Source organism: Ostrinia furnacalis, unplaced genomic scaffold (genome assembly GCF_004193835.3).
Source record: "Ostrinia furnacalis isolate ACB-3 unplaced genomic scaffold, ASM419383v2 OfSCF2870, whole genome shotgun sequence".
Lineage (NCBI taxonomy): Eukaryota > Metazoa > Arthropoda > Insecta > Lepidoptera > Crambidae > Ostrinia > Ostrinia furnacalis.
In genome coordinates, this window is record NW_021133109.1 from 40,972 (window position 1) to 113,060 (window position 72,089).

The following is a 72,089-nucleotide window of genomic DNA, read 5'->3' on the forward strand; positions in this document are numbered from 1 at the left end:
ACATTAATTAATAGATATTGAATAATCTATTAAAATAATTTAGTGCACGTCCATATAGGTTAATTTTCTACAACACTTATCTCGGATATGGTAATAAACTAAGTAGGTACTTAGTTTATTGATAAAGGTTGCTGTGATCATTCATATAGGCATCTATGTAGAGACACAAAATAGAAAATGTACCTACAAGCAAGATAGAGATATAAGTAGGTACCTAGATAGGTAAATCTAACATTGATAAAAATGTATTAGTCTAAGATCCNGTGCTTTCAAAACTTACTGAAAATAAATAATTTCATGATTTTCGACACTTTCTTTTAAGTAAAAACGATGGATCAGATTGCAATGTGTAAATCATTTTATTTATGAGTATTTGTTTTTATAGCATAACGTAACTGGCACCCATTTAGAATCGACAAAAAACCAAATCGTTAATCGATCGATTAATCTTCTTATTGGCACATTGATTTATGATTCATTAGATGCAAAAAGTTATCAGCATATTTTACGGTATCTTTATTTTAATCTAATATGTTATGACCACGTCACTCAAGTATGACTCTACGCTTAAGTTTTTTTATTCACAACGAGGAAGCTCTTAGCATATCACATTAGAAAGTGATGGTCAAGACGAAAGGTGGAAGCGAACTTCACCCGGAATCCTCAACCACAGAGGAACTGCTTAATCCTACCTCTAACACAACAATACAGTTAACATTGTTGTTATGATGACAGACTTAGGTGGTATCAAGTCAGGCGGACTTAGAACAAGCCCTACCACCAACCAAACCGAACAGAAAAATCTGCTCCCACTGGACCCAGGACCTCTGGTTCTGAAGCAAATGGTATTTTCACTTGACCACTGAGGCGGTTAAAAGTCTGTAATTGTCCGAACCCGTCTGGCCAGCGAGGCCAAATCCTCCATTTTCCTCTGGTAAATTAGAGAGGGTTCGTGCATCTGCAGTTGATACCAATGATCTGATGATGATGATAATAGTCCGAAATATTTATAATTAACCAGTATATGCTTGAATCTGTGTAACGGTACTAGAGCGTGAATCGAGTTTTGGTATAATAAATTGTCACTTTTACGGAATTTGGCAACAAAACACTTTTATAAAGGTTTTTTTAAAGAGTTTTGATCTTAATTTGATGCTACGCACCTTTTTTTTTAAATCAAGCTAGAGCACACAGGCTTAGTTATCAGTCCGACTTTACTTTTAACTGTATGATAGTGATCGTAATGAAAGCATAAGTACGATTACGTTTACGTCTATGTAAGAGCATCAATATTGACTCAACTCTTAAATACGGATAATATTTGGAATCTTATGTACTTTAGCTAAGTGTGATTTCGCTACAAAAAGTTATAGACTTATTATTATTCTGTGGTCATAGTATGATGTTTGTACTTAAATCTTATCTTTATCCTTTAAGTCTGAGATGCGATGTTTGATCAACACGAGATAAATTGAAAGTTTAGGATGAATCCCGAACTTGATATATTTCACGTTTTATCATTCATTAATTTTGTGTTATGATTTATTTCTCGCAAGAACTGACTGAGATTCAGCTAGCATAAATACTAATATAACCTACATCTACATAACTAAATAGATGATTTCAAATGATTATATTGCAGCAGAAACTGTTATTAATACCTAACTTTAATATTTTGGCCGGTTCAAAATATATAAATACATTATGCTTAGTAAATAATGCTAGGTATTTTTTTTATTTGATTCTTTCGTAAGCAAGCACGTGGTAGGCTAAAGGATTTATTACCTACTTACAACTAGGTATACTATGATGTTGATAGACATCTAAAAACCGCAATCGCTTGTATCAGGTAACAAACAGTATCATGATAATAATCCAATGATAATCAAATTAATGTAAATTTTACAATAATCAAGTACCTATTATCTTGCATTATACCTACATTGATCGGTAGGCGATAACAACTTTAATTCTTATCGGTTAAACCGGAGGTTAACACTTACGAATTTTGTGTGGTAAAAAAAGATAACGAAGTGCCTTGAGAACTGGAGATTATGTTATAATTGGGCATATTCGTAGTTGTGCGTATTATTGAGCTTAGTTGAATAAAAACTATATCGATTGTAACATATTATAGTAATATTACACAAGTGTGTTACAATTTCAAGAAATCAGTGACTCATTTTGAATGCAAACAAAAAATAGTAAAAATAAAATGCGTTATCATTCATTATAACTAATTATCTTCTGCAAATATTCCAAGTTTATGAGATTCATTTTTGCTCTACAAATATTACAATTTATTCTGTTTTGTTGTACTCATATTAATACAACTAGAAAATAACGTTCAAAATATATCATAGGTTTGTAAGAATTTAGAAAAATCAACTAATTCCCCATCTCTATAATTCTTCCCTTTCCTTCGGTATAGGTAATTATTTTGAAACTTTAAAACACACACAGCATATTAAATTAAGTTCATAACGAGTTCTGAAAACTGTTACGGCATTTCAGGGTAGTTTCCGCCCTAAATGACTCATGCTATAACCACCATAACAGTCACAGTGACCTACAACCACCTCCAACCCTTAACACGATTAGTCATCGGGGTGAAACGTCAAAGAGTCTGAACAATCGATATGGAGTAATCATGTGTCATTTTTTCAGGTAGTAAAATGTATGGAGGTTGTGGAGGTTTCGTTTCCTGCTGAAACTTATTAAATACTTTGTTATGGTTGATTATTGATTCGTAAAACACTATGAAACAGTGATAATGTATTCATTTTAAAAGATAAAATGAAGCACGTGCTTCCTCTCTTTCCAATTCGATTTACAGTGCCCGACAGGTTAAATAATTTTCAGATAAAAATGTGTAGAGTAGGTACATGTTACAATGTTTCGTAATTTTCATTTCAATTTTTAAAGATTTAAAAAATCAGAGTAGATATTATATTTCCTAAGCTCCTGCTGTAAGACGTAGGTACGTAAATTAATCTTGTACACCATAACATGAGAATTTTTGAACGATTGAAGTAGAGTGAATTAGAAATCTATCTTATTTGTTAGTGTTTCTTTTAGACTACCTTGAAATAAAGATACCTTGTATATCAGACACACGAGTAATGTACTTAGCTGCTTTCATGAATGACGCACTCGTATTTACATAATACAATGTAAACATATTAAAGTATTGAAATATAATGCAAATTAAATTTAAATTAATTTGAAGTGAAAAACCTTTCTGATTGTCTGGGACTGGTTGAGTGAAGAATATTTGGTGACTATTAATTAAAAATATAAAGTTGTTAGGTACCTATGTCAGCCAATTCTGTTGAGTAAATTCGGGTCATCATTGGATTCCATCAGATTTGGATTTAGTATGGCTAAAAATCTCTCATCGCCTACCTAACGAAAGGTACTAGAACTGGAATCTAACTGATAAACTAAATAATAGAACGATATAATAAATTATCACTTTTTAATAGTCTTTCAATATTGTACTAAGCGACATTGACAACCACTGATTAAGATAACAAACATTGTTTATTACCTCTATCCTCTATTTATTTACGACGACTAAGTAGTCCTAGTTTTTAGTTTCAGTTTTCACGCATCATTTTACCACGATGGATCACAGTTTTGTCTGAAAAAGGCATCATAGGTGGTTAAAGAAGTTACCTACATATAAATCTACTTACTTAATATAAAACGATGCACATGAATATAGTCCAAAACATTTGAAGGAGAACAGTATTTATTAGAGAAAGTTGCTAAAATGTCAGATGCATTTGAAATACAAGTAACTACCTTTACCATAAGTGTTGTAACTGAAGGAAAATTTGTCATAGAACCGTTAAATTTACATTTAGTCACGTTGCTTGCTTTGTACATTAGCCACAGTGAATTACGATCGGCGTGCTAATTTATGACACAGTAAACTTATCGCACGATATACAATATAAATCATACAAATTGACTGGATGACTATGGAGAAACTATAATAAGGTAACACCTGTAGAAATGAGTCAAACACATGAACAACAATCATCATCATTTCAGCCACAGGACGTCCATTGCTGAACATAAGCCTCCCCCAATGATTTCCATGTCGCGCGGTTGGTAGCGGCCTGCATCCAGCTAGGGTTGCCAGGCGTCCGGCTTTAGCCGGACATGTTTGGCTTTTTAGGGACTTGTCCGGCCAAATATTGCCCTGTCCGGCCTGTCCGGCTTTTGTTAGGCTTTTTATTTGGTTGCCGCGCCAGGCAAAAGTCGGGCCACAGAATCATATGAAGCGCACGCATCAGGATGTTGGTTAGCAACCGATATGATGATAGTACTCACTCATGAGCTGACACTAATAGCGCACCCCCCCGTCACATATCCATGTTTTAGTATTACGAAATTAAGACCCTTTACTGAAATATAGGACCTATAAATAGGACTTATAAAGCTTCAGCCCCCTGATTTGCCACAAACATATCTACCTACTTTTAAAATAAACAAAATCCTTAATCGACTTTAGCAATTTAAAAGTTTAAAAGATCGGTTAAATAATGTAAATGTCCAAACATTCATTAATTGAGTAGGTACCTACTTACTTAGATATTGAATAATCTGTTAAAATAATTCAGTGCACATTCATGTAGGTTAATTTTCTAGTACTTATCTAGGATATGATAATAAACTAAGTACCTAGTTCATTGATAAAGATTGCTGTGATCATTCATAAGTAGGCATCTACGTAGAGACACAAAATAGAAAATGTACCTACTTACAAGCAAGATACCTAGAGATAGAAGTAGGTACCTAGATAGGTAAATCTAACATTGATAAAAATATATTAATTGCTCTATTATACTATTTAGGCTGAGTTGCACCACCTAACTTTGACCGTAACTATAACGATAGCCGATGTTTTTTGTATGGAGTTTGACAGATTTTTGACGTTTGTCAAAGTTCAAGTAAGNAAAGTAAGATGGTGCAACCGAGCGTTAGTGTTGTAGTGTTTAATGCTAAGTTTTATTAATAAACTCTAAAGTTGAAAATGGACAAAAATGTAAACATACAATAATACATTAGCATACTAGCGCTCTCTGTCCATGACCCCACTAAACATTTACAGTGATGCTATTCGTGTTTGCGGACATTGAAAGCAGGGAAGTTTGGTTTTTCTACCCAACAATAGATGGCGTTGTTAGCATATTGCCATAATAACTTTGCAGTGAAATCTTATTTATTCCTAAAAAATAAGTTTTAAAATGTAAATAAATACAGAAAGTGGAACAGTAAAATAAAAAATAAATAAATAATAAATAAATGATTTCAATAACGATTAACTTCATTTGAAATAAAGATTATTTGAGCTACTTCCCAATAGATGTCACTAGGATCGTGGAAGTAATATTTTATGAGTTTAGAATTAAAAAAAAAACTATAATCGTTACCAATATTTAAAAACTTAAAAAAAGCCTTGAAAATACAGTACAATATTTTATTAAATATAAAATTCACTTTGATTGGTTATTGTTCTGTAGCTAACCGCTAAGTGTTATTCGGAAGTTTCGGCAAAGACAACGAAGCCTACACATAATTTTCGTAATGGTTAAGTTAAAAATTTATTTAATATTATTATCGCAAAAATGTGATATTTTTGCTCTACTGATTGTCATCTGGCATTAATTGCAAAGCATGATTCTAATCATTACCAATACCATCGGTCTTCCGGCTTCCTACGCTCACAACTCTCCCGCTGGAAAATCACTCTCGTAACTTTTTACTGAGTCAAATCCTGGACGTTAATATTCTCCGAGACATTCCCAGTATTCACCATGAGTCGGGCATAAATTGGCCTGATTAGTTTAAAAACCCCTTAATGAATACGGCCATTGTAGCGTGTCGTGACGTCGTCGCGCCGCGTTCTGTGAAAAGTGACGCGGCGTGACGTCACGCGCGTGACGCGGGCCAAGGTCACGCCGCGGAAAACGTAACGATACGTCGACGACTTTACATAACTTTGTTTGTGTGTATTTTTATACTATACAGTTCGATAATCAAACGGTTTTTAAGTTATTTTTGTCTTTTTGTTTTTAAAATAATTTTAGGACTTTTGGTAAACTTTTTGTTGACTACGTCTCTTTGGATTCAATACAGATTTTAAATAGGACGACAGATATTTTTTATGCACAAATTCTTATCTCATCACAAAAGCGATGTCGTTAATTATGTATTAGGTACATTTATCGTCATAAAAATAGTAGTAAGTCTATAATAAGAAAGAGGACAGAAATGAGTAAATTATGTAATAACCTCGACATAGGTCGATGTACTCGAAGATAAACAAGGAAAGGTTATAAAGAATTGAATTAAAGTTATTCCTATTGAATGACTCACACTTAGGGACATGAATTAGAATAATAAATAAGGTGAATTTATTAAAGTATGCACTATATTCTTTATTTTCCTTTATTCTAACCTGTTTTAGAATTGTTTCGCTAATTTTAGAAAGATATTTGGACCCTTATTATTTTTGACATAGCTTCCTATATTAATACTAGTGATTCGTCATTCTATGGCTTTTTATCCCATAGGACCATGTCATCAGTGATTCAGTAGCCAAAGAATGCGCTAATATCCTGTGAGAACTCATCTTTGGCATACGTGAGGAAATGCAGAAAACCTCCACGCATTCAAACCGTTACATTCTTAAGTTATGTGTAGGCTTCACAAATTTTTCTCAAAACCTTCGATTAGTGTAATGGGCCATCCCCATGACTGCTTTATTTATTTAATTACTTTCACGACGCCGTCACCTGTAGTTGGAAATTGAAATACAAAGGTGTTGTACTTGCTGTATTTAACTTTGAGTTTACTCATAAGCGTGAAAAATTTGCGAATATAGTTTCCAATTTGGCCCAACAGCAGTAATAAATGATATTTTAAAAGCATATTAAATAGGTGATTGTCTTTTAACCAGCTTACGGCAGAGAAGATATGAACTTATTGTCACAGCCTTAAAGTAAAGAATTGAGAATCTCTGTCATATTTTTTATAATTATGATCTATAGGACTAGGACATGAATGAAGGGCAAAGGTACAAAAACTTCCATCAGTGGGGAATTCATCCAAATAACGTCAGTTTAATGAATCATTAAAAAGTCGCTAGCGGAATGTTTTACTCCATTTTCAAGTTTTCCATACAGTTTATTGGCTTTGCAATAAACGCATGATTATTCATGCTGGCATAAAAAAGTCTAAAAAATACTTAAGTGCGTACGTAATTACAGTAGAAATATATTTTCTGCAGTTTATTTTGCTTTAATAAGTAAATACTTTATATCCTGGAACAAAACGTAGTATTTCTACTTAAATAAGATAAATGTTGTGGAAATAGCAGTCAATTTTGTCATTACATTGTACATAGAGTTCTATAAAAAATCTCAACAATTCTTATAATTTTCTATGTTACACACACTTAAATGTCAAGATGATGCACAAACAGGGGTACCTGTTTCTAACCAAAAGTTACCTTAAAATATTAAAGCACATCTTAGGTTAAGGTTTTATCGGTACAATTTACATTAATGTAATAATAATAATCGATGTTTATTTAGTAAAACAAATAAATTATTTATTTTCCTGTTACCTTTTCTAATATCAATTGACATTCAAGTATCAACTGGGTACCTACCTAGTTTCTAATATGTAAATTAATTGTAAATCTATACTAATATTATAAAGCTGAAGAGTTTGTTTGTTTACTTGAACGTGCTAATCTCCGGAACTGCTGGTCCGATTTGAAAAATTCTTTCAGTGTTAGATAGCCCTTATCGAGGAAGGCTATATATAGGCTACATCATTACGCTACGATCAATAAGAGCAGAGCAATAATGAAAAATGTTGCGAAAACGGGTTTTCACGCGTACGAAATCGCGGGCACAGCTAGTGTTTAAATTAAAGTACATTTTACAAACTAAAATCAAACAAAAAGTACCAATATCAAATAATGTTTAGAGAATATGTTTTAGTAGAGTCATTAATGAAGGTAAGTAGAGTAGTAGGTAGTAAGTAGCCTATATTTTGACCAAGTACCACCACTTTAGATGAATCATGAATCTGGCGAATTATTTTTGGACCATGCAGCAGCTGCAGCCGCGTAGTTAAATTCTCTAATGAAAAGTAATAATAAATAAATTAAAGTCGTTTAAGAACTAATGCCTTGGAAAAGGGAATTAATTGTGCCAACAATTTTATTATGATAAACACAACAGTACAAAAATCATAAAAAATAGACTTAGGATATTTTATCACATCGTGCAATGAAATGTCTGGGAGAACTGCTGATTGAGAAAATGCACTTTAAAACTCTACCTTTAAATGGCTACAGGCTCCACAGGTTATACGTTTGTAAAATGGTCTAATAAGTAATGATTTTCCTTAACAGTATTTGTTAAACAAAAAGTTCAACAAAATATTATTATGTAACATCAATGATACAAATATAATAGAAAAGTCCTTCAAAACTGTTTGAGCTCACCAGCGTAGCGTAGAAACCAATTACAAAATTACGTGCGAACTCTCAACTGAGATCCTATTGAGAGTAGCATTACTGAGTCACGGTTATCTCATTATAATAATAATAATAATAAATAATAAATCTTTGGACAATTTCACACAGCGCCAGCTAGCCCCAAAGTAAGCAACTTAATGCTTGTGTTATGGGTGCTAGCTTAACGGAATCATTACAATCTCATTACTTACTCATCTGCGAACATCACTCTGAATTTGTTTCAGGGGAAGCCGGCTAGGTTTTTCCATGTGCGAAACCGTGATGGTGGTAGCGTAGGCTGATTTTATCCGGATATTCGACTGGGGATTGTGTAATAGCGATTCAGGCATTTGATACATATCGATAGATAACTTTAATGTTTAATCTCATCATCAACATCATTTCAGCCATATGACATCCACTGCTGAACATAGGCAATGATTTCCATAATGGTCGGTTGGTAGCGGCCTGCATCCAGCGCTTTCCTACTACCTTTATGAGGTCGTCGGTTATGGTCGCCACATCCAAATTGGGGATTTTTATTTGAAACATTTTTTACTTAAGTTTATCTTCACAGAAATATTGTCCTTTCTAAAATGGTGCAAGTGCCATTAACAATATTCATACAAAAGTGGAGAAGTTTGAAGGTAGAGACTTTATCACACAATTTTAATAGCTTTAATCATTTATCTATCTATTTTTGAATATCAAAACATTCTCCTTCATTGTTATAAATTAATTTGCTTCAAATTAAAATTGTTCATATTGTCACGTGTATTGTGAAATACTTGATGTGAAAGTAAATCTCTAAATTATTAAAAACACAAATAAAATTGGGCATTTAAAACTCACTGAATAATTTGTCGAATGAGTTTATTTAGTTTTTGACTCAGTTTATATTTTGACCCAGATAGGCCGTGATAGCGTTTTATTTTCAATATTTGTCAAGCCCCAGCCTTAGGTATATCCGTATCCGATCACTGAGTCAGATAGTACGTACGCACAGCATTGATCTTACAACCGTGAAATCGTGGTTGGTCACGGTGTACGTATACTACTCATACCATTTTAGCAGAATCATTGCAAATTGAAAAATTGAGATCTCTATGAAAGATGTTTTCCTTAATGTAGACAATTAGATTATTGTGATGATGACCAAGTGATATGATGGCGCCACACGGAGTTTTATTCCATTAAATTATACTTTTAAGATCTTCATCTCGTATTTGATCACAGTTGTTTAGGTACTTGAAACAAAGAGATGCATCTGTTTAATTAAATTAAACAAAATACATAAATATTTATTTTTCGGAAATCATGGCACAAATAGAGCAGAGCTTGTGGCATTTGTGGGAGTCAGATAACAAATATAAATAATATTTTATTATGTTGAGGTGAACATTTAAACTACAAATGACCACACCAAGTATGACTTTACACTAAAATAAGCCCTCAGTGATATTTAACCCTCCAAACATTAGAAAATATTTCCAGGCTTCTGAAATTGTCATTGTTTTAAAACTTTTCACAGGTTGAGAATTTACAGGGAAAGTCGAAAAGTAGATTTTACTTTTCTCGTGCAACAATAGTTTTAATTAGTATACTTTTATCTATGTATATGGAATACCATGATAATATAATTAATAGTTTTTAATAAGTATGAAACAATTACTTTTACCTACAGGTAAAAACTAACTTGAAAGTTGTGTTACGTATAGCTGACTAACTTATTTATTTTAATAAGTAGGTACCTACTAGCTTTTGCCTGCGTGAATTTCGTTCTGTCACAGAAAGTTAATGTTTCGGCTTTCTATTGATAAAATAATGTTCGGAATCGGTTCAGTAGATCCAGAGATTACCCCCTACAACCTCACTACTCACGAGTCACAACACAAGTTTATTACGGTGATGGTGGAACTTTTATGCTCCTGTACTCTAATGTACATAATGTAAAAGAAGACACAAAATTATCCAGAAAGAGTATTGAATGCATCGCAAGGAGATCTGCGACAGTATGCTTAAAGATAAAACCACCAAAAATTATGATTAAGCATCCGTTTACGAAACGGGAACAAACCGCTAGAAAGAACAAGGGCAGTCAGTCGAATCTGTAATTTATGCGTAAAATTTTACAGCGTGTTTCTTTCGCTGTAAACCAGTTTTGTTGCCCTATAAATGTCACAGCTAAACACGATTTTGTGCTCTTAAGCTTAACATTGAGACGTTGACTCAACGCCTCGCGATTCGCTGGAGAAAGGTTCGATTGCGGTTTGAACAAGATGCAATCTTAGTGTTTACAAAGTGATCAATCGGAAATACCCGAAATAAATTAACACTGTACAATGGCTTGTTCGTGACAGAGTTTAGAAGGTGCCTGTGTATTGACGTCAATCGAATTCTTTTTGTTATATTTCGAAAACCATGACGCGATGTAGGCATTTGCGTGGTCATGTTTCATAGATTTTGACCACGTCCTGTTAAGGAGTCAGGAATTGCCATTTTTTAGTTCATAAGAATCTATTATAATATGTATAAGCATAGTTCCTGTAAGCTTTTAAGTTCAAGTCCACCTATTAAGTTTCAACTATCAAGTCAAATCATAAATTATAACAAAAATCTAAATTAGGGGCCTTAAAAGCAAACTTTGCGTCTTGTTGAGAAATATCGAATCTAAGAATAGTAATGTAACATTGAGATCTTGGGTTCAACCTTATCATTTAACAAATAAATTATTGTACTTATCAGACATAGAAACTCAATATTACTTAAGATTCTTATCTTTTTATAGCAAATATGAACATCATTATTATGGAATGAGTCAACGTGAAAGCGGCCTTCACACTCTCAGTCAAATACAAAACAAACAAACATTACATCGCTATGTCTGACTCAGGCTGCTCTGTTTTGTATGATTTCAATATTTTTTACGCCAGTGATTTCACGCGGAATGTGAGAAAATCGCATGGCACGAGCTTTAGTAAGCAAATCACGAATCTAACAGATGATGTTTTAGTTTGCATTAAAAAAATGGTGATTCTTTTATGAATGTGGATTCTTGTATGAACTCATTGAAAAATATCTGGAATAAAATTTTCAAGTGTTTATCTCGATTATTTCTTTCCTTCCCGGAAATCTAGGACGGTTCATATTAATTTTATTTGTTGTTGTTTACAAAACACAAAACAAAATGTATTATCAATAGTATTTACTGCAAATCTCACAGTTTATCAAATTGTAATTTCAAATTCTTCATTACTCGAAGTAGCTACGAAGGCCCTTTTTAGGGGATTCATACAAGCCCCAATATGGCTTTTCCTACCACCCCTTCGAGACAAAATATAGGCTAGTGCTGAGAAGTAGTGACGGAAGAAACTCAGTCGACATTATCATCGATACAGCCTACAGCTTTTCCTATAAGTCACCTGTTGCTGGGCACATATAGGTTAGAAAGGCCGGTAGTTATTGAATTCCAAACTTGGCATATTTCGAATGTTGGTCACGCAGCCATAGCTTATAAACGTCAATGTAAATTTATCGCGACTCATGCGGCGCCATTATGCGCAGGGCTACCACTTTTGAACAGAAGAGCATCTAAATATGGACATCCGGAACCAAAAGAATTCGGAAACAAATTGGCTCTATTGACCTTGTTTGTAAGATTAACGTAAGATGCGTGCGGAGAAAGGATAAATGACCTTGCGCATGATCATTTCAATAGTCACCCAACTTAGTGGAACAGCGGTTTGAATCCAACTCTGGCTATTCGACATAAGTTGCCAACAGATTTTGCTTAAAAAATATAAAAAATAGAGTTGTTTTACTAGTGCATTGACAATTATTGACCGATTTGAATTTTATTTTATTAATGGAGTACGTGTAAAGGTTTCCTTATAGAGGAATCCTGGAGAAAGCCTAATGCTTTATCCCTAGGTATAACCCTAAGATTCAATAATAATCTGCGATCAGATCTTGAAAAATTGAGTGTGAAGTTGTAAATTTTTTACCGAATGAAAACTTACTCCTATTAAACTTAGCCCTATACAATTGAGATCTATCTTAATTTTTATCCGAGGATATGCGGCAGTCTTTCTATAATCTACGGAAGTGGAGATCCGGGAAAAGATGAAAAAAAGTGTTTACAAACAAAACCATTCAAGATAACGATAGCACATCAATTATCAGCAATAAAGTTGTTTTCATCTTAAATTTTTCCGGAACTAACATAAAAAATTGTTTTTCACTGCAAAATATTTTCATATTCATTGAGATTATTCGTTGCTTAGTCAGAAAAGGTGAATATATCATCCACTCGTGCCATCCACGAGGCATCCCGGGCATGCGCCTCTGATTCATCTGTGTGGCTGCCAGAGATAGTAAATGATATTGAACTCCAACATATACTCTCCAGTATATAGGTCATAAACTCTCGAATTTGGCACATAAAAGCATTCCAATGACTCAGTATAAAGACTCGATGAAGTTTATTGATAATGTCTTGTTTTTAAAAACAAGTTTCTTTGTGGTAGATATTAGAAGAATGTTATTTCCAACCAAGAACTATCACTTATCACTAGTCAGTTCTTGTGATTTGTGAACTAATCGCCACCAAACGTGAAGAAATGAAATTGTTTTTATTGGTTTTTCAATAATGTGTTTGTTGAAAAATGCTAAATTTTCATTAGTTCACCTACTTGTATGTAATACACACAGTCTAATACATACAGGCATATCAAGACTACTATTGTACATATGTAACTTATGTGACATCTGCTAGTTAATATCTCATTTATTTACGCTTTTCTTATAGTACCTAATCAAGCGTTAAAACTATGGCTTAGTATTTTTATATCCGAAACTGAGCTTTTAAGTTTTCAAGGCAGTCAGTAATTGCTCTTACTGTTAATTTTCATTGAGTGGAATACCTACTTTGTTTATCGATCTATTTCCAAATTTCTCGGTCACCGTTCTCTATAATTTCCCGCTTAAGTTCATCGTTCGCGATCGAAGTGCGCTCGCGCAGTCAAACAACCTCGCCCAAGGTCCATTCATTGAGCGATACGTATAACTACGTCAAGTTCATTGATGAGCGGGGACGGTAGTGTGCGTGTGTACGACCGAACCGAACGTCATGCGCTTGCGCTGATCGATAACAAACTGTTTATGTAGACTCGATATTGTCGATATAGGTAAACCCTCGATCGTATTCACTAGCTGTTCTCGCGACTACGTACGCGTGAAAATTGTTTGAATAATACCTATTTCCCACTTTGAAACGTTTTTCTTTATTGTTCCGCTCCTATTGGCTGTAGGGTGATGTAGCCAAAGCCTTCCTTGATAAATGGGCTATCCAACATAATTTTTTTTTTCAAATCTGACCATTAGTTCCTCAGATTAGCGCATTTAACCAAACGAACCAACTCTTTTAGCTTTATAATATTAATTTAGATAAAAACTGCCCTAACCCTAGACAAAGTAAAAATTGTTGACGGAGCTAAATGAACATAGAAAAGAAACAGCGAAGCGATTTCGCTTCGATCACAACAGCTGTCGGACCTTGTCTAGGAGCTCAACACCTATTTTAGAGGCTCTGTCGGCTTAAAACGTACTATCATAAGCATGGAATCGTTTTTTTTTTTGGTACAGGTAACTAATAGATCGGGAGCGTGACAAAAATAGTTCTTACCAATAACTACCTTCTTACATATTAAAAGGTTTTTTTGTCTATGTCTGCTCCATATTATTTTAAAGAAAAAGTTAATTGCATTTTTGTAATAGGACTTGTTGTCTAAGGTTACAAGTAATTAAAAAGTTACATCAAGGTCTACTTTTATGGATTTTGAAACAAGTTTTTGCTTTCTTAAAATTAATATAAATGTTCACTTCATAATAATTTTAACACGATTAGTTACTGAGCTTTCATAAAAATCTCTTGTGTGATGTGTTTCCATGTTCTCAAATTGGTGTTTCGATGACGAGTTAAAGCTGAGACGATGATGATGATGAAGATGAGCTGCTGGCAATCAATGTAAACCGAAACTTTTGGTCATTAACGAGATTTTCTTTAAATACGCATTTACCAAGTTGCAGCTTCAAAATACTCTTCTAAACCTTCTTAGGCCTATAACTTAAATTTCTAACGGCGCTGTATGTGTGCGTGTGCGCGTACGCACCAGGCAGGACGCGCAACAATAGCCGGAATAGGAAGCGGCGCAAAATGGCGACCGGCTCGCTCCTCAGACGAGTTCCGTAATCGGGTTCTTGCTCTCAACTGATTTTAGGGTTCGTTCGTTTCAACGGGACTATAACATTCCCACCTCTCGTTCCCACCGCTGCAACTCCTGTGTAGCCAGGGTCTACAGCTTGACCCAAAACCCAACCAGTGAAGGTCAAGTTGGTCCAGCGGGAAAGTTAAACTGTCCTTGGACCCGCAACGAAATTCATCAGAAGAATATAGGAGGAGTTCGAAATTAAGATTCGTCTTCCCTCCAGTGCAAAGCGGATGACAGGAGACAAAACAAAGGTTAAATAATAACCTTCAAGAAGAGAACTTTCATCCGATTCAGCCAAATGACATCCACTGCTGGACAAAGGCCTTCCTCAACAATTTCCACAACGACCGGTATCCAGGTTCTTCCCGCAACCTTCACCAGATCGACGATCCACCTATTGGGGGCCTGCCCAAACTACGCCTTCCGGGTCTTAAGGGTTCGATTGATGAGAATCGTACGATAAGTGATTGACTCGGAAGAACTCGTTAAAGATGGTTGATATCTATTAAATTGGTAAATAATTACTCACAATTTGGAATGGCCAGATGCTTAGGTACTTCGATCACGGGTCGATGTCATGAAATAAAATATTATANTAAATAATTAATATTGGGAATTGGGATAAAGGCATGATAACACTTAATATGCAATAAAAAATTTGAATTTGAATTTGAATTTGATATTCTGTGCCATTTATTAAATAATAATTAATGATAATGTAGTATGTTTTTAAGTTTTCCAAAACGTCCTTGTGTCATCTTTTTAACAACACATTTTCTGTGTCACTTTTATTATAGGTAAGGTATGCTAACTTTTAGGTCAGTCAGTTTTACAAAATTACATTTATGTCTGACAGCCTGTTAGGTTTTGATATATCTTATGATTTTTTCAATATTATACCGAACCCCAAAGCCGAATCTTAAAACAACATTGGCAGCTTTTTTGCCTAATCCAAAGTTACCTAAAACAATGAGACATCAGTGGCGGCTCTACGCATAAATAGCACTGCTCTGATTGCCCAACGGAAATCCTGGTCATCCCATAAAAAAACAAATAGGATCAGTCACAGTATAATTTTCGATTGAACACCATTGTTGTTAGCTGTGATTTTAAATTGTTGGTGTATCGTTTATGTTGCTAGCCGGATCTTGTCTTTCGCAAATAGAAAGATAGACCAACTTTTACAGACTGAAATATAACTTAGAGTTCATTGAAGATATCAAATCTTAAGCTGGGTCTCCTCTAGAAGCAGCATGACGTTTAACTTTCCCCTGGGACAGACTTACCTTCACTGGTTGGGTTTTTATTGGGAGTCAAGCTGAAGATCCTGACTACACAGGAGTTGCAGCGGTGGGAACAAGAGGTAGGAATAGTACCTTTTAGAGACAGCCTCGGGTCAAGTGGCTGCTCAAATGGTGACCTGTCTCAACCTGAGGTACGACTCACGACGAGGCGAATTTTATCGCCGCGATTTAGGAGGTTTTTGTTCGCGATCTGGCATCTCCCTCAGTCTGAGCCATGCACTCAGTAGCCTGCCTTAAGCTGCCTCAAGAAGAGGCTGTTCCAGTGGATAAGAAGCTTTATGTATGTTAAGTAATGCATGATCTCCACCATTTATTCACACATTTATTTATCAGCAATTTATATCATTCGTCTGTCCAATGAGCAGCATAATTAATTGCTCACCATGCTGAATTGTTAAGTTTTCAAAATGATTACAGTCTGCAATTACCGAAATTACTCGAAGGTTTCTATACTAGGAAATGCGAAAGTAACTCTGTGTGTCTGTCTGTCTGTCTGTTTGTCTGTCTGTCTGTCTGTCTTGCTTTCATGCCAAAACCGCTAAACCGATTTTGAAGAAATTTGGCATAGATATAGTTTGAGTCCCGGGAAAGGACATAGAATAGTTTTTATCCTGTTTTTGAAACAGGGACGCGCGCGATAAAGTTTTTCTGTGACAGACAAAATTCCACGCGGACGAAGCCGCGGGCGGAAAGCTAGTCTTTAATAAAATAAATTTCTTCGTGATTAAACAGTAGAGCGACTTAAATAAATACATATCCAGCCATAAGTATCAGCTGTGGAAGTAGTGTCTAGAAAAATTCTGTCACAGTACATTAATCACAGAAAATTACAATTTAAAAGACAGTTAAAAACTACTCAGGTGAATTAACTTTAGCACCTGTACAAACCACTTGTCATAATTATTTATTAATTTGCTAGCATAAAAATAGAACTACCTTTTGTAAGAGACAAAACATTATTTATGGAAATGTATAAAATCATTAAAGTAATTTAATCGATCAAGTTGCAATAATTGTGTCTTGTGTGCCGTTTTGTAACATAAATGTATTGTCGATTGTACAAAAGAAATTAAAAACAGATATTTTTATGTTGAAAACGAATATAAAAACGAAACGCATGGTAGGTATAATAATTTTAAACAAGACTTCATTATCATGGAAACAAAAAAGTTATATGAACTTAAAGGGAGAAAGCAACCAAAGTTAACACCATTAGAAATTACGCCAATGACTGACTCTATCATTTCATACCAATAACTGACCTTAGACAATGAGAATAATTACTACATGAACTATTTTCTTCAGAAATTCTCTAGGCGCTTCAACATGTTACATTATCTTTCTAAAATAACTCAAAGGTGACTGACTGACTGACATAGTGATTTATCAACGCAAACCACTGGATAGATCGGGCTGTAAGGCATGCAGGTAGATGTTATGACGTAGGCCTAGGCATCCGCTATGAAAGGATTTTACGAAACTCCACCCCTAAGGGGGGGTAAAACGGGATCCATGTCCATGCGTACGAAGTCGCGGGCGGCCGCCTTTTATTAATATACCTACATTGGTGCAATTTCGTATCCCTACCACATAAGAATGACCACACAACACTACATATAATATCTTAATGCATTTTAATACGTCATTTTACAATAACAAAAAATGTCTTTTAATATTTGCACAAGTGTCTTTTGAAGACAAAATTTTCCATAAAAAATCATAAATTAACAATTTCTATTATGCACATTCAAAGCAACTGCTGTTTTCATCCACCGATCGTTATTACGTAAATCAAATAGGTATTATATCGCAGACATCTGTTGTTTTTATCATTGTCATTTGTTTTGTTATTGAAGGTATCATTTCACTCGCCAGGTTTTTCCGAAAATGTAATATTCTGCTCGCAAATATTATTTATCGGATAATTATTATCGAGTCAGCGAGTCGGTACAAACACGCGTTGTAGTTTTGCACGCAGTATGTCATGGCATTACAAGATGGACCGACGACATCGTAAAGGTAGCAGGGAAGCGCTGGATGCAGGCCGCTACCAATCGATCAACATGGAAAGCATTGGGGGAGGCCTATGTTCAGCAGTGTACGTCCTATGGCTGAAATGATGATGATGATGTCCACTGGTGAACATAGGCCTCCCCCAATGATTTCCAGATTGAACGGTTGGTAAGTAGCGGCCTGCATCCAGCGCCTTCCTGGTACCTTTTTGAGGTTTACCTGTCCACCTTGTGGGGACAACAGTCAGATAACAATGCATAATTTTAATAATGTTGTAGAAAAATAGTCCAAAAATATTAATACATTATTCAGTCTCAGTATATGAAGAACTAAATCATTTAACAAATTTTAGAGTTGACTTTACTTCTAACACTTTCCCTTAATATTTGACTGAGGTATTTATACCAATCATACAGACTCAAAGGGCAACTGCAGTTTTCGGTTGTAATTTTTTATACTTTTTGTTTCTACAGGTAAGAATAATTATACTATGACCTTACTCATGTTCTTCATGATCGCGTCTGAGTTATGACAGGCTGTAATTTTGCTAATATTGGCCACTATTAATAAAACTGCATCTTTAAAATATTCTACCAACAATATCACCCTTATGTGTTTGGCTGTAGAATTAGATTTTGCTTGCTCTATACTGTAGACGACTCTATGATCAGAGTTCTAAATAATTTGGTTTAGTGTTTAAAAAGTCCTAGGTCACGAAAAGCATTGCGGAGCCCGCGGCGCACCCTAAATACTAAATTACGATCTAAACACAAGCCAATCATTAGTTTAGGTAGCAAAAAACTCAAATTTGAATTATGTTAAGTAAATTAACTATGGATACTATCAATCTTTCGATCAAAGCTGCAAATTAATTGTAGTGTAAAACTTAAAGTTGAAAATTGAAAATCCGATTTATCATAAACTAAGCATTAAAAATATGAAAGTAAATGAAGAGGCATAGATATTATCTATGCCTGGACATATTATTATTATTCTAGGACAGCAAAAAATATCTTTTAACGTAAAGACGTTAAAATAAGTAAAGCGTTTCTTAATTTTCATTGAAAATTAATAATAGTTCAATATTTATTGTTACAGATTTAAAGCTGTTGAGGGTCTTCGTGTAAAAGAAGCGGTTTCTGGCCCATCCTACACAGCTCCTAATAAGGTGAGTAAAATTATTAATGGGACTATTAATAGATAAAACATTTATTTTCAAAAAAGTTTCATGTGGTGTTTACTAGCATTCCACCCGCGGCTTCGCCCGGAGTTTTCCGGGAAATTATTCGAACTTTTCTCGCCGTAAAAACCATCATTGGACTTCACGGAACATTAAAAAAAAAAATTGGCAAAATTTGCGATTCATTTTTATATTATAGATATAAATTCTGAATTCGTGCAAAATAGAATCCAGTTTTTATAGACGGGAATCGAACTCGCAACCGTCTGCACTGCGCTATATCTCCTTACTTTTAATAATAGAACCCTTTGGTCATTATTAATTTTGATATCAGGAGAAAATATTTTGGAATCGGCATTATAGCCTGACCAGGAACATAAAAACCCTGGCATAGAGGCGCGTCAATTGCATTTGATAGTGCAACACTGAGTACAGTCGTACCTGTGTTAAATTAATAGGCTAACTTTATGTATCAGGATTCTGGATTACGGGNAAATTGCAATCTTGTCTATGCTCAATCAAACTGTCATTCGCTGACATTTCACACTGACTTCAGAGCGATAACATCACTTAACTTTGTGTAAATGTGAAATTTCGAATTTTTTAATATTTTTCGTGTATCTATTTTTGAAGAAATTATTTATTTACGTGGGGTTATGGTAAAGTATCATGTGTTATAAATCTTTTATGACATTGGACGTTGTATTGATTGGACGCGCGAAGAAAGAAATCCCAGTGCAATATCAGCCATCATGCTGAACGAATGGTGGCAGCGAGAAGCAGAAGAAGTAAACACGAAGAATTTGCAGGTTTCAGTTTCATTCTGTTTTCCTAGTTTCTTTGCCGGTAGGCACGGGATGGTATACCTAGTTGAAGTAATAGAAATTGGTCTCCGTATTTTACTATGACATAAAAAGCTCTCCACTATATTGCTTAAATTAGATTCACAAAATAAACTCTAGCCTGCTATAGCTATGAAACTTGATAGTTCTGAATACATATAAAAAAATATAAATGAAAAACCGTTTGTCATTTCGGCGTTATCTGTTTATAAGTACCGCAAGCCCCTCCTTTACAACAATGGTAATGCTACTAGTTAAATAGCCATCACTTAAGGACTTGCCACACTGGATGCGGTCTGCGGTCATGTCGAAGTGAATGCAGCCCGCATAATGTATAATTTCTTTTACCTGACCGCACACCGCATTCAGTGTGGCAATTTTTTTAAACTATAATCCCTAAACAAAAATTAAAACATTAAGTACCAAAAAACCCCAGTAAAATACCATTTTCGTTGCACTGTTACTTCTTGCAAAGCTGAAGCCGTCTCAAATGCCATCACATTGATTTAACAAGTGTCAATAGCATGTGATATCAACCCTAAACTTAATCAAAAACAGAGTAAAATACCATTTCCTTTCCACTGTTACTTCTTGCAAAGCTGAACAGTTACATTGAAGCCGTCTCAAATGCCATCACATTGATTTAATAAGTGTCAATTGCGCGTGATACCATTCCCGTGGTGCCGTCGCTCGAGTGGCATATCTGTTGGTCATTATAGTGTTCTTAGGCCGTAATGCATTTTCCTGTATTCGTATACCGTTACAGTAATTGCCCCACACATGTTGGTAAGCGCCGTCTCCTGATGTTTGTTTTCACACAGCCTGCCTTTCCTTTGGGCAAAGAATCGATAGGTCGTACAGTGGCGTAGCGTGGCTTTTCGCCGCCCGGGGCCGTCCGGAAATCCGCCGCCCTTTATTTTAATTATAAATATTTTAAAGTTTAAATACTTATTATATTGAATGGACTTCAGGTACACTATTCACCTTATTTGTTGAAAGTCAAAATAAACTACCACGCACTGCTTCAGAAGGAAAATACATTAAAGAGAAGAGAAGCAATTGCTTGAAACCCACAGGAAGTTTGATTTTATTAAATAGCTCAGCTTTATTAAGTAACACCAGTGTGAGTCACGTTAAAGTGTACATATGAAAATAGATTAAAATAGACCTATTTTTATCGACAAAAAAGAGGTCAAAAATTTTTTGAGACTTTTTTTGAATTTTTTATAGAATTTTTTTTCTTCCAATTACTTATTGTAAAAAAAACGTAATAACTTTTAAAATGAGCGGTATATCCTGATAAAATAAAAACAGTAATAATGCTAAATAACAGACGATACTGAAAAAATACATAAAATACCCAGAAAATGCCAACAAATAATAAAAAATGATACTTTTTGAAAAAAATCTGCTTAAAAATTCGTATTTTTTTGGTTATTTGATAAATTTCTCAAAAATATGCTCCTATAACAGGTGGTTTTTATTACTTTGTATTATTTTTATTTTCTATCGTATTATCTTTGTAAAACCAAAAATCGCATGTATCTATCCCTATCACAACATTTGCTATGATCGTTTGAACAAAGGCCTGCCACAACATTATTCTCCGCTACAGGTAGAGACAATTTTAATTGTTACTAAAATGCTGATTTTACTTCGAAATCTTTTGTTTTTATTTGAAATCTAACTTGTCTTGATCAAAATTACAAATCTAGAGCCATTTTCAGTTTCGTTGTTAACGAAGCGTTGATTGGGGCGCCCGGAGAGGCTTAGTTCAAACGATCATTGCAACGTTGTGATAGGGATAGAGACGTGCGATTTTTGGTTTTACGAAGGTAATACGATAGAGAATAATACAAAGTAATAAAAACCCCCGGTTATAGCGGCATTTTTTGGAGAAATTTATCAAATAACCAAAAAAACACGAATTTTTAAGCACATTTTTTTTTCAAAATGTATAATTTTTTATTATTTGTTGGCCTTTTTTGTGTATTTTATGTATTTTTTTAGTATCGCCTGTTATTTAGCATTATTACTGTTTTTATTTTATCAGGATATACCGCTTAGTTTAAAAGTTATTACGTTTTCTTTACAATAAGTAATTGGAAGAAATATTTTTTTATAAAAAATTAAAAAAAAAAAAAAAAATTTTGACATCTTTTTTGTCGATAAAAATAGGTCTAGATTCATCTATTTATGTACACTTTAACGTGACTCACACTGTACAACAATAAACAATAATAACAAGTATTAAAGTATTTATTTGTCAATTGAGAGTAAATATTATCTTAAATTATATACAGGGTGGAAACGATAAGTGATCTCATTCGATTATTTCTAAACTATACAAGATATCAAAAAATTGATTACTAATCCTGAAAGTACTTCACAAGCTCTATCCAACGGTACCAATATTAGATTACAGAATTAACTGGATCTATTCAAAAATTTAATGTTTTCAGCCTCCATACTAAATGTATGCCAGCCAAACAATAACAGAAGTATATTTTTTTTTATTAAATAATAAACACTTAAAATAACTCGTAAAATGCATTCTTATTTAAAATTATTCTTGGAAAACATTGGTTTTAGGCTTTACTTGCTATAATATTAACAAGACTGAATGCCATGACTAGAGATGGGTAAGTGCTAATAATCCGATTAATAGCAATTGGCTAATAACGGATTAAAAGCAGTTATTAGCCATTAATAGCCAATAATAGCCGATTTCAGATGGTAACCCTGCTATTAATGATAAACTAATGATTAAACATATCCCTTCATAGTTTACAAATTTAGCACTTGAAATTTGGAAGGGACGTAGCTTAGGTACCGTAGAGGTGCATTAAGAAAGGAATACCCGAAATTCCCACGGGCACGGGAATTAGCCGGAAAATCCTTTTGTATGAAAAATCTAAACCATGTAAGATAGACGCTTGAAATTTGGCATGCAGGTACCTTAGTAAACTCAAAGCTTAGTTACAAGAGAATATTGCAAAATTCCCACGAGAACGGGAGTTAGCGGGAAAAAACATTTGTATGAAAAAATCTAAACCACGTAAGATAGACGCTTGAAATTTGGCATGCAGGTACCTTAATAAACTCAAAGCTTAGTTACAAGAGGATATTGCAAAATTACCACGAGAACGGGAGTTAGCGGGAAAAACATTTGTATGAAAAAATCTAAACCACGTTAAAAGGAGAAACTGACTGACTTAGTGACATATCAACGCACAGCCTAAACGGCTAAACGTATGCACTTGAAATTTGGAAGGGACGTAGCTTAGGTACCGTAAAGGTGCACTAAGAAAGGAATTCCCGAAATTCCCACGGGAACGGGAACTAGCGGGAAATCCTTTGGTATGAAAAATCTAAACCGCTTAAGTTAGACGCTTGAAATTTGGCATGTAGGTACTTTAGTAAACTGAAAGCTTAGGTACAACAAGGAATTCCCGAAATTCCCACGGCAACGGGAATTATCGGGAAAATCCTTTTGTATGAAAAATCTAAACCGCTTAAGTTAGACGCTTCAAATTTGGCATGCAGGTACCTTAGTAAACTTAAAGTTTAGTTACAACAGGATATTGCAAAATTCCCACGGGAACGGGAGTTANGCCATGACTGTGGTTGTACTAAATGTATGGAAGTTGGAAACATTGAATTTTCGAATGGATCCAGTTTATTTTGTAACTTATTATTGGTATCGTTGGATAGAACTCGTGAAGCACTTTCAGGATCTGTAACCAGTTTCTGAATATCTTGTAAAGTTTTTAAAATTATGTGGTTTTACTAAATGTATGGAAGCTGGAAACATTGAATTTTCGGATAGATCCAGTTTATTCTGTAACCTATTATTGGTACCGTTTGAAAGAGCTTGTGAAGCACTTTCAGAATCAGTAATCAGTTCCTCGATATCTTGTATAGTTTAGAAATAATCGAGTGAGATCACTTAACGTTTCCACCCTGTATAGTGCTCATTGAACTTAGAAGGAATAACATATGTGCTTAATATTATTAAGGGTTGTACCCTAGCTAACCAGCGCCACCATATTTTTTCTTGATTACTTTTGTTATAGACCGAAATTAAAAAAGTGGTTTGAAAAATGTATACAGGGTGTTAGGTAAATGGGTATATGAGCCGACACTAGACCATGTTAACATGGTCATATAAATGGTATGGTGAAGTCAAAAATTTGATATCATTATTTTGATTTTTTAAATTTTCATACAAAATAAATTTTATAAAATCCGATTTGTATGAAAATTAAAATAATTAAAATGAAGATATCTATTTTCTGACTTCACCATACCATTTATATGACCATATTAACATGGGCTAGTGTCGGCTCATATACCCATTTACCTAACACCCTGTATATGTATCGAAGCTATTTTTTAAAATAATTGTTTGAATTCATTAGATATTTGCAGCAAGTTACAGATTTAATTACTGCTAAAAGTTACCATTTTAGCTAATTTTGAATTTCGAACTTGCAGAATATAATAAATACACGGTTTTAAAAGTATCTTATGGCTTTAACTATTTACAAACCACTTTTTTATTTCGGTTTGTAACAAGAGAAATCACGAAAGATTATCTGTGGCGCAAGTTTTAGAGGGGTAAGTAAGCTCCTTAAATATTTTTGTTACTATTACTTAAAAAAATAGATTAAAAATGTACTCTTCGTGCTGTTGTTAATGTTTTTTTCGTGCTAATGTTTTTTTTCTTATCCGCCGCCCCCTTTCATATGCCGCCCGGGGCCATGGCCCCCCCTGCCCCCCCCAAGCTACGCCACTGAGGTCGTAGAAGGGACAAGGAATGATAGAGTTCAATAATTTTTTACATCCTTAAAAAATAGTGTCTTGAAAAAACTATAAAATATCCATTTGCAATGAAAATTTGCTAAATGATGCTTCATTTATTTCATTAAAAATACTTAAATTATTAACGTTATTAAAACACTATTTGACTCTACATAAAGTACCCTACATAATGTAATTGAACTCGTACATTATAAGAAATTTCAACCATAGCACAAGAATACAAATTAACATACAAGTCGTTTAGATAAGTAGCTCATCAGCGAAATGAACTTTGTAGTTGTTTCAAAGTCTGACCGTCTCATACATAAAAGGCAGCATAATTTAAAGCGTTTTTATGGAGACTGTGACTTAGAAAAAAAGAGGTAGGTATGTTTCAGTAATGTCCTTTCCGCTCGTAAATTTTAATCCATTACGTATTTCTATAAGCTAATTTAATTATCAAATGAAAAAAGATTTTGTATTACGATACTTACTAATAAGTTAATAACACTGAATAATAATAAGTACTAAGTACAGAAGTTTTACTTCGCGAAGGTATTTAAAAAAATGTATGCTCAATGTCATTATCAATATGGTGTAATTTAGCCTGTCTCAAGAGTCAAGCACCATTTTGATAACAAACGTCAGTGATCGGCACTGCGCCGAAGCTATAGATGACCCAAGCTGAACTGTCCCACCAAACTCAATGACAGGGGGGCGCTACCATCGTTCAACTATATGGTTTCCAACATGGCAAAAATCTGAACCAGCGATCCGGTATTGACGGTGGCGCCCCACTGTCAATGTCATCGACAGGACAGTCCAGTATTTTGGAACTATATAGGGCTGACTTCGGTAAAATGATGTGACGTGAGGTGCCAAACTGCGGAAAATGGCGGAGGAAATACATGATTTAGCATGAATTATCATGAATAATATTAACTACTTATTTACCTCTCAGTGTCTTGAGGCAACTTAAAAAAGTACATTCTGTGTTTTTATTATTATTTAGGCAGTTAAATATTGCACAGTATTTAGTACACCATTTTCTTTATTTTCTTCCATCATACACAAGAATACGCGTGCGTGAGTCAATGTTCGCTCGTATGTGAGGCCTTGTCGAATAGTATCCTGTAGGTATTTACCTCTCAGTGTCTTGAGGCAACTTAAAAAAGTACATTCTGTGTTTTTATTATTATTTAGGCAGTTAAATATTGCACAGTATTTAGTACACCATTTTCTTTATTTTCTTCCATCATACACAAGAATACGCGTGCGTGAGTCAATGTTCGCTCGTATGTGAGGCCTTGTCGAATAGTATCCTGTAGGTAGGCCATCGTGCGTGTTTTGTTTTCGATGTAAACTCGCGGAGATGAACAGGCCTGCTAATAATTAGGTTCACTACCTGTTGAATGTTCTTACTAAGTGAGCGAGCAGTAATTAAGAGTGAAAGTATGATAACCCTGAGAAAATATTTGGTATTTTTCGCGTCGAGCTCGTTAATCCTCACAATTATTAAAACCCTCACTCATAACTGCTGCACTTTTATCTAGTCCATTAGTCAAGTATCCCTACAATTAAGAGACGTTGCGCTTCTGTCGCACGTTCATTCTTAGGTAATCGTGGCAAAAAGAGGATCACTTCCCACTCGAGTTTTTACCACCGTAATGACCTTCGATTTTAATTGTAGGGGTAATTACGACATAATTTGACGACGGCGGAGTAATGTTTTAATTGTGCACCCTTCTCTTTGTGTTCTGTTGCCAATTAGATACTAATTATATCATCCAGATAAATGTTTCAATTCGGATTTTATGGTTTTATTAATGAGATGCAGAGCCGTGCGTGATTTTGACGCGATGGCGGCGGTATCGCGTGCTAGTTTTTGGGTTTGTGTAGTTCGGATTGTTCGGTTTTCGAATTTGGGTGGCAAAAAGTTTCAGCCAACCTCCGGCATGGGCATGCCCACCCATGCCGCCGGCTGCCCCGGCCACAATGCCGCTCGCCGCGGTCGTTGCCAAATACCGCCAATTCCTTTGACATACCTCTCTTTATCCCACAAGACTTATAACTCTTTCGACAATCAAACAACTTTTGACNTTTTTGACCTTACCACACTGTAATTAAAACTTATAATAGTTTAATGCAATAATAGCTAATTTTCCGACAGAGATAATGATTAAATTGTTTCGGCATGTCAAATCAAACGAAATTATGCTGTTATATCTTGTTTAATAGCGGTACGTTTATTTGTTTCGTACATACCTTTGTAGATACCTCCAAGTCAGGTTTCTCATCAAGAAATCTAATAAATTGAAAGCCTGTTACTGAAACATCTTAATATAAGAAAATACTATTACTTACTGCTCCATTTCATTTCATCAAATAATATATTTTCGTTCATTACTTTATTGAACTTTCCCGAGATAACATTAAATCTACTACATATTTTCAGGCATAAATAAAACTTATGTTATTATAATCATAATAATATGAAATGGTTATCAATCAACATTTGGATGTTACGACAAGTTGAAATAAGTAGTATAAGAACAAGTAATTAACGAGATATCGTACACCCAAAACAGTTAAACTGAGACAATTAAAATCAGTATGGCTAAGTGGCTTTCAACCTCCTTCGCTACAATGTTGCAAACCTGTCCTAAGAGTGATACTTTGGAAATTAAGATATAATTAAATGGCTCTCGTAAATCAAAGCTAGGTCAATTAAATATTATGTACTATTAATAGTACAAACACCACTGAACTGACTCTACATTTAATAGAGCTATTTAACTCGTAAGGGAAAATAATGAATTCTTATAAAGATTATCTGTAAAAGAGAGTTTATTATGGAGCCTTTCTTCTTTTCTTATTATTTACCACTAAATATTAAAAAAAGTTTATTTAAATAAATCATAAAGTTATTTTCTTTGGTCGCAAATAAAAAGTAGAGCTACATTTTAAACGTAGTCAACATAAATCTTTCGGCATTTTCCTCTGATGCTAAAAGTTGTGCTAAAAGTCACTGATCGCAATAAAATAAACCTGTTTCATGACTTTGCATATTTAATTTCCTCAAACGTACTACGCGGACTCTGTCCATAGTCTAGTACTTACGCAAATGTAATGTTATGGTGTAGTCCAATGACTGTTCGAACAAAGTCCGCTTTATGCATCCTAACAAGCGTGATTCTATAATGTCATGGTGTATTTCATTCATCGGTTGTAAAATAGGGAAACACCACTATCCTAAATAGTTGATGTGACTCATCATTTCCAGCGTAAAACTCTCGTACTTGACCTCCAAATTGAGCATTGGTCCATACAGCCTCTCTGACGTCAATACTATACAGATAATGACAATGCGCGGCACGCGCTACGACGCTTTCGATTACGTTTACGCACATTACACGCAATGTGTGCCGTCTACAGTGTGATTTCGAATGAAACCCCTCATTGTATACCGACCAACTAGCAACTATAACCGTCAGTTGGAAGTTTGGCGTATGTGACACAACGAACGTAGAATTTTGTAATCGGCCATTGAGAGTCGATTCCGGTCAAAGTCTGACTCATGCTTTGCGCGGTCTGCGGAGTCGTTTTCTCTTCAGACTACACATAATTTGTAGAAAAATATGATCTACAAGAGATATTTTTAACAGATGAGCTGATTAAAATGCACGAACGTGTTGATTACGTGCTCGTAACGTCAGTAATCGAAGGTTGTGTAATTAAATCCGTCCCAGTTTCTTTCGTTCCTTGATCCGTATTCACTTTCGCAATGTCTGTGGATGAATGAGCTAGTCCATGGACGGATGTAAGGTGTTAAATGGCGTTATAACACGCAATCATCGAAACTTTTTTTTAAAGTTTATAGAGTAATCAATTACTATCCTTATTTCATTAATGCTAACCTATGTCGTTTCTGTTATCTACCAGACATTATAAAATATGTAAACAAATATGTATATTATTAAGGTCAACTATATTTTTATTTTTAGAGGAGTCCGTAGGTTTGCAAACGATTTCATTAGCAGGCATACTCACTGGATGACTAATATTGAGAAAAAATGTAGATTCACTCGAGATTACTCAATAATACTCACCTTGAAATCGGCACATTACCGTAACCGAGTCTCATTGGCCTGTCGAAACAAGTCAACGTCTGTTAGTTTTTTTATCAACTCAGTTATGAGGGCGTACTATTGACGCGCAATCTATCACGCACAAGCACCCAATGATACATCTTTTCACACCGATTCAAAGCGAGATTTCACGCTGTCCTCTGTAACAACTTAATTGTATTTCGACCGGAGTTTGCCCATTGTCCCCTGTCCTTTATAAGACCGCCTATACTTCGAGCACAATGCATCAGTGCAGCAGTGAAAATTTTTGAAGTCGCACGCACCTTTTTGTTTGGACCTCCACGAGGCACTACCGTTAAAGCAAAAACAAAAGACACAAATGCACATTTTAAGGACGATCTGTATTACAAAAGGTGGGTTTATACGGGTCGTATATAACGTAGTGAAAGTTAGAGGGATTGTTTCTATTAGCTAACGGTAAAACAAAACGTTGGGAACGGGACAAAGGTGCCGCTCCTGTTCAGGAGTCGGGGTTTACAAACGCCAATAAAACCGTTTGCAAAATTTTATGGATGTTTTATGGGTCTCATATTTATGGGAGGCAATGGCCATGACGTCTAAATTTGCGTCCATTCGAAATTCGTTTCCAAATTATATGAGAAGTAGCTGTCAAAATTTTTAACCGTAGCGATAAACATGACGATCCGATAGACGTGAAAAAATTAATTACTTTCTTTAATATTAATCATATTTTGTAAAGAAGAAGCAATAAAGTACGCTAACTATGCGATAAGAAGAACTGATGCACGTTCGAACAAAATCTATAAATTCTTTTCCTCCTTCTAAATATAGACGGTCAGAGCTATTTTTATCCTGTCCTACTGTGATAAAAATAAAGAAATACATCATACAGATAACAGAACAATGGGTCAAGCTGTTACATAATACTTCCGCAAGTGTTTACTTGTTTTGACATTTGGTTATTACTTCTGCCGTTTCGTACAATACAATTAAGTTTTATGGGATAGACACAAAAAATGAAAGCTAACAGTGTAACGAAAAACCTCTAAAAACAAGCGAAGGGTAAATAAAAAACCTCTACTTCAATTTAAAAAGATACTTATAATGAAGAATCTAGGATTATAAGAATTTAGGAATAGTTGGAATAGTAAGATGGGGATTGTACAATAACTAAATGTCGATGTATAACTTTACTGCATATCTGAATTGTACAATTGTTTGTTATCCTAAATAAAATAAAATAGTTAAAATATAACAAACTTCTGATTTCCTGACAAATTAAGCAATGCTTCGGAAGGCATATTAAACTATATGTTTTGGTCAATAAGAACCATGATGTCAGACATTTATGGCAGCTAATAAACTCTGACATCAGGGCCTCAAGAGTAAAAACCATAAATCGCTTTTATCTGTAAGTCTGGTCTATACAAAAATATTGAAGTAAAATTACGTAAACGCGTATCCTTTTATGTCAATGTACACATCATAAACTTTAGGAAATGCTTGTAACATGCTCTAACTAACACCATCTTAGCACTTAGTTAAATTGTATGACGTCTCTTGACAAATGTATGAGGTCTGTATTGACTGTCTGATGACTTGACGCCATGACGGCCGTCGCAAACCTGTGACCGTATTTGGACCCAACTTATGGGTATTTCTGAAATACCTTTACAATGAATGAAGACTAAAGTAAATAGATTGTACTATTTTCGTCATTCAATTAGCGCATTGTCCTTAGAAGATGGGTCACCCAAAACGTCATCATCAGACCATCTATCAAGTGCCGTTTTAAAAAGCAGTTTGTTTGTGACTGTGTTTCTGGCTAGTTTATAAACTTTGGCGATACTAATGCAATCCCAAAGCACCTAATGATTAATCCCTGACTTCCCAATTTTTTTCACAGGTGTAGAAAACTTTTTTCTGTTGAATACGTTTATTACGTAAAAGCTTTAATTACGAAAATATTTCAATAAGTAAATATTGAACTCAGATAAAAGCTGTATCTTTATCTTTCTTATGATATACTTAACGTATTCAAGAAAATTAAATAACATAAATATCTGAAACTACACGGTGTGAGTTTGATAATCTTGTATTTATTAGAAAAGCTAGGTCAATCAAACTCCAAAAACGATATAATAGAGTGCCTCATCTGCCAAAAGCCCCATGAAACTTTAACCCAATATTTGCATTATCACATCCGTTATCAGTGTATCATGCAGGACGCATCAAAGTTTCCTGATTCAATCTGAATACTCAACATAGCAAATAAGTGCGGTAATACAAGATAACAGTGGAATACCCAGTTACGGCCGGATGGACGTCACTAGTTCTGTGAACATTCGGCACACCTGCGACCAGGTCCGCATCAGCTTCCTGTTTGATAGCGTGGGTAGTTGCACAGAGTCTGCATCTATTTGTAGGGTGACGGTAGTTACGCGTTTTTAGAGATATGGTAAAGTTGTGCACAAGTTAATATTTTTTTAAAGAAATCTCTATTTCGATTGAATGATGGTGAATTCTTTATATGACTTGATTTTGTTTTTCTTTATTACAAGCGGTTAAGCAAAGAAGTTACAAAACTCTCGTAGACACACTTTATTTATTCAGCTATCAATGTTACATTTTTGAAGTATATAACCTTCATCATCATTATCATTTCAGCCACAGGACCTCCACTGCTGAACATAGGCCTCCCCCAAATGTAGAGCTTAGACAAATGCAAATAAATATTTTGCATTCATAATTTTGAATTCATTCCTAAATTCATTCACGATTTAAATTCATGATAAAAATGAAAATGTTTTTAATTTCGTCTGATTGAATGTCTCCATTATACAAGAAATTTTGGTGACAGCAATATTTATAATAATAAGCCGTCGACACGCAGTCTAGCCCGAACAAGTATTGTAAACAATTTACACTAATTGCCTACATGTTTACAACTTACTCTTATCTTGGAGCGAGATTAATATTCGAAAAATGCAATGGGAACTAAAAGACTCGTTGAAATACAATATAACTGACTATACATCATTTTTAAATTCAGTCAATGTTGTTTTCGAAAATAAAGTAGGTACCTATGTACCTAATTGTACATTACGCCTTATTGATGACAGTACTAAAATGAATTGTACATTTATATGTTTACCGATTTTCAAGGGTATGGTAGTTTTCCGACCTGTCTCTTTAGTGTTATGGATTACATTAGTTAACAAAATAAGTACCCTTTTTAAATAAAGTCAATGATTTTGAATGAACATTGTACGGTACTAAAATGTAATCGACAGAACATCCCATTTTGTCGATGCATGGTGCTAATGCTATGGTGTAAAAAGAAATGATTTGGTTAAGATTGTGCCTACTGGTTAATTTTCCGCGTTTTTTATTTTTGGATTTAGCGAACTATACAGGGTGTCAGGTAAATGGGTATATGAGCCGACACTAGCCCATGTTAACATGGTTATATAAATAGTATGGCGAAGTCAGAAAATAGATCTTCATTTTAATTATTTTAATTTTCATACAAATCGGATTTTATAAAATTTATTTTGTATGAAAATTAAAAAAAATAATATGATATCAAATTTCTGACTTCACCATACCATTTATATGTCCATGTTAACATGGGCTAGTGTCGGCTCATATACCCATTTACCTAACACCCTGTATAACCATTTGAAAATTTACTCTGCATAGCACTAGAATACAACATTCATTATTATCTAATCCTTCAGTCCTAGTTCATAGAGTCGAGAAAATCGTCCATATTCTTTCAACAACAATTTTGAAATTCTGTCCACCATAGTTTTTTCACCGCATTTAGTTCGCAAACATGAAAAAAATGCGCAAATGTCTAAAATTAGAACATAGTCATTCTTAGAGGATATTTCCCATTGCCATCTATAGTGGTCAAACATAGTTAAGTCTGTCACACCACACCTCCGACAAATAATCGACAACGATGACGTATACGGCATATTTCTTGCACTTTAACTGGAACTTGACGCGGTAATACATCATCCAGTTAATAATATTTGTATTGACATAAAAGGCCAGCTTTGATCACTTTGTTTGTAGCTAAAACTGTTAAAGATGTCACTGATGAATGAAAGGTCTTCTTTGAAATGGTGACATGGTTTTGGAATCGGTAGTATACCGGTAAAATGTAGCACATAATGCTTACTAGATATTTATGATTATAGCATAAAGTACTCAAATATAATTCTTCTGTTGAATAAATCAACGGACTCAAGTGGTAATTTATTAAGGTAGGTCAGTTTGCGAGTAAAAAAAAGTGTTAAGAAGAGGAAAAATTAAGAAGATCATTGTTATACCGTATAAGCTAAAGGACGTTATAATAAATAAATAATCCGAAGCTACCTTATTCCTCGATCATTAAGAAGTAAAAGAAATATTTTTAGGCTATTAATAATTAATCGCATTATGATACATTTTTGGAGTGCGTTGACTTAGCGCGTGTCAACCATTAGTGAATATGCGTCGTAATATTGGGACCGTTCACGTGATCGCTTCTATTTTAGGTACTTGATTATAATCTAGTTTGGTAACATTAAATAGCATACATATAGAGTACTAACTTTTGCNGCTTTTGCCCGCGGCTTCACCCGCGTGAAATTTATTTTGTCACAGATCGTCATAAATTATAGCCTATATGTTATTCTGGGTTATAAACTGTAAAGTTTCATCACAATCTGTTCAATAGTTTTTGCGTGAAAGAGTAACAAACATCCAGACATCCATACAAACTTTCACATTTATAATATTACCTAGTAGGATAGAGAATCTTCAACAGATATATACATTTTTCAGTGTTACAACAAGTGCTACGGCAGTGCTACGATATTTTCTGTGCGAGGCAAAAAGCTAGACATTTAATAATTTTAAAATTAACTGCATAAAGCTCATAAACAATAAAACATTTAAAAAGCCATAAAAATAGGCATGTTATTACTATTAACAAGATTTTTTTACTATTAAGTATTTTCAATTACTCTTGAGTAACTCAAATCTTATTTCAGTAATGATGGTTTTATCATTACTAATTAAATAACTCCTGTGCTTACTAATCACAGGAACAGTCCCAAAACTTTTTTTGCAAGTAGCTGATGTAATGAGTATAATTTTAACGACCTTTATAGTACAAAGGTCATTAACGCAAGCTCAATAAGTAGCTGTGAGTTATCACCTCAGATCATGGTTATCACCATCGGTTATCTAATTTATTTCACTTACCGTTAACGATTTGTTTTAATTTCTTAAACAACCTTTGCGCAATAACTTATCATAATGACAGTAGGTGCAAATAAGATTTTATACAGGGTGTCCCAAAAAGTAGTATCAAGCCGAAGCCCAGAGGTATCATCACTAGAGCTACCCAAATGACCCCCGAAATGTTCTGCGATTTTTGATAGTTTTCGACACCCTGTTTAATAAAAGCTTTAATACTTTTGAACCCTTTTAATAAGTGGCATCTTTATTGATGGGCATTAATAATTGTTTTGTAGAGTCAAAACGGGTGACATTGTTTTAATGAGACTATGTCCAAGTAATTTAATTGCTATATTTGATTAGTCTGGATGCGGGCAGCGCAGGACCGTTCATTATGGAAAACCTTTGGGAAGGCCTTTGTCCAGCAGTGGACGTCATTTGGCTGAAACGATTTGATTAGTCATAAAAGTAATTTAATTCCTGCAAATAAGCTTTTATAAGGCGCTTTTACACATCCTATAAATAAAAGAACTATCTTGTAAACTATTACATTTACATTCAATCAATACTTAATCCCTATTTATTTAACACCTTTGGAACATAATTACGAATAAATAAAGCATTTCAAGTTTTCTTTGACGTATGTTGAGCCGTGTTCAGAAGCAAACAGTTGCAACGCTTATTACAGTAATATAGGGACGCCGGCACTCGATCTCTGTCGCGAAATTGGTCAATTTTAAACTCGTTTTCCATCTGCTAAAATAAGTTGTGAGATTGCAGTTATAATACTTCATTTTTATGCAATTTTTTGTCTTGGATAAATAAATATAATATTGTGAACTTTGCATGTTCTGCCTTTGCGTTGTTGGAAGTCAATATTCATTCAATTACATTTACATGTTGATTTATTTTAGTTAAAGAAACATTTGCGATAGCAAAAAGTTGGGAGGTCAATTATTTAATAAGTAAAAGATTAGGTACATTCAATTTATGATTGCTATCTTTTCATTCCAGACAAAACGTTAGATAATTTAGCAAAGCAGCAACATAATTTGATAACAAATAAACATAAATTTCTTATCACGTGACGTGTCACCCATCAAAACAATTGAAATTAGATATCCAGACTATAACAGACTTTACGTCACAAATCTGAAGTTTTGGCGCCAATAATGAATTCATGAATGGGGCGATTCAGGTTTGAAACAGAATACATTGTTACTACGTTGATAAATACCTCAGATTATACAGGGTGTCCCGTAATGTAACGTCAAGCCGGAACTGGGTGTTGAGGCAAGTTGTGCTGGTTATCAGAAAAATATAAAAAAAAATCTATGTGGCATATTTTCAAAATAATGGGCATTTAAAAAAAATCAAAAATGTCTACTCCAGGTGACGGTCTTTTTACTCGTGTTGCCACAAATCTTCACTTTTTCCAAATTTTTTTTTTGTTATGTAACTCTGAATAATGCTTCTCTAAATTGTTATCAAAATTACAAAACCAGCTGCTCCAGCTTGGATAAAAAAAATACATTATTCCCAAAAAATTTTTCAAAATAAAAATTTTGTCTAGTTTAAACTGACGGTACTGAAAAAAAAAGTACTACGCAAGTGTGGCATGTGACGTCATAATTTGGCGCATTTAGTAAGGATTCCAAAATGGTATAACACTTGGTAAATTCTTGCTGTAATTGTCGACAATTTTTGGTTTTTTGGAAATAATCCCGTTTTTAACTTTATNAAAATTCCATAAAAACAAATAAAAACTTTTCACAATAAAATACGTCATGTGTTCATTAATACGGCAAAAATCATATGGCCGATATTCATTAAATTTAATTGCTTATCTCTGAGTGTCGCAATTACAAAGTTCAAAGAATACTTTACGAAATATGCGGGTGGTGCAATTTACCCGCCCTATATGTTATAACAAAACTAAAAACGTAAAACCCAATTAAAATCCTATTACATAGAACCATTTTCGACTTCCGCACGGACAATCCGAGGAAGAAATCATGTAATTAATAAATTAGTTAGTAAATGAATAAATTGTTCTTTAATGTATAGCAGGACCAATAATTTAACAAGATAGATTAAACAAGACTGAGACAGAATGAAAACTATATAGTTTTAACTAAATAAAACTAAAGATCTACTTGATACCATATGCACTTAAGTAATACTTCATCAAGTGAATTTTAAGTGTAAGTTAAATCTAATGTTTCTAAACTAATACTATGTAAAGTATAACTTGACTCAACTCTTTCTTCACTAAACTTACAAATTCAAAATCTTCTATACTCTTGCTACATTAAGACAAATTAGAATTACCGCCATTATGAGCTATGTGTAACAAAAAATAAATCAGAAATTAACCAATAATATCAAAACAAGAGGACATTTAAATTGAAGTACGTCTTTGTTACACTTTTTCTAGTTGCATAAATGTCTAGGAACGTTTGCATAAAATAAAATCTTATTTTATAACCTCAAAGTTTTCTTTATACAATACAATTTCGTAATATTTTATTGATCTTATTAGGTTTTTTTCAAGGCCCTCTTGTTTTATAACATTATCCACTGATTTTACACGAGAAACCATAATGCGTTTTATATTTCCTATGCAAAAATTACATTCACGGTCTATTCTAGACATAATATAAATTAGTTATTAAAATAATTTAATCGCCATTTTCATTAACCTTTATCTAAAGTTGATTTAGTGTTAAAGATCACAATGTTTACTAAATTAAAGTTCCTCTTTAATAAAAAGTGTCTTACATAGTTCTTCATGGAGTTAAATAAACCTTAGCTGTAAAAATAATTATTACTCTTAAATAAGTATTCAAGATGTCTTCAACNATTTGTGGCAACACGAGTAAAAAGACCGTCACCTGGAGTAAAAATTTTTGATTTTTTTTAAATGCCCATTATTTTGAAAATATGCCACATAGATTTTTTTTTATATTTTTCTGATAACCAGCATAACTTGCCTCAACACCCAGTTCCGGCTTGACGTTACATTACGGGACACCCTGTATACTATAATCTTAATACTATATAAGGTTAATACTATACTTATACGCAAGCGGTCTTATTCTGGCTAACGGGTGTATTCTGAATTTGAGAACATATTTTAAGAATAAAGCTCGATTCACACATATCAGTGAAGCCACAGTTCCGTCACAGTACCGGCACAGTGCGAAATATTCTTTCATACAGTTTCTATCGTCACTGACACTGACACTTGTCAGATGTATGGGATGCGTGCCGGTGCTGTGACGGAACTGTAGCTTCACTGATATGTGTGAATCGAGCTTTACTCCCCAAGTTTCGTTTTCGATTTTAGATTATAGTAAGAGACCCAGGGAAAAAACATAATATAGATTTAACTCGCATTTTGTAAGGGATACACACGCGTGATTGTCTTTCCGTAATAGATTGAAATTCACGGACGAAGCCGCGTGCAAAAGCTCATATCCTACCTCTTTAGAATATTAACTAGTGTTTTTTGGTATTGCACAAATTGCTAATAGTCCGGTTAACTCCTCGTACAAAGCTAAATATACTTACTTGAATAATGAATGGGAATAGTCCAGCACCGGGCGCGGTTTTCGAACCAGAGCGTTCCTCGGATCTCTAGTCGGCCAGTCCGAAACCTTCCTCGTTCAGCTATTGTTGCTTCAAAATATTTAAAAAGTTGTAACTTTATTACATTTCTATTTTTTTTTATTAAAAACACTATAAAATCCATGTAAAATGTTGCAAGTAAAAATTCGGTAAGTGAAATCAGTATTTATTTCCTGGCTGCTATTAACTCTCTACTAGCACGGCTTGCATGATTTTATCACAATATTAAATTCTCACGTACGATGATTTAGCCAATACCCAATTCAAAAGTTCTGGCTGACATATGTTTATTACATAGTTTACATCATATTAATCATATTAATTTTTATCGGTTCTGCATGTCAANCGCAAGCTCAATAAGTAGCTGTGAGTTATCACCATCGATTATCTAATCTATTTCACTTACCGTTAACGATTTGTTTTAATTTCTTAAACAACCAATACGCAATAACTTATCATAATGACGGTACAAATTATATTTTATATTATGAAAGCTTTAATACTTTTGAACCCTTTTAATAAGTGGCATCTTTATTAATGATGGGCATTATTAATTGTTTTTTAGAGACAAAACGGGTGACATTGTTTCAATGAGACTATGTACGAATAATTTCACTGCTATTTTTGATTATTCATGAAAGTAATTTAATTTACACATACTACAAATAAAAGAACTATCTTGTAAACTATAACATTTACATTCAATAATCTTATTCCTTAATACTTAATCCTTATTTATTTTTCACCTTTGGAACATAATTACGAATAAATAAAGCATTTCAAGTTTTCTTTGACGTATGTTGAGCCGTGTTCAGAAGCAAACAGTTGCAACGCTTATTACAGTAATATAGGGACGCCGGCACTCGATCTCTGTCGCGAAATTGGTCAATTTTAAACTCGTTTTCCATCTGCTAAAATAAGTTGTGAGATTGCAGTTATAATACTTCATTTTTATGCAATTTTTTTTCTTGGACAAATAAATATAGTATTGTGAACTTTGTATGTTCTGCCTTTGCGTTGCTGTAAGTTAATATTCAATTTACATGTTGATTTTAGTTAAATAGAGAAACATTTGCGATAACTTTAAAAAGTTGGGAGGTCAATTATTTAATAAGTAAAAGATTACATATAATTTATGATTGCTATCTTTTCATTCCAGACAAAACGTTAGATAATTTAGCAAAGCAGCAACATAATTTGATAACAAATAAACATAAATTTCTTATCACGTGACGTGTCACCCATCAAAACAATTGAAATCAGATATCCAGACTATAACAGACTTTACGTCACAAATCTGAAGTTTTGGCGCCAATGAATTCATGAATGGCGCGAAACACAATACATTTTACTACGTTGATAAAATTAATTACCGCAGATTATTTTAATATTTAAAATACGCAAGCGGTCCTATCCTGGTTAAACCTATTCTGAATAAGAAAACTTGTTTTAAACCTAATGCACCACGTTTTGATTTCTTTGAAAGACACAAAAATAGCTTGAAACCCTGGGAGAAACAAATAATATATTTCAGCTCGCATTTTGAATGTTACATACGCGTATCTTCTGTGATAGATTAAAATTCACATGCAAAGACACGTGCAAAAGCTCGTTATTTTATAATTACTTTTTTTTAAACTAACTATTAGCAAATGTTTATACTGCACAAATTACTAATAGTCCCGTTAACCCCTCGTACAAAGCTAAATATACCTACTTGAGTTATGAATGGGTCCAGCCGCACCGCGAACCAGCGTTCCTCGGATCTCGAGTCGGCCAGTCCGACACCTTCCTCGTTCGGCTATTGTCGCATATTTTTTTAAATACATAACTAAAATACCTTCAGTTATATATTTTTTTATTTAAAAATGCTATTAAATCCATGTGAAATGTTGCAAGTAAAAATTCGGTAAGTGAAATCAGTATTTATTTCCTGACTGCTATTAAGGCCCAGAACAGACGGTGAAACGCAACTGCAACGAAACTGCAACTGCTAGTTACTTTTGAGTTGCTTCTAAGTTTCTGCCATAGCGTCCGTTGAGAGACCACACATGACGCGACCAGTTTGAAACTTTCAGTTTCAGTTTCATTCATCAGAATCATCACAAAATTGCAGTTTCGTTGCAGTTGCGTTTCACCGTCTGTTCTGAGCCTTACTCTCTCCTAGTACGGCTTGCGTGATTTTATCACAATATTAAATTCACACGTACGATAATTTAGCCAATACCCAATTCAAAAGTTCTGGCTGGCATACATAGTTTATATGATACTAGCTGACCCGGCGAACTTCGTACCGCCTTAGCGTAGAGATTTTCTTTATATTTTTTTCCGTAAAAACCTTGTACAGAGTAGGTATTAGAAAACTACAAAAAAAAAATCAGCCAAATCGGTCAAGCCGTTTTCATGTTATGTCGTGACAACGGAAAACGGGTTTCATTTTTATATATATAGATTAGTCATATTAATTTTCATCGGTTCTGCATGTCAAAGACAAGTGTTAACCATTGGTAAACAACAATCACCAGGCTAGACAAACCATCTGAAAAAAATAGGTTTGCATATTTATATTTTTGCTTATATTTTAGTATATCCGCAAGCCAACTGAGTCAACAGTTTTCAATGACTAACTGTAAGAAGTTGCGTGTTTGGATGAGTCAAGCTGAAATCAATGGAGATTTTGAAAATCTTCAGTACTAAACAGGTCAATATTGAGAATTTATTTGGAGCATAATAATGATTGCGTCCATTTGATTAAAATTAAAATATATTATTTTTATAATATTGATGAATTGATTATACAACGGATAAACATTCCTACTTAAATAAATCATAACTATCCATTAACTTTGTACATTTCTTATCCGTTTGCATTTCACTTGATGATAAAAGATGATATTCAAAATCATTATTTCATAACATTTACACGAATTTGCAAAATTTACTGCAAGACCAACAAAATTAATTCGACGACTTTGTTGGTACTTCTATTTATAGAAGTGTTTTTAATCTGTAAAGTTCACAAATGTAGTAAAAAAATGTAAACATAACATCTTACTACTCCGCATCTAATGTTCTACTCTATGGACTCGAGCCAAAATTTTATGATCCCTATCACAGTATAATATTTTTAAGTAACCCTGTTTAGTTCTGCTTTATTAAAATCAAACTGAATATAAAAAAATACCCAAATCTCTACAATTATTTTCAAAGCCACGCTCTACATATTTTTGCTTCATGACTACATCATACACTAGACTCGTAAAGTTGTTTACATAATGCAGTGTATTGGTGATATCCATATCATTTTAATTGTATGACGCGGATAATTTCAGCGAGCAGCGGATGTAGTGTTAACGAACAGGATAAAATGTGCGTACAAGATAACATCTGGGTACAAATTACACGTCATTTCGTTCATTCATTAATAAGTGTGACGTTTCAAAAACATTTCGCGACACACGAAAAGATATAAAAACTATTGATCTGTTTATTTTGCAACACTTTAACTCTCTTTGCTACTGTATGTGGTATTTTTATCCAGTTGTTGATTGTATTTTATTTCCCAGTCCATATAAAATGCATAGTAAGCCATTTTAGATGATAATTATTAATAAAGTTGAAAATTATTTCTTAGAAGCTGCGGTTCCAGGGGAAGTAACTTTTTAAAGATTTTGAAACGTCATACTTCGCTCGTAACCTACGTAATCAATAGCGATCTTAATCATCGGTAATGACGAAATCCATTCTTGAAGTCACTACTCTGTATGAGGTTTGTCGGGTTTTCCCAAGCGGATGTTTAATTGTAACCGTGTGCAGGTTGCACGTTTTTGGCGGCGGAAAATTACAAAAAGCGTGAAATTCTCAACCCTTATGTGGTTAGGGTACAGGTATATAGAGAGAGTTGCATGGGTGGGCCCGGCGCCGCCCCACGCCTCCATTGGCCGCGTGGCGCCGGGCCGGGAGAGCCCCAGCGGCGATTCGTCATCCGTTCCCCCACTGCGAGCTCGGAACCACGTGCAGTGTACACCTGCCTTTATCTTACGCGGCGACACACCAATTTATTTAGTCTCTCACCCGACACCACGCGTGCGACATCGGATTTTGGGGGATGCAGTAGTTTTCGATCGCTATGGATACGATCGCAATCCCTTCGTGTGCGTTGCATAGGCAGTCGACCACCGTGATAGTTAGGATGAAGGACGTGGAAGTGCCGAGCTGGTGCCAGCCCGAGGAGTGCCCGGCCCAGGGCGTCCCGAGGGTGCAGCACAGACCCTCAGGATGTGAACAATGCAGTAGGACTAGACTAATTAGCCAATACAGTGACTGTGATAGTGGTATAGTGGAAAAATGCAGACCATACAAATCAAGCGCGGCAAGAAGTAGTAAGCATTTTCTTTTTATTATTATAATAATATTAATANTAATATTTGAATTATTTCAGTAAACAGTATTTTTTTTTTGCAATAATCTTTAATTTTCTGAAAATTTTTTGACATCATATTTAGTTCCAGTAGATTGTTTTGACTCCCCTTTCTGAGAAATACTTTAATTAAGAGCAAAAAATTACTGAAGGAAAAAAGTTTACAGCAATCTGAACCAATAACTTAATTTTATCACTTAACTTATAGTTTATTCATCATATCATACGTATCGATATGTGAAAAATGTATCAATATTAATCGATTCCGATTACGAGCCGTACGTAACAGTGGTAATCGTCTGAATAATATATTCAAGTCAACGGTAAATGATTACATCGCGAAGGAAACTGATTAGCAATTGTCTTGCTTTCGTCCCTATGACGCATTACAAATATTGTTATAAGAAATTCTTGCAACGCGCCATAAATTGTCAGTTTCTGGAACTATAGTCATGAATTTAGATCAGTTTGATTTGCGCATAACTGAGAAATGGCTCTATGAAGTCAATGTAATTGTTCCTTGTTCCTTTAATTTTTTATTCTTAAGTTTTATCATGAGAACTTTTACAGTTTCACGTTTCAGCTAATAGATTTAGACTATCATTTTATCATTATAGCATTTTATCTCCAAAATTAATTCAATAACTTAGAAAATTTAAATTACTGTTAACTTTTTAGTGTAACTTGGTTTTGAATGTGAATAGTTCGGAATTTCAACGCAATGCAAATTATAACTGTTTATTACTGTAGAGTCGCAATAAACCAGCTGTTTCTCAAATAAAACCTGTGACATATTTGTCACTTTCAATTTGAAAAATAACGCGTTTGTTTTCTTGTAAAAAGGTAATAACAAAGTTATGTAATAATCGATTATTTATCAAAAGTCATTAGGACAAAGGAGGTCATAACGATACATCATAAAAATATACACGCAAATATCGTTCTTATTAGTTCTTTGATAAGGTGAAATGCACTCTCTTTTCAGATAGAAGCTTTTCAGCACGCCTTTATACCCGCTTAATACCAATAAAAAAATATTAATTACCTACAATAAATTGCCGTTTAAGTTACGGGGAACTATAACATAAGAGAAACAAACATAACGCTGGTATTTTTAAGCAAAGATTTATCTCTCGATTTATCGTTCTACATCTATATATATAAAAGAAAGTCGTGTTAGTTACTCCACTTATAACTCAAGAACGGCTGAACCGATTTAGCTGAAAATTGTCAGGGAGGTAGTTTAGAGCCAGGAGAAGGACATAGGATACTTTTTATCCCGTTCGACAGCATTCCCGTGTGACTTGACATGAAACGTCAGTCACTATAAAACGTGGTATTAGAAAAAAGAATCAGACTTGGAATAACAAACCACGCGGGCGAAGCCGCGGGCGGAAAGCTAGTCATTAAATAAATTCAATTAGAGCAATATCAATATGTCATCTAAAACAAAAGCTCTTCGTAATCATATCTCGGTGAAGTCCCCTAGAAATATCACTGTCACATTATTTATTTACAAACACTATATCCGGCTGAACTATATTCGCCCCGTCGGCACAATATCAAGACAACTATAAAGCTTACAATTTCATTACGCGCAAAAAGCAGCCTCAGCCAGCGATCTCGTCTTTACAATGTTAAACACGAACATCAGAGCACTTAACTAGGTTTAAACCGCAATTAAAGTAACGTACTGTTACCGGATTGACATATCTGACTAAATGTTTCTATCCTTTAACAGTCGCACAGTTACATGACGGGACAGGATTTCGTAAGTGGCACCATCGCGCGCACTATATTAGGGCCGGGAAATTATTTACGACGGGAAAGAAATTGGTAAAAGTAAAATATACAAGACGATTACATTATAGAGCCACCTTATCATGAGACTATATTTTAATGATTTCTCAATATAGTTTTTTACAAAACTAAATTAAATGAGAAAACCCAAATTACTCTTTAAATTATTTTCCATACATGAAAATGTGTGATTAAATCTGTAGTAAATAATTTAAAAGTAATATTTAGCTTGTGCTACACAAATTAACCAAACATTATTAAGCAATAATATTTAGTAATGTTTTTCCCGGAAGCATATAATTGAGTGTGAATACGATTGATACGACTTGTTGAGCACTATTAATAACTCACTAACACAATAATATAACTCTTTAATCCGAATTCTTTTATATTAATGGATCATTGATGACCAAAATAATTAATAAGATGAACATATTTACTTTTGTTCTATTAAAATCTAAAAGTTAAGTCAAATTATATTTTTTAGATATTTATAGACTCATTCAAAATTTATAAATATAACATTTACAGAATTATAAAGTTATATTTTACAAAAATTGCAACACTCATTTAAAAAATTCTAGCCATAATAATAGGTAGAGCGCTAAGATGGGTTACAGTTTAGCTGACAATTACACGCGTTATCTTATTTTTCTAAAAAAAAGTCACTTACGAGAAAGCTATGTCATGTCATTATATCAAAGTACACGCACTGGGCTCGATTTCATGAACTATGTCCGCATCATTAAGGGCTGCGGGCCGCCGCCTCATTAGCAACATTTTCACATAAAACGATGTTCATTTACGCGGAGTAAGGCTGCCGCGTAATTATAAACAGTTATTTCAGTGAGATGGGCGACTCATAATTGCAGTGTTTAGCTGTCACCCTTTTAGTGAGAGACGTCGATTCAAGATTATTTCGCAATCACCTTCAAAGGAATCGACGAGAAAATCACGCAATTCGGATAAGAACAAATTGCGCTGCTCTAAATAATGCGAAATTCCATTCAATATTACCGAAAAGTAATTGCGTTCATCACTTGTTACCTTATTAAATTTGATTCGAGAAAATTTTGCGCTTGTTTCGTTAATTCGGTGGCCCGATTGCTATTACCATTTAGAGCGATTTTCAGTTAATGAACTGTGTATCACCGCCGCGAAACGCGCCGCGTCGCGCGTCCCCGCGTCATAATCGCTCTTATTATGCGCAGTCAAATTTTACGAGCGCATCGGTTGTTAGCCGCCACTAACAAAATGATGAACCGACTTAAATTAAACCACTATTATGGCTTTACATGACGCTTTTTCTATGCGACGTCACGCGAACTAGTTACCGTTAAAGACCTACCCCACCCTGTGGGACCCAACTCTGCACTCCTTCGCGAGTCATCGAATCTCGCAAATTGTTACGCATCTCGCGAAAGATCGTTATCGCCGAAATAATGATCACATCCACATTTGACGCGTTTATAATCTGAATTTACATAATGATTGCGCTGGCCTGGCGCCCTGTGTCGAACTGAACGAGAACTTTTCTCGGTTTTCGAAACGAAATTCTAGTTAGCGGACGCGCGATTTCTTTTTAAAAAGGTTAACAAGATGGTCTCGTTTCGGTCGTTTTTCGTGCCTCCTTTTGTGAACGGGCGAGCTGTTAAAAAATAAACGAACTCTTTGTTTCTCGGGTAGTCGGACCGACCTCCGACGCGGTCCCTACTTTTTTATGCCCTCTTATAACCTGTGTATTACCTACGTGTAGGTATCTACGTTTTTTATGGTCGTTCGGTCAGTTCTTCAATGGGCTAAGGAATTCAATCGAGTCTCTCCATTGTTGTTATAGATACAATTAGCTCTTGAAATGTCGTTTCTAATTAATGATACCAGTCACTCTTTGAATTTAAATTCGTGTTTATTTTATTAACGCTTGTTATATTTTTCTTTACATCGATCGTGATTATCAGAGTAATGACGCGTTAAGCATAGCGGTTGTATGTTTTTATCTTGATGAAGTTGTTTCCCAACGAACTTTCAGATTTGAGTTTCTCAAGAAAATATTTGTCTCAGTGACTCTACGCCTTTTACGATCTGACCTGTTGTTTTTTTTTTGGTTGAACTTTTGACGGCGGTCTCGCGGTTGCTTTTGACCGGCTCACTAATAAAATGTTATGATCGTGTGTTTAACGCGTGTGTGCCGGTGTCGGACCTTCTTTCTGACATGATCGTTATTGCCTCAGTCCACCTTTGCGGTCGGCTTTTGTGCCACGGGTCCTCTAATAAACTGGCGCTTTTATTCAATCTTCGACTTTGTTCTCATAGTTGTAAGCGCGCGGCTGGCGGGTAGCCGTGTATCTTATGTTACAACATTATTATCGTGTCAATTATAGTGCAATATAAAGTCTATAACTAAATCACTCCTAGTTAACGCTGCGGCGTCTCAGAGCTTTCGGCGCTTGTGTATGCAAATCGGTGCGTTTTCGAGTGTGCGAGAGAGTAAATATTGGTGTCTCGCTCTACCTAAAAAGGGGGGCGTGTGGTAATCTGGATTCGCAGGCCCTAGTTAAATAATAAGCGGCGAAGCGCCCTATAACTATAATTTGTTTTATTTGGCCGCCGCTCGCCGCGGGCCGACGAAATCGCCGCAAACTGCCTAACGAGTGGCGAAAAAACTCACGCATACATTTGAGCTAATCGTGTGAGTGTATTGATGAATTTGACTTTGAGTTCTTTCCGTTCCCACAGGCTATTATGTACAGTCAGCTATAACATTTTTTAATTTAAATCTTAGAGGAGAGTATTGTACGAAATAAAGGAAAATTGGTACCTGAAATTATAGTATATCTTCATGTAAATTTTATGCAAATATTAGTTGACATCTGTAAAGGTTTAAAACCCATATGTTTGTAAATACAGCTCATCTACAAAATAGTTAAGATTACGACGCATTAGTCACTCTTGTGTAGACACAACACTGATTCACACTTGACTCAAAACACTGAATTTTTATAAAAGGCGTGAGTAACCGACTTCATTACTGTGGAGCGAGATGTAGGTAACCTCTCGATGTAATTTTTTTTTCATTGCTATTATTCCGGTGTTGATATTGCGTAAAAACAAACACCGCTGTCATCTTAATAAATGACTGGTCTTGAACTCTACAAAATAAAATAAAACAAAATTGCTCACTATGAGATCGCTTTATTCATGACACAAATAAAATAAAATACGCTACTGAAGTCGTAAAAATAGCCGTCACATATCCGATCAAAACGAGAAAAGTATCGATTGAAAGTGAACTCGATTATCTGGCGATCGTGAGGCAACAGTAATCGGAAGAATGTCCGGCCGTCTACCGTTAAGGCGTGCATCAGTGATTCATATACGTCCACCGGACAATTAGCAAAGGCTGACCACCTCTCGAGTATTTATTCATCGGATGTCCAGCGATTACCATAATCGATAGCATCGCGCGTGCCGCATAAAGAGCGGGGCTGCTTTCGTCAGTTTTTCATTAAATGGCTAGCTTTTAACCGCGGTTTTGTGTGCATCATTAATAGGTAGATTTTTTGTCCAGAATAAAAAAAGCTCTAAAAATAAACAGAGTACCTATTTTTGCATGTTTCATACGCAGAAAACAAATTTTCTTATTGCTTTACAAGGCGAGAAAAAATATGTAGGATTTTTCTTTCATTGCAAGGAAGAGCTCGGTTACTTTCCGGAGATGTTCTTTTTATTTAAATACAAATTCACCTCAAGTTAACCGTCAAAATTATTTATTTAACAATCCGTACACAGATTTACATAATAATATAGAGTCAAAAATACATGAATTTATCGGTGAGCTTATCTCTACATAAAGACTTAACACGCTAAGAATGGATATAAAAGCGCTAATATAAAGCGAATGTGGTCTTCTCCTACAAGCCAATCTGATTGAAAATATTTAACATTATCCATCTCAAGATAACCCTACTGGCAAATCTTATTCTACTCCAGGATAGCACTATCATAACTGACGAATTTATGATAGTGCTATCCTGGATTTTTTATTTTTCGATAGGATACGCCAATGTTTGCATATTGGTGCCATATAGTTTTCCCAAGGACCCAACTAACGCTCCTCTTCCTCCCCAGGATACGTCAACGTCTGTGCAGCGGTGTGCCTGTTACTTCTCATCGGCGGACTTTCCCCTAGATCGTGCGCGGCGCCGTACCGGAGTCGCGCCATGGACAGACAGAGGCGGGCGGCGGACGAGGAGAACTACTTATGGCGCAACCCTTGCAGCTATAATGATTCTAATGTAAGTATTAGCAATCTATTGTCGTAAGAAATAAGGTTCTATTTTGGAGAGGTCATGCCATGGACCGATAGAGGCGGGCGAGATTCTTATGTGACTCGTAGAGTTCTATACGGCCACTGAAACGCGATGCAGTATCAATGTTGTCACAAAATCTTAGTAACTTATTAGCAATCTATTGTCGTAGGAAATAAGGTTGGCTTTAAAAGGGCCAAGTTAGTTAGACTGTGTCACAGCTGTGCCACTGCAAAAGCATCGGCAGCGGCTCTAGTCTAGAATCGCTGAAAACGCGGTGCAGTATCAGTACCGAATCTTTTGGCGTAGGAAATAAGGTTGTCATTTTTTAAAGTACCAAGTTAGACTGTACCACAGCTGTGCGACTCTAGCCTAGAATCGCCGAAACTGTCGTGGAATCTAAAAAAACTAGCTAGCTTAAGGTCTAAAGTTTAAACATTATGTCTTTGCTAAATGTAGAATTACGTATTTGTGTCTTGAAAGAACCTATTGCTAGTGAGAGCAGAATTTGCTTTGTTTTATTGTTACTAGAAGCCCCGAATTTGTCTTTTACTTTTTAGTTTTTACGACATTCGATGGTAAAAAAGCCTCTCTGAAATACTAACTTCTAGAAATACTCAACTGTATAATATGACTAACGCGTTACTTTCTTCTTTCAGTCCAAATCATCATACTTGCCAAGTAACGCGAAATTCGTCGCACAGCAAGCCAACTACGTGTACCAACAGACGGCGAGCTACAAAGACGAATTCGTAAGTTTTTTTTTTACTTAATTTTTTTCAGAAAGAAAAAAAATTGCACCTTAGGCATGCGAAAGAAAAAACAAAAGAACATCAAAAAATCTCATTACACGAGGAAGAAAAAACTAAAGAACATCAAAAATTCTAATTTCAAAAAAGTTTTTCGCTTTCGTTTGTCAATGGCTCGCGATTGGCGCGCGTTCGCGACGTCGCATGCGCTCGCGATCACTATGCGCGGCGCGTGGCGCTAAATAAACGGACGGAGTGGACGAACAGTATCAATACTAATAATAAACGTGTGGAAGCCGCGAGAATTTTTGTTCGATGGGTGTGAAATTTTAATCTTTTTTCTATATAGCGCAATATATCGCTAAATCAATTAGGTTTTAAAGATTGTAGAGGCAATTTCTTAGAGCTATGAATAAAGTTCTTGTAATTTATGTAATATTTTTATCAAGCAAATACATCTAGAAATAAAAAAACTGAAACGGAAAGTTTAGTAGCACGCGCAATGACGCGCTAATACTGAAATTCAGTAAGAAATCAATCAACTTTAAGCTAAATTCAGCAAAGAAATTTATAAACTTAAAGCTCATGACACAAAAAACATAACTCTCCTTCTGGAGCAGTCGGGTAATAACAAATATAAAGTGTAAAATATTGATAGACGATTCTCTGACCCATTAAAGGTCCGCGCGGCGCGTCCTCCGCAGATTGCATCGGCGGGCGCCGCGCGGCGCGTCCGGCTACGTTTCCTCCCTTTTAATTATTATTTTGCGATGCATTATTGTTACCATCGATGTAATAAAAGGTAGAGGAGCCCTCAAATTCTTTTTTGTTAACATTTTTCTAACGCTTCATAATACTTCTTCTTTTTTCATAATACTTCTTCTTTTTTGCCTTATCCCGCTAAGCGGGGTCAGTTTTCCTAATCAGGCTCCACCATTTAATTCTATCTTGAACGTCTTGTTCGTGGAGTCCCAATACTTTCATGTTCTTTTGGACATTCGTTATCCAGGCTTCTGTTTTCAAAATAATGCGTGACGTTTAACAGAAAAAAATGCACGCAAGAACTTGTAACTCAATCTAGCTAGACATGTCAACCTACATTCAGGTATTCGTAAAACATTCACGAATTGTAAGTAACAAACGCATAGCATGTTAATACAACCATTCATATGAACGTATCTATCATTCCAATCCTAGAAATATTATATTTCCGAATCGGAAGTAAGGTGGGCCGATCAACGAGCAATAATGCGATGTCGAAGTCGCGTCTCGAATCATTTATGGATGACCGTCTACTATCGCATTCAGTTGTACAAATGTGTGAATGTATTTGGATTGTACCTATGTCGTGTTTGGTAGAGACTGTGATTAATGCGTCAAGTGGGTGCGAGTCAATGGATGCGGAACAATTGATAGTGTAGTGCGGGTGCGTTCAGGTATCGATGTAAGCTCGCGTATGTGGTGGCATTGTAATAGTCGACAGTCGTAACGACGGCGACGACGTCCTGTCCGCCACCACCGCCTCGTAAAACGACATTATCGACTCACAGTAGCCGGAACGAGTCAGTACAGGACGGTGTGCGTACGCGTCGAATACTGATTACGAATTAGTATTGCGCGACACACCTGCCCGATGATTTTTTTTTCTGTCTCTCCCCTTAATGTCGGTCATTCGAAGCTAATGTATCATACTTATTGCGATTTAGACCGAACCTTGTGTCGATGAACCGCCATTGTAAGTGATGACCAAGGCCGTTGATGCTTTTGTTTTCGATGTTTCGCTAACGCGTTATGTATTTTAGTCAATACCATCGTCTTCGGTCGACCTCATTTCTTTAATTTTACGCGGCTCTTGAACTAAAAAATATTTTGTATTTAAACACGCAACAGGAAAATATACGACTGGCACAGTCGAAGCATAAATAAAAGACAATATCCAAATTACTCGACTGCGCTTGTGTCGTCAACCCATTCCGTACGTATAATAACTGACCGCGTTACTAAGAACGCAATAATAAATTCAACGAACTCTACCGGTATGTGACTCGCCGCCGGCAACCGTGTGAATGTCTCTCACCTCTCATATTTTTCGGCTGCTGACATATTACCGCATCTTAACACGGTCCCTAATCTGTTGACATGATGTGAAATAAAAAATGAAACCGCGACATGTAACGCGATCGGTCGCGCGATCGGCCGCGCATCCTCTGCAACTCTTATCTTCGCTATGACGCCATAAACATTGAATTACTCAGTACATACGATATGTACATACTTAGCACAATATCGTGGACTGGGGCGACAGGCCGTCTGCGGCGATGGGTGCGTACGTGTGTCGTAAATATAACATTTGTGCGCTAGTGTGAGTACGTTTATTTGATAAGCTTCCGATGCAAGCTAGGCATTCGGATGTCATCAAATTTCTTACCACCCACAAACCAAATGTTTCACACAGCAGTCATTAAAGCTACAATTATTTGTTTTTTCTAAAACTTCTTCATCTTTTCTTCTCACAATAATTTTGTAATTCTAAAACACAAGGTAAAACTAAATACGTATTAATTTTAATTCGGTATTCGTAAATCTCAATGTAGAGTTGATAGCATTCATGAACCGTATTCACTGTAATTTTTGCGAATTATACAAAATCAAAGGAAAAGAATAACATTTTGCAATAGTGGGAGACAAACAGTTTACTTGAATCTGAAACTAGAAAGAAAAGCATATATCTTTTAAATAGGTTTTAGATTATTTGATGATTTTAAATAGAGTTCAATACCTAATGTGGATATCAATGTACCAGGAAACCATAGTATGAACAGAAGTCTCGGACGGAATGTAGGTATTCCTCTGTTATGGCGTGATGGGCCGGACGCGCACCTGTGTGTTTATTCGGCTCTAGCTGACCAACGAAGCACATTGCTTCTGTCCGTGATTCTGCTTACTATGACATTTTTCAACTCTTATTATTCATACTTCAAATTCCGTACGACTTTTTCATAATATAACGAAATAACTGCAAATCAAATAACATAATTACATTGTATTTTATCGTTTCCCTTATCGCACATTTTGGCGCGAGCTATCGAATCAGAATGTCACAATATACACGAAACGATTTATCAAACATTTGAAATCTATCGTTTTTGGAATATTGCCACGATCATTCGTGATAAAATTGCACAATACAAATTTCGGGAGATTTAATGTAAAATGCCTGTTTTAATTAGTGGTATTGTTGTCCAACAATTTACTATGGGGACACGAAAATTTTGCCCTGTTAACGTTGCATCTGCCCGGTTCGGCGCGTCCGTCACAAGTTTTTGAACTTTAGCATGGCCGGTTAGGGTTTATTTTGATTTGTGCGTCTTGTCACGTCTGATGATGCCTGGACGCAGTGTCAAATTTTAATGTTGAAACGGTTGTGCATTACGTGACAAGTCTACAACAGCGGACCTTCGGTTTCGATCTCATCTTTCATGACCTTGTATGATCCATTAAGTATCGCAATGTAAATTAAAAAGTGTTCAATCTAATTGCAAAGAAATATTGAAAAAATATGGTATTAACGGGCAAAAATTAATCTATTCAACTTCATATTCCATGTCAGTCTTAATGAATAGAATTACAAGGTGCTCAATACGTATGATTATCTAGTTGAGAGTTTATCTCCGCTGAGACACACGTTCCACCGTAACTTGCTCTATTAATAGAGTCGCCGGCTAACGGTGCGCAGCTCAACTTATATCGGTCGGTTATCTATAATCTAAGTGCCCTAACGATTGTCAATTCGTGGAACAAATTGCGACGGTAGCTAGTACGTGTAGGCGCTTCAATCTTATAATGTTATTTTGTTGATATTTTTAAACAATATGACAGGATGTGTACTAAGCACATTAATAATTTATATTTTGACTTAGCTTATTCTTGTGAAGTTAATAAAACCCACATACAGTGCAAACAAACTTAGAAAAAATCTAAAATATAGGTACTCACATGGTAAAAACTGGAGCTTGCCGCGCTCTACATTGTCACAAAACGTAAAAACACATAAACAAGCTGATCAAGCTACAAGCCCTCTACTACCATAGTCTAGGGTCCCGCTCCTTTTATATAAAGACTGGCCAGGATACCTCACTTGTCCACCTTCCGTTCGTCCCGCTGGTTCCATGGAAGTCAATCAACGCTGGGCCTTCTATTTTCACAGTTCAAAGAATTAACGGCACAGTGAGGCTGATTCATGCTGGCACACGCGCCCGTATTTACTACGCTTGTTTGATCTGCGTCCTTACGTTTGGTTTTCCAAATAATTTGCGGATTCTTACGTTTGCGATTGCCTTTCTCGCTGCCTTCGACGCTAGGTCAACCGTTCAGGATGCTTCGCAATCGTGGTTACAATGGTCTTAATGCATTTGATGTAATTAGAATAATGTACATATTATATCCAATGTTATTTTCAATCGATTAGGGTGCATTACTGAACATTAATGTATATTTACTTGAGCCTGTTTTATTTGATTAACATCTTTATCTGTTTGGTTTATAAGGATACTTAAAACTGAAACTTATCTAGATTTTCTTTTGTTGCAGACAAAGTTGCACAGTTTCGATACGTTCGAAAACTTGCTGAAGGAATGGAAGGACGACTGGCTGAGGAATTTCTCGTGGTTCCGTGATGAGGTTCTGCCGCACAAGAAGGTTCTCTTCCAAACGGTTCCTGATGAAGACATAGCATCATTAATGGTAAGTAATCATTTTTTCCATTGTGAAATTTAGATTTGGTGGTCCTGGGTTGATTCCCTGGATACAAGTTTAATTGTTTTCAGTCTTTTTTGGTTTAATGTACAATTTCATTGTCGATAAGGAAGACGATTCCTTGCTTTATAGATCACATTCAACTGTGAGTCCTTTTATATAAGCCATAACATAGTGACATAATAACTCTAGCAACGGATTTGCCACTACCCACGCGTTACGAAGAAAAGTTATTTGTAGGAAGTGCCCTGTATTTTCTTGTTCATGTCAAGTTAATCCTAGCTAAACTTCTGGATAACAGAATAAGAAGCGTATCCTATAAGTGAATTATATCGTGAGAATGCCGAAACGAAATCAGTTTCCTAAACGAGAACAATGATCGGGACCGGTGAATCTGCTGACGTCAAAAACGTGCATCCGTATGAGTTTTTCGTTCGGTTCCAAAGAATCGCCTTCGTCGGTGGCACTCATTGTTGTGCCGACGCTTACGTGAGAACACAAACGTTTCGCAATATGGACGTTTTAATCAATATGTCCGATTGCCAATTTTGGATAGATAACGAATTTTGGACGTGGCGAAATTTAAACAAACGATTTCCGATTCGAGGAAATGTTAATTAAACGCCGATATGGTATTATGACAGACATTTTCATTTCTATTAAACATGCAGTCAAATAACTCAACATGGTTGGCGCATCATTAGTTGCTCTACAATACTTTAAATAGATAAAAAATCCTAGCACTGATATCGATAAGTTAATCATCAATGAAACCTAACTAGTGGCGATTGAGTTAGTCCTAGAGAAATGTTGATGTGTCTTCAATTCCCCAGTTTAACTGTCTTTGCAAGTTTTTAGTTCCTAACAGTCTCTCTTTTTGTCCACAGAGCAAAATTGATGAAGTTCTCCCCTCGATGTACAAGGGCCTGAAGATGATCGTGGCCAGCCTGTACAAGCTCAGTCAGAGCCTGGAGCACGACGGCATCAGCTCGGACGAGGAGCTCGCCAACAACATCTCTCAGACCATGAAAGATGTTAGAGCCGTGCTCTGCTACTTCTACGTAAGTATTTTTACGAACTACCTATTTGTCTAACATTGAGATCTAAGGCTATTGCCAATTGTGGCGTAATACTTTTTGTATTAGTAATTCTTGTAAAAAATTGGCCAACGACTTTTCAAATAATGACTCATAACACTTTCATAAAACGTGAACGTGAACAAAAACATGTGACAGAAACTAATTTCAATGTTATTTCTTTTCAGGATCTAATGAAAGCTCGTAATCTGGAAATCCTACCAGTGTACGACTCAGAGATCCCGGTCATCGACAAGAAGAACAAATTGGAAATCGGTCTCTACATTTACCGGGACACGCTTAACTACCTGGAGTACCTGGGACAGGTGTTCAAGAAGATGTCCGAAACTGACCTCCCACCAACCGCTTGATGCAATTGCCTTGGTTGTGCTAGCTAGATTAAAAACCGCTGATGAGGAACTTCGTTTACACTACCCATTAATATAGCTGCTAGTTTTATTTTAACAACGACAAGAAAAGTATTTTGGAGCGCATTGAGGCTGCTCAGATCGCCATAGAAAAGACTTTTCGCATTGTACTTAACTTAATTTTAATATAATTGTCAATACTCCATCCGTTGTAGATTGTTACTGTATTGAGTCAACTGCGGATTATTCTAAGTTTTGGTCTCATCGTTCCTCAGTTTCAACGTCGGTTGGATGAACTTCTTGTAGTAAAATTGAATATTTGGCTGTTTTTTAGCGAATTAATGTAGTAGAAAAACGTCATTGCCATTACATTGCCATTTTTGGTCTAGAACGGATAAGTTCCTTTTAATGTAAATAGTGACGAATTTAAAAGCTAATTAATTTATTGTCTGCTGATTAACATTCAAAATTTCCCGATTATCCTAGTCAAGGTCTTAACTTATTTATTTCTCATGTAACTCCACTTAGTTTCAATTTCTTTATTATTGATTATTTAATTTAGATTATAGTATTAGTCTTCATTCCACCAGATGATAAATGTTGTATGAGTATGCTGTGTAAATTATTTGAGCGATGTATGATACTTTGATGTGACATTGTGGATTGAGAGGATATTTATTTGTATACAGATGTAGTGATATTATGACGTATCATGGATTCATGACGCAACTGCTACTGTATATTACAATAGTACTCTATTCCTACTTTCTTTAGTATTACTTTGACACTTTGTTAACTATTTATATAACTGTTAAATCCAATGAAATACGACTAGCTTTAATAGAGCTGTTAATTATTATTATAAAGTACAGAGCCAGTGTATTTATATCTTAATCATTATTTGTACAGTTAAAATAATACTTATTTATAACTGTGGCAAACATGGTTCAATGTTTGTGAAATTAAATTATTATTACATTACTTCCGAGTTTATTTTCCTTATTTTTCCTATTCCTTAACAATATTATTCATTCGCATTATTAAGTTTTACTAAACTAATTGTTTAAACACAAATGAACATAAAAAATATCATTAATACAATTAATAATTGCACCCTATTATAACCGTGACTAACGACAACCGGTGTATTTTGTATGGAGTTTGACAGATTTTTGACGTTTGTCAAAGTTAAAGTAAGATGGTGCAACCCAGCCTTAGTAAAAATATTTTTTTTTGACACGCAATAATCCTAAACATGAGGATTTATAGGTCCACATTCATAGGTGACATAAAATAGATTTAAAGCTCAAAGCTTTCAATACTTATGTCCCGTAATATTAGCTCGATCAAAATATTTAGCGATGTCCTTTGACATACTGGGCAAAACTTTTTTGTCCAAAACTTGCACAAATCCAAAAGCATTTAGAAATTAAAGCAGCTGTTTAATTACACGAGTAGTAATAATCTATGTAGTTATTATACTCTTATTACTTATTGAGTTCCCAGTGCTATAATGTATATTTCACCTTATTTTACTTTATTCATAATATTGGGTAGGTATAACTAAATTTTTAAAATAAATTATTAACAATTAGATTCAACATCTATAGCCTGACCAGGAACATAAAAACCCTGGCATAGAGGCGCTTCAATTGCATTTGATAGTGCAACACTGAGTACAGTCGTACATGTGTTAAATTAATAGGCTAAATTTATGTATCAGGATTCAGGATTACGGGCTAATTTGATATTTTCATAAATGAACGAAAAATATTATTAAAGGTAACCTGGTTTAAATAAATTAAATGAAACCATCAATCGAGCTAGTAGGATTTATTTTATTATTCATCAATAATCAAATTCAGAACTTGAATATTCAACTGCAATGTCTGCTCATGAACGCTTCAAACTCGGTACTTCTTTCCCAATTCCATAAAATTCAAAACTTAGAAAGTGACAAAAAACTTTAAAATAGGTAGTTGAAACAGACTACAGCTAATTTTCATAGTGGACTGTACTATACGATAAACATGTCAGTCAATTTGACAACCTTTGTCGGAAACATTATTCAATGAAAATATTGTCCGAACCCTTAGTATTTCTCTTCGACAAATACATTAACACACCGTGAACCACTTTTCTTTCACGACTATAAAAATATTTTAGCATATTATTCACAAAATCAATTGCACACATTTAAAATAAAGTTTGTTTACACTTTGACAACTATAGACTGACATGCAAGGTGACATCCCAATGAAGTTTTCAGTTACTGTTGCCATTAAAAGAAATTAGTACCATTAGTTTTCCGCAATATGGCGAGGGTTTTTATGTTCCTGGTCAGGCTTTACAAGTTTCAGTTTATGTGTTCGGTTTTTTATTGTCTGTGGTTTTGAGACTGTTTGGTGATTCGACTGTGGCGTCACATTAGAAAAAAAAAGTTAATTTGATCATTCATTACGAATTATCTTGTGAGTGAAATCATACCCTAAAATCGGAAAGCCATTTAAAATGAACACTTGTGGAGGTATAGAGCACATGAGACTTGTTGGTTCCAAAATCGCCTCTATCATTGAGTACATAAGAGGCCACCGTGTTAAGCTTAACGTGCTATCTGTACAATGCATACCCCACACTGTCCAGCATTCCTTTCATCATCAGTTCCCATGGAGCGGCCTGGAAACAATTTCACATCTTGACACAACATATTCACGACTTGGCGACTGTTTGTATTGGTGACTTGGCGGACAAATTAGAGCGACGGTGTCTGGAAAAAAGTACACACGACAGCACATCATGCTACCCAATTTTGTTGCAAACTCACCCCTATTACAACTGCACAAGAACCCGCAGTGGTTACGTTGACATGCCGTCATCAGTACAACAATGATGCTGCGGGAATATAATCTTTGTGATTATGTGACGAAGCGACGTGTTTGAAGTGCGGCGGCTGGGTGGCAAGAGGTAAGGGTGACAACGATATTTTATGTTGTAGGGACACAACACTTAATATTTTTAATGATTTATCATCGCATCATAAGTTTACAATACAATCTATAGATTTTTTGCATATGCAAATCCTTCGTACCTATAGTAGACAACATTAGAATCTTAGTTTTTGTTGTAATCTATTTTAACTGCATAATATACTTAATATGATGCTACTTAGGTCATAATGAATGATTAATTTGTCGTTCTACCGTACCTAAGTGGGAAGGCCTAGATACAGTTCTAGGTCTATTGAATTGAATTGTATTGAAAAAATTTATTGTCAGACCGGGGTCCATAATCGTGTTAGTAACAATCAGGCGTTTAGTGCCATTTTCCTGTGATGCAGATTACAGCACGCATGCGGATCTCGGTTCTCTAATCTGTGACGTGCGTATGTAATCTCACATTACAGGAAAAAGGCACATAATGCGTAAAAATAATTTTGCATCAAAATTTTCACCATCAACGGATGTCGTTTCTATCACAATAACAATAGATATAAAAAATTAATCGGCCAATAAAATGTCCGCATAGATCCAAAAAGTGCATTGACACTGTTCAGCTACTGATCCCGATCGTGAACTGTCAAACGGTGACCGCTATTGACCCAATCAGTTAGAAGGGCCCGCAATAATGCGTCGTCGGTCTCCTCTAGGTGTTTGGCGAAAGGATTAGTTGATCCAAACTTGGACCCCCCTACATGGTTAGCTAATCGAGTTAGAACCTGGTTAATATTGGTATATAACATGACAGAAGTTTGATATGGTTCATATTATGTAGAAGTATGATATGCATAGTTTCTCTGTTGTGAGGTTTCTGGGTGAATCTTTCTAAACCATATTCAATTTTCATCAGGTGAGATAATGGTTATAAGCTTGCCCGTACAGGTGATAAAACTTTTCAGGGACAATAACGTAGTAAAGGTATTTTTAGCAAAAATATTATACACAAAAAGAAGTTCTATAAATACGAAAACTACAAAGAAAAAGACGCAGAAAATATAATGAATAACCAATCGTTCATCTCAAACCGATTTCAGAACTCGCCGAGTCATAATCGATAGTAACTCAACGAGTCGCGTGACTGCGTAAATCCGTGAAACAATATTTACACATTAGCGGCGGACATCGAGTGACCTACCACATTGTGTCTCGAGTTGGGTCACATTTTTAAAACGAATACAGATTTACTCACATAAATTATATTGGGTTCAGTATGATGATAATTTACATTTAAATAGGGTATTATTATCCTTTTTGTCAAAAAATTATTTTGAGCTTATATTGTAATTAATTGGTCAGTTAATATGTTGCAGAATCAATTGACTCACGCCAAAAATATAAAAAATATAAAGCTAAATTAATTATAGTTACCAGAAAAAGATTTTTTTCTATTAACGAAACAAAAGAAGTAAATCTTGACTAATCTGCAAATCACAAAACGAATCGTAAATTAATATTGTATTTAATTGCATAATGAAACTATGAAAATTATCTGAAGTTTCTTCCCTTACCGACCCCTAAGGGGACGAAATATTTCCACATTCGTTTAACGACCCGCGGCACAATCGCGTTTAGGTCGTACCAGCGCATGCGCTTTATCTGGCTCACGTCCCTTGTTTTATTTATTAGAAAGATTTATTATTTACCACGGGCTCGCACACGATGTCTCACGACGAAAAAACGGGGTTATGTTAATGTGTCTCCGCACGTGACGATTTTTTTTCGATCGCCCCAAAAAATGTAGTTCGCTTCACCACTTCCTTGCGCCCTTTCAGATACTGCTGTTTTGGGCAATTTACTTGTTACAATGTAACTTTAATGTCACGACTGAAAACCATTCTATCATTATTTTTTAAACTCGTATTAATTCTTACGGTCAATATTGGCCACCCTTTGTACCTTAAAAAGTCAGGCCATTAACAAAAGTACTAAAAAAATAACCGCAAAAAGGTTGCAGTCCTGATGTGTACATAATAAACGCAATGAAAATAAAAATTACGCAGCCTTGCCTTGATCCTAGGTCGGAAATACCAGCTAGAATAAATAGACCGATACTTAATGCACTTGACCTGTCGAAACCACAAGTCTGCCCTGACCGACTGGACTGGGAAGACAAAGATGGCCGGACATGTAGTCGTGTTTGCAAGCCCTAGAGCAAACAGCAAAAACATACTTCACAGCTTGTTGCGTCAAAGCAAGCACATTTGCAGAGATTTGGATCTCTTGAGAAAATTCCCTTCAAAGTAATAAATCGATTCTGAAATATTTTTGCTGCTTAAAGTTGTTTGATCAATATTTAACTACAACTGAATTCTGTTGCGTTTTCACAACATAGAACCTACGAGAAGGAGGCTACATGCTGTCGCAAAATATGTATATCTTATGGTGTTTAATGATAGATTCCATTAATTGAAGTTTGCACAGAGAGAGTTTGACGAAAATGTATCATGAAATTATATTAAATTGTATATTTATACATATACTTTCTATCATAGACTGAAATCCACCCTGGAAGTGTCCCGGATAAAAACTAGATTAGCTAGTATTAACTGTGTACAGTGCATGACAAATAATAAATACCAATTAAGAAAAAGTATACGTAGGCTTTTAATAATTCAAGGCGTGAATAAAACCTTACATTTTAAGGTAAGGTTGAAGTAATTAGAACATAGAATAAATGACATTGATGTGTCACCAACAGCATCCTATTACTGCTTATGCGAATGAATAGTGATTCATGCCATTTAGAAAACATTGTGATTTTAATATTACTGACAGGCTTTTGTATAGAAAATCTTCCAAAAACTGAACTGTATTCATATGCATAATGAACAAGGAAAACCCCGCAGCAATAATTATGTATGCGAAATGTGATGTACTATAGACAAATAAATGATTACGCTAATGCAAAACACTTAAGAGATAGCTCACGGTTCTAAATTTAGGTAGCAAAAGGTCGTTAACTCAAAGAAGCGAATGTTACAAATTTAATTTAAGCCCAGACTGGATTTCAGACAAGTGATTGCAAGCAATTATCTTTTCGTCTCCAAAGGTCATATACGTTCCGTTTACGTTAGGCCTCGATTGTCATTTGTCTTCAAATGGCGTAAGTGTCACTTCGAAAAAATCGCATACGACTTTATTCTCCTCATCTGCATCAATTGACAAAATTTTCCCCCTCTGAAATGTCGTAAGTCCATAAAGTTTGGAAAGCGCTTTTGTCGTTTTGTTTCGCGTAGTTTCAAAGATGTTGGAGTATAAAGGTCGTATGTGACGTACTATAGTATCAGCTAAGTCGGTTTCGTGCGAGCGAGTATGCCCGCGAAACTATGACAGGAAGTGCGGTGGATGCCTTTCTTCAGGTGTTGCCAATCTTATGGATTGTTATTGCAGGTGATAATTTGATGATACTAAATATTTCAGGTATGCAGTTTGTTGATGCTGATGTTGCAATACATTGATCAAAATAAAGATTTTTTATTTTAAGTCTTGATTGGTAAGATATAAAAGTACATAAAATATGATTATTTTTAATTTATTTAAATTAGGTTTGGATGTTATATATTATAATTTAATTATTAAAAAAAATTAAAGTGATTAATAATAATATAACAAACAATGTTCAAGCTGACAGCAAAAATAAAAAATACAAAATAATCACAATTGCATGTTGGCTTACATTATTTTAAATCATCCCAGTGTTACAAATAGGCACAAAATCTATGAGCTGAATTCAACATTTTAGATAAACAAAAAATGCTTTAAAAGCTTTTTTTGTACAGTAGTTACAAGACTTTAATAATACGAGTATGAGATTATCATAACGACAAACACATTACCCCTCTTTGCATCGCGCATCGTGTAGTTGACAAATACGCGCGGCACCACAACATAAGCGCCCCTGGCTTGGACGCGGATTCGTTCTGCGATTATCGGCTGGGTTTACCGAAGGTGCGTAAACCAGTGCTCACTTTAGTTAATGATCTGTGACTGGGACCAGCTTGATACTTACATCATGCACCGAGGTTTCAGGATGCAATGAGTATAGCAAATTGTTTGGGTTAGTAAAAAAGACAGTGAATAGGCAATTTTATCTGTAGGATGTTAGAGCAAATTAAGTTATTAAAGTTATTAATAACATTTATTTCGGTATGATGGGTCAAAGGTTGCAACTCATTGATGGTTTAGTTAGATCGTAATAATAAAATAAATAGTTAAGTTGAAAGTTTCTAATGTCCCCTATAGCTCAGTGGTTAGAGCAGTTGCCAGGCAAACGAAAGTTTTTTTGAGCCTCATAAAACCATGCCTAGAGTAAATTCTAGGCTTTGGGTAAGTTAATTGTAATTTAGAAATGATAATTATGAACATCATCACTTGCTATCACTTTTTACTTACATAAAAGCTTAGTTTGTCACACACTATAGTAGCTGCGAAAGTTTTTTTTATGTTGACCCATATTTTTCTTTCAAAACATTTATGTAATTACATCATTTTACTGTAACCACAAGTGCCTACTTTACCCTATCATATTTTCGTAAAAAATATTATGTTTGGCGTCATAGGTTATCAGGGATCTAAAATGGCAATGAACCGATGCAGTCAATCTAGTTTCAACGGATGGAGAGGAAATTTTTGGTGGTAGGTCAGGGCTCGCGCTCTCACGGCAGGTTAATGAGACTGACTCAGTCTGTCTGCTGATCATTTGAGATTGCTTAAATATTTTCACATATTTTTTGGGGAGTGTGTCACTGGGAATAGTGACTGATGCATTTTTATGCACAGTCTCATCGAAATACTTTATGGTTCTCAATGCTCGTATATACTAACTTGATCTGGAGAGAAATCATAGGTTTCATTCACAGATAAGTGACACAAATATCAATACCTATTACATAAATTGATGCCAGTTTGATTAAGGACATTACACCCTTTATGAGAATGCTTCGAAGAACACTTCCTATTGTACATTTCAGACTATGTATGGTGTCTCATAAAGTTTGTATCAGGATGGTAACTCGAAGTCACGCAACTTACTGGATATGTAATTAGGCTGATAAAGATAATATACAATAATATCCTTCAAAGCCAAGGTTTTGTTTTTTTTTTCCAATTCGTCGATCCACCACAAGGTCGCCAAAAGTGATGCCACGGCGTGAGTCACACGTCACACACCATAGAGTTCTGAATGGCCACCTCTATCAAAAGATATGAGTAACCTTATACTCGTATCTATACCATGCATTGATCCGATCAGTCCCGCCCGTTGTGCAAACATTTGTACTGATGAGTGGGGAAATGAGTAATTTTATTTATTTTTGCGCGTGCTATTGTTGAAATAATAGCAATTGTCAAGTCCGATTCCGTTCAACAAGTTGTAGTTAACCCAAATAAATAGTCATACTTTCCCATGAGCTTACATTTCATAGCTATGATTAGCATTTGATCAGGCGCCAGCTTTGTTTCCTTATTTTTAATGGCATTTCATATTTTATTGGTTAAAAATAAACTAGCCAGTTAGTAACTGACAATAAAACACAGTAAAATGATCTCAAACGTTATAAAAATAAGGTTGCATTCCTGCATCCATACCTGTTGCAAAGTCTCTCCTGCAAATCAGTATTCCTTGAAAAATCTAACAAGCATAACTCCCTTGTATAATCACGACTTCCCATCCCATATCCTATTCGCATGAATCATACGTGGGACATTCGTGTGATGAATCATTGAATCACCTGTGCCATCTAAAATGTGGTGGTAATTGCGAAAAAAACTGTCTTTACATAAATAAGTACTTCATAGCCATATTTCATCGCAACATCCGAGTTTCGCGTACGTCATATTAATTATAGTAACATGTGCAGTTCGGCTGCGTACACAGACTAGTAATATACGGCTGTCAAATTGCATTGTTTAAAATAAGGCGTGAAGTAGGTAATTGCTTTTTCAAATATTTATGTTTTTACCAGAAGCACGTGACCTTGCCAAGAAGAAAACTTGAAAATGATTATCTTTGTTTATTGACAAATAATTATCTTTATGTAATATTTTATAAAATATTTGTAAAATTACATAATCTGTTACAAAAGTATTTGATTATATGCATCGTCGTAATACAAGTTTTTCAACTATGGGATGAAATCCAAGGATGAGATGAAACTCTATGAAACTAAAAATTTCGTAAAAGATTTTCAGTTTGATTTCCTTTGAGAATTTCCACTTTCTTATTTTCTTCATTTTATATCACTTTGTAAGTATTTACTAAGTTGGTACAATCATTATTTAGTAGAATTTATGCGTCTCTCACTAGAATTACGGAAAGGAAAAGCTGTGTTATTTAGACTGCTGTCTGCGATCGCGGCGTGAATCACCGTTGTATGCAAATACGCGTTTCATTCACGTTTGTTTGTTGAATGACATGAAAATTGATACGATTTATCTAACGAATATTAACGTCATTATGTTAAACGAGTAGATTACAGGATTGGGTTTTCAATTGATGTGGTTGGGTTTTCTGGATCATGCTAAAATGAATATGCGATTGTTTTCAGTTTCATTAAAAAAACTTAATATTGGGTAGATTGCATTCAATTTAACTAATATTTCTACAAAAATATTGGGACATCTAATCAATTATTCTTTACATAAAAACTAAGAACATTTTATTCCCAAATTCTCATAAAGAAACATTGATCCAATTTCTATTGATAAAGGCTAGAGTCGATACTGAGAATGACAGACAGTTTTAACAGACTAAAATTTTTTGTTGGAAAATCGACCCTATTACAACCAATTAATATACCATAGTGTAAAGCTTTATGGGCTGTCGTGTGTATGAGCCGCTTTTTATACGCTGGTGCATACTGAATAAATATTCAGAGGGAATATAAAATCATGACTTATGTATTCACGTAATCAGCTACTGATACAACATTCATGAGACAAACTTACAAAATCAAAAACAATAAGACAAGAATTACTCGTATAATCACACTTTTCCCGGCGTCTTTACTTGGATTTTAATATCTTTATGCTATTCAAAGTCGATGCCAAAAAAGTAGCTAGAGACTTTTTTTAGTAAACAAAATTACTGAAGTTTTGTGGTAACAGAATCGTGAAGCCTTCGGTGTTTTAACACTTGAAATATTACTTGCTAATAGGTATGGCACATAACGGTTTGCTTAAAAATCAATAAAAAATAAGCATTTCAACGTATAAAAGTGACTTAAATAAGAATCATTGATAGATTAGGCATTTTTATCACAATTTGGTCCATTTGTATTCACTTTCCTCGTGTAATGTCCTTCACGTATCCTTTTTCCTGTTAGAATGCAACCAATACAAAATGTATACACGGTGAGCATCAAACACATTGCTTCACATCTGCGATTGTAATTACATCGTTCCATTTAGCAAGCACAAGATTTGTTTCACAATCGCTTCGAACTAGAATGATGAGCTAAGATTTTCACGCGCAGCCAGAATTAAATGTGTATACGGTACAATTTGATATGAACAATACATTAAAATGTACTTATGAAAAGTGACTTATTCATCATAATCATCATTTCAGCCACAGGATGTCCAATTATGCGCGTATTGTGATGCTTCCGATTTGAAGATAATAGTTGATAGTACATACTAACTCATGAACTATGGTACTAACCGCACCCTAGATACGCCAATGTGTCCTCTGCTGAACATAGGCCTCCCCCAATGATTTCCACATCAGTTCGTTCTATAAAGTCGTTACCGACGAGCTCATAGTGACCTCTTAAAAGATATTTTTTCTTTTTTTTCAGTCAATGACATCGATTGATGGATGAAGGCTTCCTCCAAGAATTGTCACAACGACCGGTCCTACGTTGCCCACATCTAGACGCTTCCCGTAACTTCACCAGGTCAGTCACACATCATAAAATATTTTCCTTGGCTTTATTTTATATTATTATAAGTACGTACACATAGCTTGACCCAAAAATTGACATTTATAATGTTAAATTGGTAGAACATACTCATAAATGGCAATAAATTAAAAAATCGGCTTTAATCTTTGGGTAAGTACAAAAAACTTAAAAATTTCACAAACAAGAAGTAAGTACTTGCCTATTCAGTACAATGAAAGAATAAAACATACTTATACCGGCTTATGACTAAAAAAGCTTGGTATTTATTACAAGCTTTTTTTATTATTTAAAATGCTACCTAGATAGGTACTTAAAAGAAAACAAAATTAATCTGTCTTTTGTGCTTGTTTGAGTACATTGAATGTTTAGTCCAAAACAAAGTTATCTTAAACAATGTACCTTAAAAACACTATCCCTATTTTAAGTGTACAAAAATCTATAGATACAAATATTTTTAAAGTGTAAGAAACTATAAGCGGCTTAAAAAGGAGACATAAAAAGTTAAGGAATAACCTAGGCACTTTTTAATTTGATAACAAAACCAGTAAAAACTACATAGCGGTTAAGGGTATGGGTATTACCTATCTGCCTTTTTTATAATATACTTTACTGTTCGTCATTTCAATTATTCATGTGCTAAAACTACTTTTGGAATCCAGTTAACATGAACGAAACTATTACAGCGTGAAGTTTTCAGAATTGGTCCAGTGGAGACAGATTCAATTGTTCTAATTGGTGATTCAGCGAGAGATACCCCAACAAGCTGGATGACCAACTTTTCAGTTGGTATCAAATTGCAAATTTATTTGACTAGACATATACGTAAGAAATGATTCATCGGCTGAAAAACTGACAATTAATCTGAGACTTCTTACAAAACGTTGTGACACTTCCATGAACGAACGAAGCTTCAATTAGGTACTGAGAATATTTAGTGCTGAAACTGCAGTGCACAGCGATTTTCATATGATTTTCCTTATCTTTTGATATATGAAAAGTACCTACAGTTAGAACCTGGCCTGGCATATGATAAATAAATAAAAAAAGATTGGCATAGCTTAACCTAGCGGTTTTCAGCAGTCAATTTCCAATACATTAAAAATAGAAATAACCAGACTGGCTTCTACCCTCAACTTCGCCTGGATTGATTTCGATTTATCGCAGGTAGTTTCTAGTGCTCGTGCCACGATTATAAATATTTTTCATACGAACCCAGGAAGTTTATAATCTCCTATACATAGATAGGTAAATGAACGTTAGAAGCTCTCTTAAATTTTATCTGTGACAGTTATATGCGTAAGATTGTCTACATGACAGGCTTAGCCTAGCGTAGAAATCTCAGTTACTTTATGAACTGAAGCGTATGTCGGTACAACCTTAGCATTAAACGGGTCTTTAAGGAAATGTATGTACAACAATGCAATGTAAGCAATGTAAAAAATGTTAAAGTTGTTAAATAAACTTTTATTATTATTATTATTTATTATTAAGTAGGTCATGTTTTTACCAAGATTATAATCTTTATTCAGTTTTTATCTCAAAAAGTGTGAAAAGGTAAGAAATACAAATTAAACAAAACTATCCTATAAAATTTAATAAATAATGCAAGTGTAGATACAATAAATAATGTTCTCCTAATACACAAAAAGTAATATTTGTTTCCTTTTTATAGTGGCGACAGATCTCTTTCCCATAACTCTTGTTTGTACAGGGAGCGTTAATTGACTCGTAATGTGCCATCGTGTGAAGCTACGGTTTGTTGTTTTACCTATTTGCACAGAATCAAACCAAATCCTCTGATTCGAGACCCTACCATGGAATGTCACTCGAATATCACTACAGAACTCGAACTAGAATTATGACTATAAAATCAAGAAGCTGGTTGCTTCTGCAATGGTTGTCCTTTCGACAGTTTGGAAATTTTTTAATATTATGTGTTGATATTGATTTTAAAATTCATAATTTCAATCTGAATAATTTTGTAATTAAAAAAAATCGCAATAGAGCGTCTACTCACATGCTGAAATTTTCTCTACCAAGGTTACGGAGTTTTTAAATGTAACTGTTTGTTAGTGACCTGTAGAACAACATGATTATTATTATAGCTTTTAGTCTATTGATTGAATAGATTATACAGGCGATGGCGCCTCAAACTAAACACTCTAGCATCTTTACCTAATTGTGGTTTTAAACGTGTTATTTTGCAACTAAAATCTTTATTTCGATGTGCTGTCGCCATTACATTGAACATTTCATAAGCTCTGGTAACAAAAAAAAAAGAAAAATACCAGTCTGTCACATAAAAAAATGACTGAAAAAAAACGATACCTACTGCAAAAATCTTAAAAATACCTTGTAACTTCTATCTTCTTTCTTTTTTTCGTCTTTCGTTCTTTTTAATGGATTGACTCGAGTATTCATGGTAGGGGCCAATATTGTTTTGTTAGGCTGCCGTATGATTTCACATCTCATCGGTTGTTTGCGGTCGTTTGGCACTTTAGCCGGTGGTCCGGTCGCCCTCTAATTTGTAGTTTTTATTTTTTACGAATAGCCGCTCTGTTTCTTTAATAATAGCTCCGAATATTGTCGGCACCGTGTGTTTATTTATTTTATGATCGCTCATGTGAATATGGTTATGATGACTATAGCATGATTTTATTGTAGGATGTTTTTATAACGTAAGCCTACTTGTTACTTAATTGATTTAGGAATGTGAAAAAATACTTTATACAAATCAACGCTTTTCTTTATTATAAAATTATGTCGTGGGTCTTTATGGTAAAAGCCACGAGTTTTTCCTAATACTGATACTGAATTTCATAAAAGCTTGAGAGCTTTCACCTTGTAGACTGTGTTTATTTTCACTTTCAGTTCTAAAACTTTTATTGTCACACATCCTTTATGTAATTTAGTACCTAGTTGATTGTTAATTTTATATTTGAGTACATACTACTATAAAACTTATTAGAAGCCTTAAAATATTATAATTTCCAAAAAAGGTATTTATCAAATCTTGCAAAATCACAAACGAAGCCGGAAGGTAATGCGATACTATACTCGTAACAACAGCGCAAGCATTGTTCGGTAATACACATCGACAATTTAATTATCTGTCTGTACGTAACGTATCGAGTTTCTAGCTTTAGGCGGCGAGCTTTTATGAATCAAATGTAGCGGAAGACTGGCGGTTTTCATAATTTGAACATACTGTTTATGCAATCTAAAAAATTAAAAGGCCTCGTACTTGTTCTTTAATGCATTTAGCAATGGAAATTGGCGCCAATAGTTATCTACTTGTTTGGCGCTTTCGTTGTTACATCTTGAAAAAGAGTCATTATATTATTATTATCATAACTTTGCCTACTCTTATAGTTAGTGAAGTAGTAGGTAATGTTAATGACTGATCAAAAAGTCTGACAACAAAAAAGTTATGACCATTGCAGAAGATACAACCCTCATAAGTAATCGTTAAAGACTCAACTAGTAATCGGCCAATTTTGTAAATCGATTCATCTCGTCGATAAGGATTCATCGTGCCGCCAATCCCTCCTTTTATGAATAGGTGTTATCATCCAAAATCTGTATTTGTCAAATAAAAAGTCTTTTCAAATATCCGTGGCACCGCAAAACACAGGATCCCTCGCAGGAATGTCGCATAGGTCAAATAAAAGAATTGGGCCTTTAACAATAACATAATCGGTGCGCCGGCGCCGACCGGGCGATCGCTTCTACAGCCATTTAAATTTACACAACCTTAACCTATTAACAACCTTATTCGTGCTAACATAAGGTCGCAAAAGAACGATGTAGTATCGCTAACAATGCCCCGAAATATTATAAAATGGATAGCTATGAACGTGTGAAATCAGGATGACACCAATATAACAAACAAAAAATGTTTGACTTCGTTTGCCGTTATGTTTAAAAACTTTTTTGCTAGAGACGCAACTTAGTATAATTTGAACTATTTAATATTAGGTTAACTGGTTGGACTAAATTGTTAACAACATATTATTTAAAACCCCATTAAAAGAGATTAATATTACACCAATTTTCGGTGCAAAATATAATTCGTTACCACTTTTTCAAAGGTAAAATAGAGTCATCCACAAATCTGTTCTAGGTACTTACTTTAGATATAATTTTAAATTTTCTAACTTCTTTCTTTTTGAAATTGTTAATCCTTGTAGCAAATAGTAGCTGATTAATTGATGTCCATGACCATTATTAATTTCCTGAAAATCCTAAACTTTTCATTTTTTGTTACAACAACAATCATAACTCCTGTATTTAAAAGATTTAAGTGAGTTAAGTTTCCAACTCGTTAATTGCATAGGTACTTTTTACATAAAAATAGCACAGCAAAACTAATTGACAGATACCACCCAGCCACTCCTACAAAACTACGTTAGAATATTTAATAAACTCTTAATTAAGTCGAACCAAGCAAATAACCTACCGTATCGAAAATGGCGAGTCAACGCGTCCGACAGACCTTCCCGAAATTAATTGGACATAATTAATAAAGCATCAAAAACAAACTTCTGCCTCCGAGACTTGTACTTCAGATTATTTTATTTCTTACACGCCACAAAAGCTGCACCTCAATCAGCATTTTCGATCGTATCCGAAAGTCATAAGGTACATTTCAAGATAGCGCAGGTGTAAATAAAAGTTTATCATGGTGTGTATCTAAGTCTTTTTTTGTTACAACATTCCGTACAAAACGCGCGTTGTAAAGAGCCTCCGACGATACCACCCCATTCATGAGGACAGTGGTGGTGACCTATTGAGATTTGAGATTGATATCATAATGTGGACATGACTCTACTTTTTATTTTAGTTATTAGTAAGATATTCACCTGTAGGCCTAAGATGCGCGTCGCGAAAAGCGGTTATCACGCCATTTTGTCGATTTTGCCCATACATTTTGACGTCGATAAAAGTTATCACGGCGCGCTTCTTAGGCCTAGAGATGATAATCGATAAGTGTAAATTCATTTGCAGAGACACAAACTTGTCTATTAATAGAAGACCATGGTCTGGAAAAGGTAGTGTAGACACTAGACAGGACCCGCAATGGGTATGGGTAGACCGACGATCTAGTAAAGGTCACGGGAAGCACATTCATGCGGACAGTGTAGGACGGCTGTTGTGGAAATCCTTGGTCCCCTAGGACCCTAGGTCTTTGTCCAGCTGGTATTTAGTTTAAACGATGGTTGACTGTACATGAATTACAGTGTAAATTCAATCCGGCTAAGTACCGCCTTATCCATACAATCCTAACGCTAACAAAGCCCACACGCGCGTCCCAAGCATCCTCTTGTAAAATCGACTTTGGGATACTTCGTTCTTTTGTCCCGCGGCCTTGAGAGCCAAATTTACGGTCGCACCTCTCGACTTACCATCAGCACTACTATTAACACCTCGATCTCAATGAACACCGGTAAAAAATCGCCAGAACAACCGTCACAAATTAGGACCCATGCTGATTAAGTAATTTGGGAGATGTCTTTGTTAGACTAGTCGACGGCTGCCATTGTTCGAACATGTAGCTCATTGTGTAAGTGAAGTTGCTGAACGAAGTGAGACAATTGCTGAAATATGTCACAGCAGTAAGAAGCTACGCTTATTTTAATTTATTGAATCATACCAATTAAATATTCCGAACATAATATTTGGAAAACCTCTGTTGTTAGATAAGCAGTTGTAAGTTCATGAGTGAGTGTATTCATTCAATTCGATAGATAAAAAATTAATGAGAAAAATCTTTAAAAAATCATTATA

At 34.9% G+C, this 72,089-nt stretch overlaps 1 protein-coding gene across 2 annotated transcripts; it reads left to right on the forward strand.

The window, feature by feature from the left end:
* Positions 1-19,897: 19,897 nt before the first annotated feature.
* Positions 19,898-56,360, forward strand: LOC114356716 (uncharacterized). Of its 2 annotated transcripts, none has more exons than XM_028310049.1 (6): positions 19,898-20,120; positions 48,279-48,445; positions 49,117-49,209; positions 53,797-53,949; positions 54,849-55,022; positions 55,226-56,360. In XM_028310049.1, the coding sequence occupies exons 1-6, from the start codon at positions 20,075-20,077 to the stop codon at positions 55,406-55,408; spliced, it is 816 nt and encodes a 271-aa protein (XP_028165850.1). In that variant the 5' UTR covers positions 19,898-20,074; the 3' UTR covers positions 55,409-56,360. The 2 variants fall into 2 exon arrangements, with proteins under 2 accessions (XP_028165850.1, XP_028165849.1); XM_028310048.1 differs by lacking the exon at positions 19,898-20,120 and adding an exon at positions 41,879-42,312.
* Positions 56,361-72,089: the final 15,729 nt, after the last annotated feature.

What these genes read in the sequence shown, in the direction of transcription:
- LOC114356716 (XM_028310048.1), top strand. Translation starts at nt 42,060, where the DNA reads ATGGATACGATCGCAATCCCTTCGTGTGCGTTGCATAGGCAGTCGACC. An exon ending in CGAGCTACAAAGACGAATTC is followed by an intron (nt 49,210 to 53,796) that starts GTAAGTTTTTTT and finishes CTTTTGTTGCAG; the next exon opens with ACAAAGTTGCACAGTTTCGA. An exon ending in AAGACATAGCATCATTAATG is followed by an intron (nt 53,950 to 54,848) that starts GTAAGTAATCAT and finishes TTTTGTCCACAG; the next exon opens with AGCAAAATTGATGAAGTTCT.